Consider the following 66,566-nt stretch of genomic DNA (forward strand, 5'->3'; position numbering starts at 1 on the left):
GCCTAGCAAAGGTGAGGCACTGGGGTTAATGCCTAGTACCACATTTAAAAAAATCCTACATAAACAAAAAGTATTGTGTCCATCACAACTAAAAATATTTTAAATAAAAAATGGTATATGTTTAAGGAAACAGATGTTTGGCCTGATTTAAATACCATATAATGTATACATGTGTCAAAACATAAAAGGGTACCCAAGATATGTACATTTTTAATGCTTTTATGTATGACTTAAAAACCTCTCATATAAATTCTCAAAAAGTCATTTCCTAAAAGAATTTGTGCATTCTGGACAGAAATCTGCATTTTAAGATGTTGCACAGGTGATAGATTTAAAATTAAAGAATAAAACCCTCTAGTTTGCATAATTAATTCAGATATTTTGTTTGGTTGCTTGTTTTGGTTTTGTTCAACCAGTTCAACTCCTACCATTATTAACCTGCATGTTCTTCACCTTTGGAATATCCTGCAGGTACAGTTATGTCAAACCTTTTTATATAATTTGGAACTTATAATTATGTACTTTCTTGTTCAGAAACTGTCCTTTTAATCATTTATTGTCTCAGGAATTCTTCTTCACAAGTTCAAAGTTTTACTTCTAGAGAGATGACTCTACTGTCCCGTTCTACCAAGGAATAATTAAATATTTTCTGAGAAATTGGTTATGTGTTTATCTCTCACTAAGTGTAACATAAGACCTTATGACAGCAAACTCATATACTATTTCCAAATTTGTAATTAAGTACACAAATATATTGATATAAAAGGCCAAAAAGCTATTTGAATAAATTAATACATCTAATAAAATAAACTATAGTATAAAAGTTCTGTTTCCTTCCTCCCTGTCCCTTACACTTGTTTCCGTATTTCAAAAACTTTAAAATCACTGTCACTATTTAAACTGAAACAGAATTTCAGTTACCAACAGTCAGCATTTACATTCACTATCCCTCTTTCCTTTATTTTAACCAATAATATTTATCAGTAACTTCTAGTGAAAATTCAGTCCTAAATAAGAAAAGCCATGCTCTATTCTTTACACAGTAATATCAGAAAGCTTTTTACTTTTGAGGTTCCAACATTCCTTTTCTAAAAAGGACAGATCATTGAAAGATATGTTTAGGGTCATTTGGAGATTACACCCACTGAAAGTCCACTGTTGACTTCTCAGAAAGCTCAAAGATCAGAATCATTCACAGAGTAATCTTTTAAGCAGGTTCAGTTGTCAGCAAGTAGAAGTCTCGTTGCCAAATATTTCTGTAACTTTATTGAAACTATCTGCCTGTCTAAACCCATTGTTCTGCAGCAGTGAGTCACAGCCCATCAAGGAGAAAGTTGAATGAGGATCAACATATTATAGGTCTTAGAAAAGAAGCATTTTCTCTTTCTGAATTTTCCTTCATAAAGTGATTCCTTTAGGTCATCCCCTGTTCAGCCTCAATGTCCTTTGAAGAGCTCCTGGATCAAGCTGGAGGCCTGGGGAGATTCCAAATCTTTCAGTTAGTTCTCTTTTGTATCACCAACATCCTAACATACCCACATATTGTACTGGAGAACTTCACTGCTGCAATTCCTGATCATCGCTGCTGGGTCCAGATTCTGGACAATGACACTGTCTCTGGTAATGACACTAGGACTTTCAGCCAAGATGTCCTCCTGAGGATCTCCATTCCCCTGGACTCAAACCTGAAACCAGAGAAATGCCATCGCTTCATCCATCCCCAGTGGCAGCTCCTTCACCTGAATGAAACTGTCGCCAACAAAACTGAGGCAGACACAGAGCCCTGTGTGGATGGCTGGGTGTATGACAGAAGCTACTTCCCCTCCACCATCATAACTGAGGTAAGGTGCCTCATCTCAATATACTGTTTGTATGATCAAAGAGTTTGGAGGTAATACCAAGAAGAAGCTTGCTTTATACATTTAGTCCTTCTGCAGGTAGCAATTGCTTATCTACTTACTCTATGATGCTGTTGAGAATGTACAGTATTGGAGTTAATGAACTGAACAAACAAAACATATACCTATAATTATCATTTAATCTAGTGAGAAAGATCTATAATTTTAAAAGTATTCAAATGTTATACTAAGTCAGTGGTTCTCAGTGCTGAAAAACTGGCCCTGAGAGCAAATAAATCAGAATCTCTGGGCATAGGATCCAAAACCTAGTGTTTTTGATGTTCTTTAAGTGATTCAATGTGTGGCCAAGGATGAGAGATATTGTAGTAGTTGAAGTATGGACTGCTAAGAAAAGTCAAAGGTAGGACCCTAAGTCACTTACATGATGAGGAAAAAAGTTACAGTTTTAAAAATTTTGGTAATTGTGTTTTTATATATTTTAATTGTAGTAGCTAATGAATATGTATAAGTGAATAGAATAAAGAGAGTTGGTGGCCTGAAGCTAATATTGAATAAAGTCATGCAGAAAAAAGGTGCAGAATATTGGAAGCATATGAGGCAGGAGAAAGGCAAGTGCACTTGAAGGGCTGTAATAAGTGGAGGAAGGGCGACCAGGGGAAAGTGACTATAGGTGAAGCCAGACATCCGGGCAGGATCCACATAGCAGAGATCATATGTGGGAGTTTGCACTCTGTTTTTACTGACTGAAAAGATTTTAAAGGCTCAAAACCTTCTAAAACTCCACTGTGCTTTTTTATTTTCCTCCAGTGGGACCTGGTTTGTGAATCCCAGTCATTAAAATCAGTGGTTCAAACTCTGTTTATGACTGGGTCACTGTTGGGAAGTCTGATATATAGCCTTCTTTCAGACAGGTGAGTGATACTTCTCTTTCTTTTGGACTCTTGGTTAAATTAAGTATTCAGTAAATTCTTATTTCTTTTTTAATTTTTTATTGGTTGTTCAAAACATTACAAAGCTCTTGACATATCATATTTCATACATTTGATTCAAGTGGATTATGAACTCCCATTTTTACCCCATATACAGATTGCAGAATCACATTGGTTACACATCCACGTTTTTACATATTGCCATACTAGTGACTGTTGTATTCTGCTACCATGGAAATGGAAGGAGAACCTCATTGTTATACAAAATTACATATAAGAGGATATGAGGGGAAAGGGAAAAAAAGAAAAAAAATAAGGGAGAGAAATGAATTACAGTAGATGTGGTAGAGAGAGAAGATGGGAGGGGAGGGGAGGGGGGATAGTGGAGGATAGGAAAGGTAGCAGAAATACTTATTTCTTTATTTAAGAAATCTTGACAAGGTCTCTGTGCTTTGCACTGAACTGTGAACTGGACTCACTTTCTGACTCTAGCAAACTTAAGTATTAGCGCTTAATACATACACTGGAAGTTAAAACTTGTTGTGAAAAATTATTTTTTCTGCATTAAGGAGACAGAAAACGGTATGTTAAGCATATTAATTTCAGGGAGCAATTTGCAGAGCAAATCCACAAAGTGAGGTGTATGAGTAACAGTTCAACAAAGGGAAAGAAAGTAGAGTTCAGGTAGAAGGCTCTTGCATGTTTAAAAGTATGTTCCTGGTCTTGGCAATATTCTGAACCACCTACACCCTGTAAGATAAATGAGCATAGATATTTGTATACTGGCCATCATTTCACACATGCAGTGTAGGCACACATACAGAGGTAATCATCATTATAAAATCTGAATCTGAGGATTGAGTAGCACTGTGTCCCTGATGGGATGGTAAGTCATTGGACCTGTAACCTGGATGCTGGTCCTTATGAAACGACTTTAATAGGTAACATTTGTAACCATATTTTTGTAATCAGAAATGTTAATTATTAAGAAGTTAGGAGGATGAAACTTGGAGGTGAGAAGTTTGTGGCTTCTAGCACCCTGGCAGAGCTTCAGAAGGCAGTCAACCATGGCTCTCATCCACACATGTCTCCCACAAGAACACCGATGGGAGTGCTGATTCTGAAATCCACCTAGTATTCTCAGTTCAAAATTGTGACTTTGAGCATACAAGAGATAATTGGTGCCTGTATGGCTTTCTAGATCAGAGAGTTCATTTCCTCCTGGTTTTCAGGTCTCTGTACTACCAATTTGTATTGGAGAATGAATTAACAAAACAGTTAAAAGAAATATATGAATAAGTAAGTTTTCTTTGAGCCTAGATTCAGGTTACTACCCATAAGCAGTAGAATAAAAATGTATTATATTAATATGAATTTCTATTGAGCCACAAGAAAGAACAAACTACTGCCACATGCAATAACAGGGGCAATATTACATAACCCAGGACTATATAATACATGATTTCAAGTTCCATGAAGACCAAAGCATACAGAATAATATATGGTGTTAAAGTTCATGATCTTAGATATCTTTGGTGAGAATGATGTCCAGGAGAATGTCCGAGAACAACTTCATGAGACTGATGTTCTATTGATTTAGGACTGGTTAAATAGAATGGTTTTGTGAAAATAATTAAACTTGTAAACGTTTGATGTCTACACTTTTATGTGTAATGTAAACCTCAATGAAATGCTTAATAAGGGATGTAACAATGTAGGGATGTGACTATTGAATTAGAAGTATAATTTGATAGAAGGCAATAGTACCAGCCAGGAAACAAGTTGTAAAAGGATTAACTTCAGTACTGATGACAGAGATTTGTAAGATGGCCCTTTCAGATCTAAAGTAGTAAATGATGGAAGGCAATAAAGAAATTTACTTTATTAATTATTTTAATTCACAAATATATGGAATACATTAATTTGGTGTATTTATATACATTAAATACATACAGTGTGTAATTACCACGACAATGTGGTTAATATTTCCATCACCTTAAATATTTAAAAAATGTTTATAAACACATAATAATTGTACTATGAAGTACTATGTGATATTTCATTTTATGTATACCTTATATAATAATAAAATACACATAATGAACATTTCCATCTCCTTATCATTATTTTGGTTTGGAGCTTTCAAGCTCCTCTCTTCTAGTGATTCATAAAATATACTATAGGTCATTGTGAATAATAGTTGCCCAATTTTGCTCTAGAACATTAGAATTTATTACTGCCATCCACTTGTGATTTGGTGCCAATTTTTCAACTTCCTTCTACACCCACTCACCTCCCCCTGCTTCTAATACCAGAAGTTATGGAGTCCAACCCCCTATCAAATGAAGGGACCTCTACATTCCTGACAAATAACCACCCAGTTTCTTAGAACACTGTAGAGTATGTGTAGCTCACATTTGCAGCTAGCATTTGACAAGTATTAATAATCCACATTTCATCCACACACTATGTTGACCTGTGTCTTCTCAAGCTTGAAAATTTTCTGCCTTTCTTACCCAGGTAATAGACAGTGATTTTCTGTCATACATAGAATAAAACACTGAGTTTCTTATCAAGTCTTGCCATTCTGTCATATGGCCCCAGCCTCCCTTCCTCACCTCATCTACCCACTTCTCCATTCTCTGCTAGTCTTCAGAACATCTAGCTGGATTCTACCACATGGCATTTACATTTTCTATTCTTTCTGCCTATAATGATTTCCCCTGTGCACTTGTCAGCCCAACTTCTAGGTACTCAGAATCAAATCTTACCTTCTGAAATGTCTCTTCCCTGATTCCCTATTTAGTGGTACTTCTACCCATATTATTCTTGTTGCAATTCCCAGCCTTTAAATTTAATGGGTGTGTGGGCTCTCTCTTGTCCAGCAAGGAGGTCCACAAAACTGGGTAGAGGAGTGTGTGGCTGTGGAGTCCCTAAACAAGTTCTCTGGAGGCCAAGCAGGAAGCAGGTCTGATTTTATTGCACAGTTACCACGTATTTATACTAGGGCAATAGCTAAGCAGATTACTGGTAGCCACCAATGCACTTTCTGATAATTGTCCTTGCAGCAACCAATTGAGGAGTGAGCCGTGGAGCAAGCACAGGCCTCACACCCATGGCCTCACAACCAGAGTTGTGCTTACAGGGTAAGCAGTCTGCCACTCACATGCCTAGCATGAGTGGAGTGGCCTGCCACTCAGATGCCCTTAATGTATGCCATGTATGCAGTACTCCATGCACTTATACCCACAAATGGGAATTTCACAACTTTCTTTTAAATGTCTTATTTCTTCACTGAGTTGTAGCAAGGATCAACTGTCTATTGAAGTATCCAAGAGGAGAGATGATAGGAGTCTAAAGTATGTAGATATCTTGGAGATGGAAAGAAGGAGTTGGATTTGGGGAATGTAGAGGCATCAAGACCTTCTGGAGATTAAGATTATTTTACTATTGTAGTACTACTAGTGAGAGAAAAGGAAGAATCAAAGAGGATATAAGCTTCTGGCCTGAAAAAATGACTAGATACTAGAATTAATGCCACTATAGAAGAAGAAAGAGAAGTAGAGAAGAAGTTGGTGGAGAAAATTTAGAAATCTGTGTTGTGTTGGACTTGCTGAGTTGGAGCTATTTGGCATTGTTTCAGTCAGCTTTTTTTGGGTGCTGTGACTAAAAGAGCCAAAAAAAGCAAAATTAGAGGATAAATATTTATCTTGGGGCTCACAGTTTCAGAGGTCTCAGTCCATAGGTGGCTGACTCCATTCCTTGAAGTATTATGGTTGAAGGATATAGTGGAGGAAAGTATTAGCCAGGAACAAGGCAAAAAAGGGGGGTGGAGAGAGAGAGAGAGAGAGAGAGAGAGAGAGAGAGAGAGAGAGAGAGAACTCTCCTTACCAATAAAAAATATAAACTCGAAAGGCATACCACCAGTGACCTACCTCTTGTTAGCCACATGCTACTCAACTATAGTTACCACCCAGTTAGTCCATTCAACTGGATTTATGCACCAATTGGTTAATACTCCCATATCCCAATCATTTCACCTCTGAACTTTCTTGGATTATCTCACACACATCAACTTTTTGGGAACAGCTCACATCTGTTCACATCTAAACCATAATGGATATATATATATATATATATATATATATATATATATTCAGGTATCTAGTTGTACACATACATTTGGGCCATAGAAAAGTTCAAGGCTGTGAATATCTTGAAATTTGCTATCATACAAATATTTGTATAGTTAGAGGAGTGAGGATAGGAAAAAATATCAATAAGTACAGTGATACAAAGTAGTTTAAACCTGCCTAAAGCAATAACTCACCGTGTGCACCATTCTACATCACTGTAACTGAACAGGTGTTGTTGCCTCACGTGATAACGCAAGTTTTCCAGTCCTGACATCTTTATTTTTCAGATTTCAAATGCATGCAAATTTATTTATTATGTACAATTCAGTATCCATCTATACCCTTCTTCCTTGTACTCAAGGATAATGTCATCATTTTCATCCACAATGTTCTTATTGGTTTGGGAAAGACTCTTTTCCTTGTATATTCCCTTTCATGTCCATTAATTCCCATTAATCTCCATTCCCATCTGTCATGGCAGAGAAATGTCCCATGTGTTTACTATTTCTCTTTCTACATGCTATGAAATATGTGATGTTTTTTAGTATGATAGATTTCAAATCTATATGAGATGTATCTTTTTTGTCTAATCTCTTTATTACTTTTTATCATTCAACACTAAGTTCTTTTAGGTCTACTTATATTTTCATGTATGTAGTCTTTTGTTTCAAAGTAATGCAGAGCTCCCCATGATAAGCTCCCAACACTTTTACCTATTCTATTTTCCAGTGTTGGTTTATTTGATTCCCACAGCATCCCTAAAACCACACCTATGTATTGAAACAGGGTTTTCCTCAGGTGAGGCTGACCTTAAACTTGTGATTCTACCTCAGCCTCCTGATTCACCACCATGCCTGGCAATGAGATTTAAAAATTTGCATAAGTTTTAGGTTTACAGAAATATTGTGTCCAAAGTACAGAGAGTTCCCAATACCCCCTCCCACAAACAACCTCACATATTATTAGCATCTTACATTAGTGTAATGAGTTTATTATATGTGATAGACCAATATTTATATGGTATTGACTAAAGCCCATGGTTTACAACAGGACACAATCTTGGTGTTACATGGTTTTAGGAGTTTTGGCAAAAGTGTAAAGCCATGTAGCCAGGAACAGAGTATCTTTTTTAAAATATCCTGTCCTCTACCTGTTCATCTTTTCCACTCAAGTTTTGGTAACCATTACCAGAAGAATTTAGTTGTTATTAATTATTTACTGATTATGTTTCATTTCTCAATTTTCCAGTGATTGATTCATCCTCAATCATGGCTTGTAAAAAGACAGTTCTATCTTAAATTATTTTATTCAAGTTTAGTAACACAATGTATGTGGCAAGAACCTACATTTTGTAACAGAAGGTAACATAGTTCATAAGACTTTTAATGACTTAGATTGCTAAGTAACAAAGGTTATAGGGAAAATGTTCAAAAGTAAAATTTTGTCCAGGTATTAATGTCCTAGTTAGCTTTTTTACTGTTGTGAGTAAAGGATCCAATCAGAACAACTGTAGAGGAAGAAAAGTTTATTTGAGAACTCACCGTTTTAGAAGTCCTTAGACCATAAAAAGACAGCTCCATTCCTTGAAGCTGGAGACAAGGCAGAATATGATGATGGAAGAGTGTGGCAGAGGGAAGCATCTCTCATTGTAATCAGGAAGCAGAGAGAGATGGCTGACATCAGATGAAAATATATTCATCATAACTGTGACTCCAATAAACCACTTTCTCCAGCCACACCCCACCTGCCTCCATTTACCACTCAGTTAATCCCACCATGGATTAACTCACTGATTACTTTAATTAGGTCATTTCTTCTCCAAACATTCTTGCATTGTCTCAAATGTGAGATTTTGGAAGACACCACATCTAAACCATAAAAATTAACATTACTTAAAACGTTGTATCAGCTCATGGAACTTTGTCCAAGTTAACTCCAGAATGAGACCGTTCCCTGGAGCTTCATGACACAAATATTTCCCTGTTCTTTTTGTGTGACATGTCCTTCTGTTTCTTATTCTCTGCCTCTCCTCTGTGGACCTCCTATCAGTTCCTGTGCTAAAGGTAACAGTTGCCAGGTCGCCTTCTGAAACACATTTCCCGAGGCCTATGAACACTGACATGGCCCAGAGTAGTGGCTATGCCATCTATCTGCAACTTTGATGTATTGTCTTCCCACACTTCCTTTCAAATCCTTCAGCATTTACCTAAAGATTACACAGAACCAAGTATGGATCTCTTGATTTCACTCCTCAGCACTCTGAACATGACACAAAAATCCACTTTCCTAAATGAACGTTTTTAAAACATTTGTTATGACCTCCCCTATTTCCTCTTCTTGATATGGCTCCACATGGCATCCGAGTCCTCCACCATGTGTTTTGCTGTGCATTCTGGCAGCATTCTAAGATTAGCAGGGATGCTTACATCTGTGATTTTTGTTGTTGACTAGTATAATGATTCTGCTAGACCATACGTACAATCTCCTATTTGTTAAACATTTTACCCTAATTATTTTATCTTTTCTTGTTTTCCACATATTATTTTTGTTCTGAAATAAGCTTACCTGTTCCAATCTTTCTTAGGTTTGGGCGGAAGGTGGTCTACCTGTGGTGCTTACTCCAGCTGGGCATCGCTGACACTGCAGCAGCCTTTGCCCCCACCTTCCTCATTTACTGCATATTACGCTTCTGGGCTGGGTTGAGTATCATGACTCCTATGATAAATTCTTTTTGTCTCAGTAAGTCAATAATTTGAGACTTTCATTTTCTCATGCCTGAATTGACTGTGAAATTACCCTTTGTCTGGAATGACAATTATGTACATATTTTATTCCAGTGTCAGAATGGACAACAACCAAAAGGAAGTCTGTGGCAATAGTCCTGATGATGTCTTCCTACAATATTGGGCAGATGTTCCTTGGAGGACTGGCTTTTGCCATTAGAAGCTGGCACACACTGCATCTGGCCGTGTCCGTACCCTTGCTTGTCCTCCTCTTGCCCTCCAGGTATGAACAATCTCCACATTATTTACAAGAGAGGCCAAGGTGATAACAGAAGAGCTATGTCACTGGGTATGTTTTTGGTTCCAATATTGGTCCCTATTAACACACTTTGTGCCATCCAAGGTGCAAGAGAGGAAATAGGATGGCAATTTGAATGGAGGTTGGCACTATGCATCATCATTTTTGTATAATAGGCAGAAAATTGACATGAAATAATTGTAATACAAAAATAAAGCATTTTATTATACTTTTATGAGTGCAGTATGATAATACAGAATAGTGGAGTTTATTGTGACATACTCATAAATGCACATAATATAATTTCCTATATCTCATTTTCCCTTACCTTCCTTTTCCCTGCCCTCTAACTCTGTTCCTTATGGTCTCTCTTCTACATGTTTATTTTCTTAATTGGTTCACTATGATCATATATAAACATGGAGCTCATTGTGATTTGTTTATGCATGCACATAGCACACTTTGGTTCATTTCAATGCCCAGCATCTCTCCTTGGCAACCTCATTCTTGCCTGTCTTACTCTGCTATACTGTTCTCCCTTCTATTCTCATGAGCTCCTTTTATTTTCCCTTTTTTTTTCCTCTTTACCTCTCACCTATGAAAGAAAACATTCAATCTTTGGCTTTCTGAGTCTGGCTTATTTCACTTAGCATTATGCTTTTCAGTTCCATTTATTTATCAGCAAATAACATAATTTCATTCTTCTTTATGGCTAAATAAAGTCTATGTGTGTATATACCATATTTTCTTTATCTGTTCATCTGTTGATGGTCACTAACAATGGTTTTATAACTTGGCTATTGTAAATTGCACTCTTACAAACATTGAAATTCGTGTATCACTAGAGAATACTGAATTGGGGGTTTTGGCATAAATTTCCTAAGTCTGGAACAGCTGAGTCATGTGGTGGTCCCATTTCTAGTCTTTTAAGAAATCTCCATAATGCTTTCCAAAGTGATTTTACCAATTTGCAGTCCTACCAATGATTAATGTTATTTTATTCAGTTTTTTTGCCACTGTGATTTAAAGACCAACCAACAATTGTAATTACCTTTTCACACTGTTCATTATTAGTGTATATGAATACAACTGACCTTCTATGTTGACTTTGTATTATGCTATTTGGCTGCATTTTCTATTCATTAGCTAAAAATATCTTATTTTCTGGAATCTTCAGGATTTTTTACATGGAAGACCATATCATCTGCAAATAGATAATTTTACTTTCTCATTTTTTAATTAGATGCTTTTTATTTCTTTTTCTTGCCTAATTAATCCATATATAATTTTCAGCACTATGTTGAAAATAAGTGGTGAAAGTGGGCATGCTTGCCTTATTTCTGATCTCTGAGAAAAATCTTTTAGTCTTTCACCATTGAGTATGATGTTCACTGACTTGGGTCCTACAAAAACATTATGATATGTGAATTATAGATAAAAATTATATATCAAAAAATTGGAATGCAAATGGATGATTTATACCATTTGATCTTTGTTCACTGATCTCTATAATTATTTTCACATATTAATGGACAGATATGTCTCTGATCTTAGTGAAAGACAAGTCCAGTGGAAAAGGAAGATTTGGTTAGAAATTACACAGCCACAATAATAAAGTATGTATAAATGGAAAGGCAAATGAATCTCAAGGTTGTGTGAAAATTAAGTAGTTGAATATTTACTGTACCTTTCTTGTCTTCTTTAATCAGGAAGTTGGTGGAGTCCTTCCAGTGGCTGATTGTCAGAAATCAGCTAGAAAAGGGTGTAAAGGAACTTAGAAGAGTTGCACACATAAATGGAAAAAAGAATGCTGAAGAGACCCTGACCATAGAGGTGATCTGGAAGGGGGACTGGGATGAAATGACATGACCTCATAATCACACTAGGCTATGTTCCTGGGTCTCTGGGGGTGACTAAAGGGTCTGAATGAGAATGATGAATGAGCTCTTACATCTTGTCCTGGTTCTCCATGGATTCATTGTAGAGAGGGGATCTTGAAAAAATGTATAGGTATTTGGACATAGATGTTGCAATTCATTCATGGAAGTACACAAATTGTACCCTAATTCATTCTCACTATTTAAATAAATCATGGTCCCTTTTAAAGAAAATCAGAAAGCTATTAAGACAAAGAGTAATTGACCATGAAAAAGATAGCATTAAAATTATTTTTTTAATTCTATCCGTTTATTTATCAATTCAACAAATATTTATTGTGCAACAAATGAATCACATACTCTTCTACACACTATAAACATGACAGTAAAATATATAAAATTCCTTTCCTACTTCTTTTGACATTTAACATTGTTCTCACTAGAGAGTAATAAAATTGAACCTCTGTGAAAAATCTTTGGACAAATCTTTTTTTCTCCCTGAAGTTCCCTCCTCATGGGAGCCAGATTCTGATGTGGCTTATTCAAAAAATACACTCATTAACATATTTAAAAATACTTATGCATCTACTGTGTGCCAGCAGGTTAATATATATTAAAAAGCAAATAAATCAGATTTTCTGCCTTTAAGAAACTTACATTTTAATTTGGGACAAAAATTAAGAGACAATTACAAAAAGAGTGATATGACAAGTCACGTGAAAAGAATTTTTGAGAGAACACAGCTTTAACGGACCAAAAAGTATTGGGGGTTAACTGATAAAAAGGAAGCTAAAATGCACTTCAGGCATCACACAAAGTGCTTGGTGGAGGGACAACTAATAGACTTCCCCACATTAACCCTGAAAGAGAGCAAATGCACTAGACTAGAAATTTTTAATAAAGGAAAACACAAAGGATAGATTCTATGGCTACAAAATTATTCTATCCTTCTGACTCATTAAATAAATTGACACATTCTCAATTTCCCCAAAAGTCTTATTTTTATAGCATGTTCTTGAAGTCCAGAATATTTTTTTAATTGCTATCATTTGAACTAAAGACTTCACTCTTGATAGAAGAGCACTCTAACACTGAGCTACACCCTGACCCCCAGAACCAAAACACTTCAATGAGATCCAAATGTGGATAAGACTACTTATGTGTTGTTCTCTAATCATAGAACCTGTATTTGTAAATCCACGAAACTAAAGAGACAAAACACATGTCTGAAATATATGCAACATATACTGATGATATAAGTTTAGAATAACTACTGGAGACATTCCCATTCAAAAAGCAGTTTTGAGATACAGAGTCTATAGGAATTATGAAATTAAGAAAGGCAAAGTTTAGAAATTTTGCGAGTAGGTTTAAAAGTTTGGAAAACTGAAGCAACTTGGCTCTCACAACCTCTTGTCCCTTGGCTCCAACTTCCGAATTTCTTCCCTCTCATAAAATGCATGAACATATTTTCATCTAAAAGGTGTTTTAAGTTAGCTTATCAGTGTAGCATTTTTGGGAGCCTTTCTCATTTGATACTATTTCTGTTCCCTTCAGTCAAGTTGGAAATATTTATTGTGACAATATTTCTCAAAAACATTGTGGAGCTCCTATGAACTTCATTGGGGTTTACAAAAAATTGTAACACTCTAACAAATATCTTTGATATAAACCCTTCTCAGCTTTGGGTGCCTGAAATGGCTGAAAGAAAACACATCTAATGATCTCAGAAGTTCTATTGTTTGTTTGAGATCTGATCCCCCTGAGATCTTGAGAAACATTGTACAGGAGGAGATGTATATGCTTATTACCCAATTTGTTCGTGTATACAAAACATACATTGTGCTTTATAAATGTCAACTAAAGTTATAATTAAGTACTAAGAAATATTGTTCTTTCATATGCTGGACCTTATCTGTAAATTAAGATTTATTTCCAGCCATGTTTTCCCAAAAATGTTCCAAAGCTAATCTTCAATGGTAGTTTCAATTGCCAAATGGAAAGGCTGAAAAAAAATCCTAGTTTTTTTATTTAGTTTTATTTCAATTTACCTTGCTCTCCTTGCTTTTATTATTATCAAGAAATCAGAATATTTCAACCCACTGCCCAATTCTACATCCATTCAAAAAATTTAAGCTATTTTTTTTACAGTGGCATTTCACTCCTAGTACCAACATGTAATGAGTTCTTTGTTTTTATGGAGTAAATTGTCCCTAAAAATATAGTGTCTTAAAACAGCAACATGGGCAGTGATTAGCGGGGTTTTGTGGTTAACAGTCTCTTATAGTTTGTGGTCAAGATATTTATTGGGGGTGTAATATCACCTAAAGTCTCCCTGGAGGAAAATTTTACTTTCAAGACCAGTAACATGATTTGGGGAAGGATTAAGTTGCTCTCAGACTCTTGGAATAAGGACTTCATTCCCTGTCATATTGGTCTCACCAAAATAATAGCATTTAATTTAAATATAGAGCTGGATAGGGGATCAAGCAAGGTAGAAGTCACAATTTTTTATTATCTACCTTTGAAAGTAGTAATCCATTGCTTTTGGTGTATTCTGTTTACTGGTAACAAGTCACTATCTGCAATCCATAGTCAAGAAGCAGGGATTACAGAATCATGAAAATCAAGAGATGGGGATTAATGAGGGCTACCTTTCTTTTTTCCATGTAGTTATTGGTGCATTATAGTTGTACATAATGTTGAGTCTCATATGAGAACAAAATATAACAATATAATTTAGTCAATATCATTCCCCAGTATTTCCTGTTTACCTAGCCTCCTACTCCCTCCCTTCTAATCTACTAATCGCTCTTTGATTTTTAGGAGGTACACCTCCACCTTTGTTTTCCTTCTTCCTCTCTAGTTTCTACATAGAAGGGAAAACATACAACACTAACCTCTGAGTTTGACTTTTTTCACCTAACATAATCTTCTTTAGTTCCATCAATTTTCTTGCAAATTACACAATTTCATTCTTTATGATAGATTAATACTCCCTTGTGCATATAGACAATATTTTTTTAATCATTCATCTGTTGATGGACACCTAGGCTGGTCCCATTGTTTGGTTATTGTGAATTGTGCTGACATAAATATGTGTATGCATGTACCACTGTAGTATGATGAGTAATTCTTTAGGATAAATACCAAGGAATGGTATATCTGGGGCACATGATGCTTCTATTCCTAGACTTTTGAGGAACCTCCATACTGATTTCCATAATGGTTGTACTAATTTTTAGTTCCACCAACAGCCTAATAGTTTCCTTTATCTCCACCACCTCTCCACCATATGTTATTGTTTGTATTCTTGATGGCTGCCATTGTAACAAGAGTGAGATGACATCTCAGTGTAGCTTTCATTTGCATTTACCTAATTTTTAAAAAATGTTGACTATTTTTTATTTACTTGTGGTCCATGTGAATATTTTGAGAAGTGTCTCTTCAATTTATTTGCCTATGTACCATTTATGTTAGGTGTGTGTGTGTGTATGTGTGTGTGTGTTTGAATGTGTGTGTGTGTGTATGTGTGTGTGTGTGTGTGTGTGTGTGTGTGTGTTTAGTTCTTTATGCATTTTGGAAATTATGTGTCAGAAGAGTAGCTGACAAAGATTCTCTTCCACTCACTTCACATTTTAATTGTTGTTTTCTTTGCTGTGCTGATTCTTTTAAATTTTATGCCATCCAATTTATTAATTCTGGGCATTATTTCCTGACTTTTGAGTGTCCTTTTGAAGGGTCAGTGACTATGTTGAAGTGTTGACCCTGTTTTATTCTAGAAGTTGCAAAATTTATGGTATAATTCCAAAGGATTTTGATCAATTTTTAGATGACTTTTATGCAGGATAAGAGATAGGGGTTTAGTTTCATGCTTCTACACTTGGTTAACCAGTTTTCCCAGCACCATTGGTTGAAAAGGGTATCTTTTCTCCAATGTATGTTTTGGTAATGTTATCAAGGATTAGATGATTGTAGATGTATTGGGTCATCTCTGTGTTTTCTGTACCATTGGTCTATATGTCAGTTTTTACACCAGTACAACCATTGTTACTATAGCTTTGTAGTATAATTTGAAGACAGGCTTTGTGATGCCCCCAGCATTGCTTTTTTGGCTTAGAATAACTTTGGCTATTCTGGATCTTTTATTATTCCAAATGAATTTTAAGACTGTGAAGAGTGTCATTAGCATTTTGATGAAGATTGCATTGAATTTATATAATGATTTTTGTAGTATAGATATTTTAAGAATATTAATTGTGCCTTTCCATAAACATGGAAATCTTTCAATCTTCTTGTGTCTTTTTCAATTTCATTCTTCAAACTTGTATAATTTTCATTGTACAGATCTTTCATATGTTTTGCTAGATTTATTCCTAGGAATGTGTTATTTTGATTTTGGATTCTTTTATGTGTTTTTGTCTATTTGTTTGTTGTTTGCTTTTTTGTTTTGAGTCTATTGTGAATTGAATTGTTTTTCTGATTTCATTCTCAAAAGATTTATTATTGGTGTACAACAAAGCTATTTATTGTGTATGTTGACTTTGTAACCTGCTACTCTGCTGGATTTGTTTATTAAATATAGCAGTCTTCTGATCAAAGTTTTAGATCTTCTAAATATAGGATTGTATCGCTTGGAAATAGTGAAAATTTTACTTCTACTTTTCCTATTTTTATTCCTTTTATCTTCTTCTCTCATCTAATTGCTCTAATTACAATTTTTAATATATATTGAATAGAAGTTGTGAGGATATAAATCCTTGTCTTGTTCCAGAATTTAAAGGAAATGCTTTCAATTTTCCCTTATTCACTCTGATATTGGCTTTGGGTTTTTGGCATATACTATTTACAATATTGAGGTAGTTTCATCTATCCTTACTTCCTTCCTTTTTTGTCAAGAATAGGTACTGAATTTTGCTAAATTCTTTCTCTGCATCTATTGACATGACTATGTGAATTTTGTTCTTAAATTTATTTATGTGGGAAATTACATGTATTGATTCGTGAATGTTAAGACATCCTTGCAAGATTGGCATAAAAATCAATTTGGTCCTGGTGTGTAATCTTCTCAATATATGATTGAATATGATTAGCTAATATTTTATTAAGAACGTTTTCATCTTAGCTCATCAGGGTAATTGGCCTGTAGTTTTCTTTTCTTGATGTGTCTGTATCTGGTTGTAGTATGAGGATGATAGTGGCTTTATAGAATAAATTTGGAAGTGTTCCATCCCTTTCTATTTTGTGGAATAATTTGAAGACAATTAGCATTATTTCTTCTTTGAAATTCTGGTAGAATTCAGATAAGAATTCATCTGACTCTGGGCTATTCTTTGTTTGAAGACTTTTCATTACTTCTTCTATCTCATTGGTAGTTATTATTCTGTTCAGGCTGTCATTCAAAGCTGTGAACAATTATTTCCATATGAAAAACAAACTCCCCCTTTATTCAAGTTTATACTCTGGCCATCTTGATCATTTTTCTTTTTCTTTTATTGGTTCTGTTTTAGTTATGCAAGACAGTAGAATTTACTTTGGTATGTTTGTACAAGCATGATTTATATCTTATTCTAATTAGGATCTCAGTCTTGTGGATGTACACAATTGTGAGGTTCATTGTGTTCTATTCATATGTGTACATATGAAATAATGTCAGATTAATTCGACTGTCTTTTCTATTTCTCTCTCCCCCCATCCCTTCTTTCCACTTTGTCTAATCCACTGAATTTCTATTCTTCCCCTCCTCCCACCTTATTTTGTGTTAACATTCATGTAAGAGAGAAAAATCTGACCTTTGGTCTTTGGGGATTGGCTTATCTCTCTTAGCATGATAGTCTGCATATCCATCCATTTTGTGACAAATATCATAAAGTCATTCATTTTATGGCTGATTTATATTGCATTGGTTATAGTATATATACCACAGTTTCTTTATCCATTCATCTGTTGATAGGCATCTAGTTTGGCTCCATAGGCCTGCTATTGTAAATTGTTCTGTTGTAAACATTGATGTGGCTGCATCACTATAGTATGCTGATTTTAAATCTTTTGGATGTATACTGCGGAGAGGAATAACTGTTGTTTCCATTCCATTTTTTGAGTAATCATCATACCACTTTCCAGTATGGTTGCACTATTTTGCAGTCCCACCAGCAATGTCTGAGTGTTTCCTTTTCCCCACATCCTCATTAACACTTATTGTTCCTTGTATTCTTGATAATTGCTATTCTGACTGAAATGAGATAAAATCTCATTGTAGTTTTAATATGCATTTCTCTAATTTCTACAGATATTAAACCATTTTTCATATATTTGTTGACCATTCCTATTTCCTTTTTTGATATGTGTCTTTTTAGTTTCTTTTCCCATTTATTGACTGGTTTTGGGTGAAGGTGATTATGGTTGTGGTGATGGTGGTCGTGGTGGTGTTAAGCCTTTTGAGTTCTTTTTATATCCTGGAAATTAATGCCCTATCTAAAGCAGGATGGCAAAATTTTTCTCCCATGCTGTAAGGTCTCTCTTCACACTTTTGATTGTTTCCTCTGCTGTAAATAAGCTTTTCAGTTTTACACCAACCAGTCTGTTGATTTTTTATTTTACTTCTTGTGTTTTAGGAATTTTTTTAAGGAAGTCTGTTCCTAAGCCAACATGGAGTGTTGTGCCTACATTGTTTTCTATCAGGTGCAGTGTTTCTGTCTAATATCTAGCTGACCACCTTAATCTTAGAATCTTTTCTTTCATAGGGAGAGTTAATATTGATAAAATCACCATATGACCCAACATGATCTACACATTCAATGCAATACCCATCAACATATAAACTCTTCATAGATCTAAAAAAAAAAAAAGAAAAAAATGAGTCCTAGAATTCATATGGAAAGACAGGAGACCCATAATTGCCAAAACAAATTTGAACAAAGAAAATATATCACTGGATATATCACAATATCTGATTTAAAATTATACAACAGAATTGTATTAAGAAGAATTACAATAAATGCTGGGAAGATGCTGGGGAATTGGAACTTTGATATTTGAACTCTGTAAGAATGTAAATTACTACAGTCACTATGAAAATCAGAATAGAGATTCCTTAAAACTAAAAATAGAACCACCATATTGCCAGGTATAAGAGTGAGTAATTCAGTATTTATCCAAAAGATAAATACTGAATTAATATTAGCATACTCTAGAGATCCATTCACACAAATGTCTATGGCAACACAAATCACAAGAGCCAACTAATGGAGCAGGTATTCATCAACAGATTAAGGGATAAAGACAGTGCTATATTTATACACAACAGTGTTGTGCTCAGCCATAAAGAAGAATGAAATTTTGTCATTTGCTAAAAAATAGATGGAATGTGAGATCATTATGTTAAGTGAAATAATCCAGACTCATAAATTCAAGGTCATATGTTTTCTCTCATATGTGGAAGTTGGATAGAAAAAAGGAAAAAAGGAGAATCTCATGAAAATTGAATAAGATTGTCAGAGTAAAGGAAATTATCAGGGGGAGGAAATAGAGTTTAATGGGGTGTTATTTGGAAATGAAATTAACCAAATTATGTTATGTGCATGTAGGAATAAGCCATAATAAAACCCCCTATTCTGTATGATTGCAATTTGCACCAATAAAATTTTGAAATTAAAAAATTATTCCCCATGTGTGCTCTCAAGCTGATGATTTCTGCTTGCTACTTGAGCACTTTGAGCATACAGGCACTTTTCCTCTCAGTAGACAAAACATCTCCCAAACAGATTATATTTTTCTTTTAGTCATCTGGTAGGAGGAAAATAGTAATAAATCATGGCAAGGAAATTATGTATTTTCTTGCAAGCATAAACTCTGGACTATCTTTAAACCAGGAAGTAGCACTAGATTTTAGAAGGGGGGGGGTCAATATATTCCCATGCCAAGTAGTACTAGGGAATGAAGGGATTCAAAAGGATCAAATGCCTCAACTCAGGTATAACCATCCCCAAATAAGTCCTATTTCTCAATTAAGGCCAGGTCTTTTCACAAAAGAAACCATATTCTACCGCACAACCAGCACGCTGGCTTCATACTAGAGGTTCGAAGCATAGAAGTTAACTAGTGTTGAGATCAAAATAAACACACAAAACTCAATTTAGCTTTTTCTTTGATCAGGTCTGAGACGGCTCTCCCTCGGGCTCCTGCCTTGAGCCACCCAATAGGGCAGCGAGGTTTACACAAACTAGCAGAGAGAGAGAGAGAGAGAGAGAGAGAGAGAGAGAGAGAGAGAGAGAGAGAGAGAGAGAGAGAGAGAGAATGCCAGGGAGTGGCCTTTTATTGGGGAACAAGAAATTCAGGGGAAAATTCCATCCAATGAAGGTGGAAAGGGACAGCATTCCAAGGTCAGGGTCAGTGATTGGTCTCAGGGTCGATGGTCAGTCACACCCCCACACGGATGGGCTCTTGCACCTAGAAGGGGTGGGGATTAGTTCCGACACACTTTAGCCAGAATGCCTCACACCCAATCAGGGAGGTGCCCAATCACGTGCGAGAATGGTTTCCCACACCATATAATGTAATATAAACCTGACGTTATTCTTAAAACTTAGTCCTGGAACTTGTTCTTCATATTTTTCTTCCCTCTGCCTGTGGAAGATGAAGGTCTCCTTATACACTGCTCTTTATATACATCTTCTGGTTTTCACATTCCACTTTAGATTGGTAGTCAATCACTACTAGTCTTCCATTGTCTTTCTTAAATGCATTCATAGCACTTTACAAGAGCTACTGAAGTCTAAAATCCTCACAATTATTCCTTTTTAAAAAACTTTTGAAATCCTGGAATCATAAACAACCCATCCCAGTTTACCACTAGTGAAAATTTTAATACTTGAATTACAACTGCATGCACCAGCTAATACCACTGTGGGATATTCATTGGATGATCTAGTTCTAGATTCTCATCATAGCATCAATTTATTTGACTACTACCATACAATTACAAGTATTATAGATCTGCTTTCCCAGAAACTGCGAAATCTGAGATTTGTGTGCAGAAAGTTTATTGAGGTGTTCTTTCAAAACATTATCTATGAGGAGAAAAAACATGGAAATAGCTAGAAATAAAAGTCTGAGTATAATGCAGTTGTAATAGAGGACCCAGGAGATCTTCCAAGAAACACTGGAACTAGAATTTCCCATGAGAATTCCTCTGCCTTGAAGCAAGGAAGCATGATTCTAATATGCTTGAATTCTTCAGTTATTGGATAAGGACAAGGGTATAGCATTGGATGAGGATATTTTCTTTATCTAGGGGAATTCACAGTTGGGGCCACAACAACCAGCCACCAATACTCCCAGAAGCTGGAGAAGTGAATAAAACATGTGAGTAGGATACAATAGCATCCACTAACCAGAGATTAGCAAACTCTTTCCAGAATAACACGTGTTTTTGTAAATAAAATATTATGGAACATAGTCAAACCCATTTGATCTTGTATTATGAATGACTGTTTCATGCTACAGCATCATAATTAAGCAGTTGCAATAAAAATCATTGCCTGTATGGCCTAAAATATTTATTTACTGGAGCTCCAGGGAAAACAATTGTCTGTGGTATCCTGTGCTGAATCAGTATAATTTTTATTGTTGTTGTTGTTGTGGGGAGGGTGTTTTTTTGTTTTGTTTTGTTCATTTGATTATTTTTGTTTTGTTTTGGGCTACTTTGGGGGAGTTGATTTGTTTGTTCTGCATCAGGGATTGAAGCCAGGGTACTTAACCACTGAGCTACATCCCAGGCCCTTTTTATATTTTATTTTGAGACAGGGTCCAGGTAAGTTGCTTAGTGTCCCACTAAGTTGCTGAGGGTGGCATTGAACTTGCAATTCTCCAGCTGCAGCTTCTTAAGCTGCTGGGATTACAGGCATGTGCCACCATGCACAGCTCACTGTATTTTTATTATCAGAAATAAAGTATTATTATTTTGAAAATTATTAAGTGCCTTCTCTCTTGTTGAATGCATTTGATATTTATATTGTGACACTAAGCAGTCTTTAATAACTCCAGTAAGAATGTGAGGGGCTACTTTCACTTTTTAGCTGATGTGTAATAAATTTACATACTTGGTGATATTATGTGACATTCTGATGCATGGATACATTGTGTAATGTTCAACTTGGAGTAAGGATATCTATCATCTCAAACAGTTATTCTTTGTACTGAGAACATTCAAAATTCTTTATTCTAGCATTTCTGGAAATACACAATATGTTATCATTTTCAATAGATACCTGCTGTACCATAGAACATCAGAATAGAACATTTAGTATATAAAGTAACAGTAGTGTCAGGCCTAAAAGTTCTAACTCTGAAACCAAATGTTTTTGCAACTGTTATATTTCACATGGAATTTCACCAGATTTCATCTGCTATAACATCTGGCCTGGGTGCAAATCATACTCCATTGACAGATTCCCTACTTTTTACACTCCTGTAACTCTGTACACTCCAATCATGGGTGGAGGCAGCATGCCTACAATACCTAGAAAAGGTCCACTTGGGATCAAATCATAAAGTGGACCTAGCTTTTATAAAATCCATTAATGTATAGAGATAAACTATAATTCTAACAATGAGGGAAAAGTCTCATTTCCAGTGAATAAGAAAGAAAGGTCAAATCCGTAAACAAGTAACTTTTCATTATTTTTTATTTACAGTGAAAATCTTTTGGTTAATCCTTTTTACCTATCATAAAATAAGTGTTTAAACTGGCTTTATTTGTAGGTAGTTTTCATTCTCCCCAATCACATTGTAGCTCATGCTACATGAGGTATATCATTTAGCATCCATATTCCCAATAAGTCAGATGTTTCAAACATAGTGAGCATATTTATCTCATCCTCTAGTACTTACTACTATACTTGCCCATTATTGACATATTATAAATGCCTGGCTTTTTGTTGTTGTTGTTTCAGTATGTGAAATCCATCATACAGAATGTGCTGGATGCAGTCCAGACCAAACCATCAATTTTTCAATTGTTCCATGCACCCAAAGTGATTATGAGAACTTTCTGTATTTGCTTTTCCAGGTAAGTACCATCTGATGCTTAGTAACTTCAAAATGTTTAAGATGAAACCACATTCCTCCTTTCAAAAAATGTTAGCCATAAGGGACAAATATGGTAGAGTAGAGAAAGGTTGCACCTTCCAGTTTCTCTATGGCTTTGAATTGAATCAAGTAAATATACTGTGTCTCAGTGAGGTAGATGTTTAAGGGAACTCACTAAAATTCAATACTGGACAGTCAAAGATTTGGAGAGAATCCTGGATGGCATCTACCATAAGGAGTAGAATACATGCTGTTAAAACAGGCACACAGAAGATTTCATCCAGGAGAATACAGTTCAGGGATACAGAGAGGAGTGCGACTTACTTTCCCATGTAGTCTGGCGACTCATTTAATCAGCTGAAGATATTTAGGAAGCCAAACAGGCAGGCATAATTACATTCAAGGATTGAGCCTTGCAAGGCCATAGTCCTGGGTAGTGAAGTGTGCTGTGCCCCCTCACCCAGGGAACTTGGTTACCTTATGAATAAAAATATTAAGAAGTGTCTGGGATTGGGACAACCAGAATAGATTGCCATCTACCTGGTCTTATTGGTTTCTTTTACTAATGTCTCCAGAATATGACAAAGAATATGTCAAATAATGGATAGATCTCAACTGTGAGAACTTTCCATTTAGATCTTTGCCTCATCTCTTCCAAAAGCATACATTAACCTAGACTTTCTAGACAACATTCCAACAGATGGTAATTCTCATACATACTACCTTGTACTGATGAACTGAAAACCTAAGAGTCATTTCAATGAGCTTTGAGTCAGACCACTCCATATTTGGTTCTAGGTATATCAATTCAGAAAAAAGAGAAAGGGTTAATAATCCCCAAATCTTTGCTATAAGATGCACATACCCCCAGAAAGAATTGGAAGGAAAAGCAGTCTGGCATTTGTAGTAAATATGCATCCTTGGTCAGTTTCAACCACCACAATGAAGACAATTCTTTCATTCATTGTTAACAAAATTTTTGTTCTTCCAGTTGTATTTGCAATGTGGTTTGTATGCATACATAAGTATGTGTGAATGTATATATGTATATACATTATCTTTTTCATATTTTACCAGATTTTTATTTTATTATTTTGTTTTTTTAGGGTTAGTGAAGTTTTATCTTTTTTTTTCTATTGTGACTCTCTCTCCCATATTCTTCTTATAATACTAAAATTTTTCGGTTCTCTCTCTCTTTCTCTCTCCTCACCCCCATCCCTCTCTCTCTCTCCACTTTATTTCATTTTTTAAAAATTGTCCTTCTTGTTTTGGGGCTTCAATTTATGCCTCTTTTCTGCTTTATTTCTGTCCTTTGTAATATTCTAATCTTTCTTTTCCATTTTTTCCCATTTTTTCTCTTAATGAACCAAAATTTTCCCATATTTTAACACGACTTTATGTAATTTATGCCCACACCATTCATATTTTTACAGTTATTATTGTTTTGGAAGTCATAGTTGACACCAGGTATTTCCTTTAGTGATATAGGCTGATTGTAATTTTTGCTGTTGCTAATTTTTGACCCCACCATTTCTGTTTTGTGGCTATTAATGCTGAAAATGTCATAGTTGTCCTCTGGTATTCATTTTATTGCTATATATAATTTACTACTATTGTTACTGTTATTTATTTTTCTTTTTCTGGGAGATGCTGGAGATCTGGTTTTAACACTTTACCTTCATGTGGTAGATATTATGCTTCTGAGCCACACACTCTATTCATTTAGGAGACAGTACATTTTCCTCCATATACTACGTAACTCACTCAAACTTCAGCAACACAATATCACAAAGAGTAGGAGAGAACCCCAAAATTGACAACCAGGAATGGCTAGAGGGACTAAGTGCTCACTCATGAACATATTTCCTTATAGAAACAGCAAAGAGAAATAACACTAAGACTGTGAATACCACATCTATGAAGGGTTTCAAAATAGATTGCTCACATACTCTTTTAATATATACAGAATTATTAAGTCTAGGAAAGCAATCACAGAGGGTATATTCCTTAAGCCCTTCTATATATAGCACAATTGCCTGACCTACCAGAAAGACCTCCCCTTTTGAGATCTCATAGAAATTGGAATTCTCAAGCTCCAATGCAATACACACTATTAGATTATACTAAGCTTGATATATGTTGTTTCAGGATCTTCTAGCTTTCAAGGTCTGTGTTGAAAAATCTGCCATTATCCTAATTGGTTTTCCCCCATAGGCAATCTGATTCCTTTCTCTTGTGGCTTTTAAAATGCTCTTCTTATTCTGTATGTTGGGCATTTTTTATTAATGTGATTTGGTGTGGATCTGTTTTAATTTTGTACATTCAGCATCCTATAGGCTTTTTAATTTGGAATTCTAATTCATTCTTCATGTTTGGAAAGTTTTCTAATATTATTTCACTGAATAGATTGTTCATTACTTTGGTTTGTACCTCTATGCCTTCCTCTATCCTAATAACTCTTAAATTTGGTCTTTTTATGCTATCCTATATTTCTTGAATGTTCTGTTCATGGTTTCTTACCATTATCACTGTGTGGTCTATGTTCTTTTCAACTTTATATATTTTATCCTCATTATCTAATGTCCTATCTTTCAAGTGGTCTACTCTGCTGGTGATGCTTTCATTTGAGCTTTTAATTTTGTTCATTGTTTCTTTCATTTCAAGGATTTCTGTTCCTTTTTTTGAACCTCTGTCTCCCTGTTGAGGTAATTTTTTTTCCTGTATTTGTCATATTGATCTTTTACTGCCTGTATTTGCTCTCTTATGTCTTCCTTGAGTTCACAGAACATTTTAACCATGTGAATCATAAACTCCTTTTCTGTAATTTCTTCTGCTGGGCTGCCAATGATTCTAATGATGTGGTGTGTTAATTTGTTTGGGGCACTTCTTTCCTTGTCTTTTCATGCTGCTTGTGTGTCTTCCTTTCCAGCTCTTTGGGTCTGGAGTGTTATTGTTTTTACCCTATAGGTTTTTAGTGCTCTTGTAGGGTTCCAAGACCTCTCGTTTGTGGGAAAGGACAGTATTAGCAGATCCTAATATCAACAATATATCACTTATGAACAATTTGTTGTTGTTAAGACATTTACAGTTTAGTCTCAATGTCCAGAATTGTTGGATTCAATTATTATCTAAAGTATAATCAGTAGTTTTGTAAAAAGGTTTTCAGTTTGTGACAATGGACAATGAACTGAAGGTGGGGTGTAGGATGATATGATGAGCAGGTAGGATGTGAGGATATAGAGTAATATATCTTAGGGAGTGCAAAAGAGACATTTAATGAAGAGGGTTAGTATCCAGGGAATAGACAGGAAGTAATTTATGGTAGACAAATATGTGGGAAGACAGTGGAGTACATAAAACAAACACAAATATGTATTTAGAAAAGTACAGATGTTAAAATAGTAAAATTTGAAGGGGGAAAATGAAAGAAGAAAAAAGGGCATATACAACACCTCTGTATTATATTATTCAGATGACTCAATCCTCAAATCCTATTTTATGCAAAGTTTTTGGTTTCATATATGTTGGGTTGTGAGGGCCAGAAAATAGAAAGGTAGAAGAAAAAGAAACAACTTAAAGGAAGAATCCAGGGTTGTTGCTAGCTTTAGAGATCTGTATCTTTTCTTCTTCTATTCTCATCCAATAGGTGGGGTTGTCTGCTGTAAGCTGGTGTCTCTGCTCTTTGGATGGTGGAGGTAACCTGGGTGAGAAGACTGATCCTGATGCAGGGCACCTGGAAGTGGGGAGTGGCACACACCAGTCCCTGCCTGGAGACTTCACCTCACTGGTCTCCTTTTGGGACTGCTCGTATGACTTTAGCACGTGGTCCTATCTCCCTATCTTGCCTGGAGATTTCCCAGTTCCTTGTCTCTCTGTTAGGTTCCAAATTTAGCCCCACCTCCCTCTCCCTTATCAGTTCCCAATTGAGGAAAATCTCACCCCGGGGTTTCCATAGGTGGGCCCTGGTCGCACTGCACACCTGTTTTGGACAGCTACTGTGTTGGGTTACCTCCACTGAGGGGAGGGGATGTAATAAAATACATTACAAAACAAGTATCAGGAAAGATATACTATTAAACACATCCGGAATTATATTCAACAATTTACAGCAACATAATATCCAAAAACACTTCACCAAGAAAAGATTATACCCTACAAATTTCTTGACTTAAAATTGGAAGAGAAATCCATCCCAACAGAAGCACTAACCTTAAAACTGGAAATATGAAAAATTGTGGTAAAATGAAATATCCAAATGTTAATAACTCACAAGCAATGACTCCAAAGATATTGCAGTATATAAAATGCTGGATAAATAATTCAAAATAATAAGTATTTAGAAAGAGGATTAAATACCAAGAAAAGTCAGGAAAATTGAATAAACTAAGGAAAGTATTACAGAAAATGAATGAGAAATTCAACAAAAAATATAGAGATATTGAAAAAACTGGAAGAAATCTTGAAAATAAAAGGCACAGTAAGTCAAATAAAAAATCCAGCTGAATTAAAGCCTTTTTAATGTATTAGAGCAGGTAGAAGATATAGTCTCAAACCTCAGAGATAATGTCATCATTCAGACAGTATTTAAGAAAAAAAATGAAACTATAATAACAATATACAATATCTCTACGACATTATGAGAGTAAATTTAAGGCCTATATACATGGAGTAATGAGAAAAGATAGAGTCTAATAACATTGATAACCTACTCAGTGATAAAATAACAGAAAATATTTGAAACTTTGGGTATAAGATTAATATCCAGATATTGGAGGCATGTAGAGACCAAAATAGATGAGACCAGAAAAGAATCTCTCCATGACATTTTATAAGTTAAATACTAAAAAGTACAGACAAAAGAAAAAATTTTAAAAGTTTCCAGAGAATAATGTTGAGTCACATTTAGAGGTAAAACAATAAGGATAATTATGATTTAGCTCTGACCCTATAATCCAGAAGGGCTTGGCATTAAGTAATACAAACTCTGAAATAAAATATTGCCAATCAAGATTGCTGATAGCCAACAAAGCAATCAGTCACAATGGAAGGAAAAGTTAAAATTTCTCAAGATAATGATAAAATAAAATAATTCATTATCCCAGAACTACAGGAAATACTTAAAGAAGTACTACACTAGGGATATAAGATGGTGGGCCAGACAGAGGAAGCATTCTGTGTTGCTCTGTGACCTGTGATTCAAGAAGTGAGAATACCTCTTCTCTCAAGCAATATTCCTGCTTTTGCACAGGAATCACAGCACTATGCCATGCAGTACTCACCCATGCAGGACTACCTGGTGCCTGAGAGGGACCATAGGCATCAGCACCCACATAAAACTTTCATCCACCCACCTGAGCAGAAATCCCAGATGCAGCTCCCACACAGGATACCTGACAGCTATCCACACAGTGGATCTGAAGCCACCACTCTTGTGTGGGCCCCCAAGTCACTTCCATCTTGGGACTCTGCAGCAACAGAGATAGTCCCCTATGCACCATAGCCTGCCTGCACCAGAGAACTTCACATAGACTCTAAAGAAAGCCACAACCACACACTACATGCCACATATCCAGTCTCTGAACTCATCATCCAACACCATCACATGGCTCCCCCCCACACCAAACCCGACACCCCATGGACAAAATAAAATGCTTTCATCTTGGGTCACCTACATGAGCATCTTTAGTGGGGGAAACTCCCAGTTTGGAACTCCAGCTAGCCAGGTTCCCAGTTTCTAACTCCTCCTTCTCCCCAGCAGCTGCTTACCCAGCACAGTGACTGCCCAACACAAGATAGCTCTCAGCAGGGCAGGTGCACAGCATGCCAAAAGCATCACACACAAGAGCCCCAGAAAGAAATGTCCTGTATTAGGAAGCAGTAATGGAGAGAGTGAATGTGATAATTTTAGAGACACAGAGACTAGGAACTGGGAGGTCTTTAGGTGAGATAAGAAAATAAGACCAGGTGCTCACATCACAGTAGCAGGCCTCAAAAGAGATCCTTCTGGTGCAGTCTCCCCTTGGGGACCAGTGCGTGTCACACCCCATTTCCAGGTGTCCTCCACCCAGGAACAACTCAACCTCCCCTGGTTACCTTCACTATCCCAAAGGTGGAGTTACCAGCTAACAACAGAAGACCCCACCTATTGGATGAGAAGGGAAACAGGAAAGATAATGATCTCCAACCAAAACAATCTGTATTCCTTTCTTCAATATTTTTTCTTCCTTCTCTCTCTCTCTATTCTCCTGCTCTCATATCCCAAACATATATGAAACCAAGTACTTTGCATGAATTAGGATATGAAAAATGAGATGACTGAATAGTAGAATATTATAGTTATGTTGTATATTCTTTTCCTTTTATTTTTTCTCCAATTTTTACTACTTTAACATTTTTATGTTTTTTAATATATGTGTGTGTTTGTTTCATGTACTCTACTGTCTTCCCACTTGTCTACCAAAAATTACTTCCTCTCTACTCACCTGCTACTAACTTCTTACTTAGATTTCTCTTTCACACTTCCTAAGATATAATAATTCTGTATCCTCACTTTCTACTTCCTCAGCATATCATCCTACACCTCACCTCCAGTTCTTTGTCCACCATCAGAATCTGTAAACCTTTTTACAAACCTATGATTATATTGTAAATAATAATTGAATTTACCATTTCTGTAAATTATGACCACACTGTTAACATCTATTATCAGCTATTTGTTTTTATGTGGTATATTGTTTATGTTGGTATCTGTTAACATTGTACTACCCATCAAAGGAGGGGTATTGAAACCCTACAGGGGCACTATAAGATTATAGGGTAAAATGGTAATGCCTTGAACCACAGTGCTAGAATGGAAGACACACAAGCAACATTAAAAGAGAAAGGAAGATAATGTCTCAACAAATTAAGATACCTCATTATTGGAATCCATGGCCAGTATAGCAGAAGAAATTATAGATAAGGAGAGGAGGAAAATAAGGAGCCCCCAAGGAGGGCAGAGAGGACTGATATAACTTCAGTAACCAGATCAATGAAGGTTCCTTGCCACCACAGATCCATCATGATTTCAGTCCATTCGGCATAGGTCTTGACTGGAGGTATCATTAGTAGCCAGGAGTTGGTAATTCCTGAGGAGAAGCTGGTTAAAAGCTTGATTAGAAATTCTTTACCCACCAGAGTCTGAATGATAAAGGGAAGGAACAGGCACAGTGAATTTTTATACCCAAATATAATGAGGTCTCTGGGTCTGCAAGCTGCCTTGTTGGCACAAAGGGGATTAAGTGTTCAGCCTTGAGCGGGGGCTTGGGCGTTTGGGCTTGAAGCAAAGAGGTGATAAAGAATCAGGCAGAGAGTTTGAGAAGCCAGGTCATCCTGCAGCTAACTTTGTTTGGCTTGCCCTGCAGACCAGCCTGTCCTGCACCAAACACCCTCAATTCCACTCTTCATTCCTAGTCCAATCTAGCTCCCTTCCCTCTCTATTAAGGCTGCTCTTCAAACTCTCTCCTACCTGGGTGTCTCTGAAGCCAGCTTGCTTCTCTCTTTACCTTTCTTGAAATATCCCAGCTTTCCAAACAAGCTTGCTTCTCTCACTTATCACCGTTCCCAGCTTTCCCTATTCACACCAAGAAAGCACGGGCTTTGTAAGAAAGAAGGAAGCTTCTCCCATGCGCTGAATGATGGTGGCCAAGGGAGGACAGTGGCCCATTTTTACCAGATTTCCCTTTGAGAGCAGTCAGATCTCTCCAGGTTTTATGTGAAACACCTAAACCTTAAATACTGATACTTGAAATTCTTATGAAACTGGGAAGGCAAACAAAACACACATGTTTCTCCTTAGGCCCAGAAGGCAACTGGTAAAGTGCTCTCTTATGATAAAGGTAGTTCACACTTATTCAGGGGTCACCATGCTCTGGACACCTAAGTGTTTTGTCAGAAGGACAACACACAATGGTCCCACTACTGGCCAGATTCAAGCAAGTAGGGGAGAGGTCAGGCTGGAGGAGGCCCTTAGGGTCACTTGCCTTGAATCTCCAGACATAGGGTGAAGAGAGGACCCAAGAGGGGCCAGAAATGAGGGGGAGCATTGACAAGAGTACTTAATGACAAGTAATGATCCTTGGCTCTTCCAATGAAGGTGTAGGAGCACCAGGCTTAAGCCTGGAAATGTGAATCCATGGGGTAAGTTGGTTATTAGACAGCTTAAATTTGGCTGCCAAGGGAGTGTACATAATCACCTGAGCAGGACCCTCCCATTTTGGTTTTAGAGGGGGCTAATACCCCGGTGAGCAATAGTAAACAAGTTCATCAGGTGATAAGGAGATAGGGTTTTGAGAGAGACCTGTCAGGAAGGAGCCAGTCTTGATAGCACCAGAATTCAGAGCATAGATGGAAGAGGAGGGGCAGGGCATAGGTTTTGGAGATGGGTAGGGATTCTGTAGGCAGTTTGGGAGGAATGAGAGGATGGCCATGCACGACTTCATAAGGTGAGAGATTAGAAGACTTCTTTGGCAAGGCTCTAATGCGCAATAAAGCAAGGTGAGCACCTTTACCCAGTGAGCTTGGTGAGCTTGTTGAGGGTCTCTTTAAGGGACCAATAGATAGGTCCTTTCAACCTTTCTGGAAGCCTGGGGGTGGTAAGGGCAATGCCAAGGGAGTGATAGCACGTGCGCCAGTCCCTGAGTTATCTGTGAGGTGAATTCTGGGCCATTGTCTGATTGGATAGAAGAGGGCATCCCGAAACGAAGGATTATGTGAGTAAGCAACAGATCAACTACCGTAGAGGCCCACTTGTTAGAAGTGTGAAAGGCTTCAACCCATCCTAAAAAAGTATCTACCAATACAAGAGGATATTTTATGGTTTTTACTTGGGGCATGTTGGTGAAATCAATCTGCCAGTCTGCAGCCAGGCTATGACCACGGGCCTGATGAGAAGGGAAAGTTTTTAAGTTTCTTATCGTGTGGGGAAAGGGTGAAAAAAGAGTGAAGGAAAGTATTGAGATTCTGTGGACTAGAATGGAATAGAGAGTGAAGAAACTGAAAGAGTTGTGGGAATCTTTGGGCTGATTCTCGGTGGTAACGAAGAGTAGCAGAGAGGAGGTAAAGCTCTGTAGGGCGGCTGATTGAGCTGCTTGATTGGCCTTTGAATTACCCATAGTGATAAGGGAGGAGTCAGTTTGGTGGGCCTTGCAATGGATTATTCCCAGTTGGGAAGGCAGCCTGGAGGCTTGTAGTAGGCCAGAAATAAGTGTGGAATTATTGACTGCCATCCCTCTGATGGTCAATAGCCCCCTTTCTTTTCCAAATGGCTGTGTGGGAGATCAGGATATGGAAGATGCATTACATAGGGAGAGGGTTTTTCCCTCCACTAGTTTGCATGCCCTTGTAGCAGCTGTGAGTTCAGCTTGTTGGTTGGTGGTATTGAGTGGGAGGGTTCCCTGGACATAGGCCTCCTATGAGATCTAGGAAAGTCAGAGCCCCAATGACCTTGTTGTTGACATTTAGGGCATGGGGTACGTGGAGTGCATGGTGCGGGTATGCCCTGGCCCAATGTCCCTTCTAGCCACACTTGAAGCAGGCACCCAGGGCAGTTTTTGGTGATGGGTGGTGACTCAAGGAAGCATCCTGCAGGGCCTGGGTAAGCACAAAAACCTTAAAGGCTACCACTGAGATCTCAGTCTGGGGGGGGGGCAGGACCTTGTTTGAGCTTTTTTAGTTTGGCCCACATGTCAGGGTAGCTCTGTGAGAGGAAATATATCATAAGGACATGATGGCCTTCTGGGGTTTCGGGATCTAGGTTACTGCTGAAGGGCTTTTGTAGGCCAATCCAGAAATTCTGATGGGGTCTCTTGTAATTTTGGAAATTGATGGCCTTATGTGCTGCTTTTTTGAGCCCAGCAACAATATATGTGGAGAATTGGTCCCTACTCTGTATGCCAGCTTGTGTATAATCCCAGACGGGAATTTCTGGGGCAGCAAGTGGCCCCAGAGGGTGATTGGGATTAACTCAGTGAGTTTCATCCTCATGGGCTCTGGCAAGTTCCCAGATTCTGGTACATTCCTCAAGAAGGAGAGTATTAGCCAATAATATATATATATATATATATATATATATATATATATATATATATATATATATCATGGTGAGTGGAGCTATAAGCCTGGAGGACATTAAAACTCTCGGGACCTAGTTTGGTGGGGACTAAATGTGTCCACCGAGTCAGAGGGAGCACCTGAGGGACTGGACAAAGCTGACAGGGGAGGTCGGTAGAGAGGGGGTTCATCTGCAGGATAAGTCAGGGTGAGAACGAAGAAGAGAAAAAGCCTCAACATAGGGGATCTCCTTCCTCTTTTTCGAGTGCTCACAAAAGTTAAACAGATGTCTGAGAACTGCAGGATCTAGGGATCCTCCTGGGGGCCATTGACTTTGATTGTCCAATTGATAGTAAGGCCAATCTTGTGTGCAGAATTTAATAAGGGGGAGTCTGCAGGGAGGGAAGAAGAGGCCCCCATAGGTCAGGAGAGGGACAAGGGTAGTTAAGAGAGAGAGAGAGAGAGGAGTGCCTGTTCTTTTACCCCTCAGTACCTCCTGTTCATGAACTGGGCTCCAGAGAGTGGTCATGGTGGGGTGCGTCCTGTCCTCCAGATTGAGTGTCAAAGGTTTGCCAGAAAATCATGGTCAAAGCCCCTGTGTATAGCCCCTCTGAAGTTGGATACCCAATAGGGGAATTCACCTACTGAAGAGCTGGTGTTGTGAACAGTGCTTGAAAGAGTGGATGAGGATGGCAAGCCTTGAGAGAGGGGGCCCTTGAGCAGCGAGGCATTCCCCATCCCAGGTTTCAGCACCAATGAAAGAACTAACATGGCTTGTCATTGGAGAAAATGTCCATTTATTGAGGAATGGCTCTGCATATTTATAGAGCAAGGGGTGGTTCGACAGTTATGACAGTTTAATGGTTCAACAATTTGAGAGATGGCATGGGATGCTTTCTGATTGGTGAGTAAGGATCATGTGAGCCACCAGGGCTAGTCTGATTGGTGGATAAGGATCATGTGAGCCAGCAGGGCTAGTCTGATTGGTGAGTAAAGATCATGTGAGCCTGCAGGGCTAATCTGATTGGTGGGTAAGGATCATGTGAGCCAGCAGAGCTAGTCTGATTGGTGGGTAAGGATCATGTGAGCCAGCAGGGCTTACCATTGGACGGCTCTTCTCAGGGGATGGGGAAGTTAGTCTTTGGAGCCAGGACGACTCCCAACAGCACCTAATTACATAAAATAAATTCCTCTTGACATTAAGACTAAGATAGACTTGAATACAAAAATACTGGTGATTTCAACACATCCAGATCATAAGATGTAAAATCAACAGATATGTTATGGCTTGGGGATGAGGTGTCCTGCCAAAACTCTTGTGTTTATGTTCTGAGGTGGAATGATTTAATTATGAAAGCTGTAACCATATCATCGGCTATTTCCATTTGATGGATTAATAATTTTTTTTATTTGGGGGGTACTAGGGATTGAACTCAGGAGCACTTGACCATTGAACCACATCCTCAGCCCTATTTTGCATTTTATTTAGAAGCAGTGTCTCACTGAGATGTTTAGCACATTGGTTTTGTTGATGCAGGCTTTGAAATCATGATCCTCTTGCCTCAGCCTCTCATGCAGCTGTGATTATAGGCATGTGCCACCACCACCATCTAGGTAATAATTTGAATGGACTAGTAATTTGAATGGGTGGTATTTATAGGCAGATGGGTCTCTGAGGGTGTGACCTTGGAAACTATATCTGAGGGTATGACCTTGGAAACTATATCTGATTTCCCTGGCCCCTCTTTGTCTCTCTGTGTTTCCTGACTACCACAATGTGAACAATATTCCTCTCTCATAATATTCTTTCTGCCTTATCTTGGGCCCAGAGTAATGGAGACAGCTGACCATGGACTAAACCTCTGAAACTATGAGACTAAGTAAACTTTTATTCCTCTAAATTTTTCTAGTCTAGTAAACTAAGTAAACTTTTATTCCTCTAAATTTTTCTAGTCTGGTTGCTTACAGCAACAAAAGCAACACAACACAACACTTCTGATCTAAATAATACCATAAATCAAATGCACACAACAGAAAGTTATAGGCTATTTCATCCAATAACAAGCAAATTTACTTTCTGCTCTATAGCTCACAGAATATTCTACAAAATGGACCATATTTTAAGTCACAAAAAAAGTGTTTGAAAATACAAAATAATCAACATAATTCCTTTTATCTTATCAGATCATAGTGGAATTAAATTAGAAATAAACAAAAAATTAATAAGCACATGGGGAATAAATAATTCTCTTTTGAAAAGAAATGGGTCTTAGATGAAATAATAAGAGAAAGTTTATAAATTTCTAGAATCAAACAAGAATAGTGATACAACATTAAAAAGTTCTGGGACATTATGCAGAGTTGTTGCTAAGAGGAATTTTATAAAAGTAGATGCCTACAATAAAAAAAGAGAAACAAGTCCCAAATAAATTATCTAATTTTATATCTCAATGTGCCATAAAAGCAGGAACAAACTAACTCCAAAATGAGAAAAAGAAACTACAGAGCCAAAACAAATGAAATAGTGTGGGGTTGGATTGGGGGAGGATCAATGTAACAAATAATTCATTCCTTGAAAAGTTCAAAGATTGATATATCCTTAGCCAAACTATCCAAAAGAAAGAGTTTAGAGACCTAAATCAATAAAACTATAGATGAGAAAGGCGAGATCACTACAAACATTTTTTAAATCAAGAGCATCATTAAAGACTACTTTAAAAATTTATATTCTGATAAATTGGGAAATCTAGAAGGTAATGACAATTTCTAGACATCTATGACTTACTCATACTGAGAAAAGAGAATATAGAAAACCTGAACAGAGCAATATCAGGGAATGAGATTGAAGACATAAAAGAAGCTTTCAACAAAGGCAACTAATACTAATCATCATCAAATTATATCATAAAATAGAAAGTGGGGTAACACTTCCAAATTAATTCCTTGAAACCAGTATCAGTATTATCCTGATGCTAATACCAAGTGGAAAAAAATATAGACAACATCTCTGATGAATATAAACACAAAAATCCTTACTAAAAGTATTAGAAAAATGAATTTGAAAACACACTAAGGGGATTGTACACTGTGATCAAGTTGAATTAATCTAAGGAATGCAAGTTAGTTTCAGCATATACAAATCAATAAATGTAATTCTCTCACTAAGTTTCCCAAGGTGGCCTTGAACTTGCAGTGCTCCTGCCTTGGTCTCCTGAGTCCCTGGGATTGCTAGGTGGGCACCACTGTACCTGACTAGGTCATTGTACTCTTAAAAACCAGGAAACACATGGAAAACTCTTTTCCCTAATGCCTGGCACCCTTACTTATTAGGATTAAGGTGAAAAAAGGACTCCACACCAGGAATCAAAGAAGAGAGACTCACTGTTTGCAAAGAAACAACTTCCCTAATTTCCAATGTCTAACCTTATTTATGTTCATTCCTTTATCCCCTTAAATTGAACAATAATCTCAGATTTCAAATTACCTTTTTCTGCCTAGAATTAAGCAGTTCAAAAATTAACTTTTACTGGAATATTTGTGTATCTGCTATATACTCTTTTGTGGCCTCAGTAAAAATTATAGCAATAAAGAGCCCATGGTAATTTTATGGTAATTTAAGATCACTGCCTTGAAAACATTTTTTTTATTATTCCATTCTATAATTACCATTGAACACTTGCCATCTTGGGCCAGTATAATCATCATGTAGGAGTCTCCTTCAAAATCTTAGGGAATGTTCCTTAGGCTCTAAATGTTATTAGATGTCTCTTCTGCTTTCACTTTAGATTTTCAAATGCTGTATCCTTTTATGGCCTCATCCTCAACCTGCAGCACCTGGGGAGCAATATCTTCCTGTTCCAGGTTCTCTTTGGAGCCATCATGCTCACAGCCAGATTTGTTTCCCTTTGGACTCCGAATTATATGGGTCATCGGACAAACCAGATATTGTTCTCATTCCTGGCAGGAATTTCCATTCTAGTCAACACATTTTTGCCCCAAGGTGAGAGATACAAAGGTTTGGGGAAAGAGTTTCCCTCATTCCTTAGGAATTACATCATCTTACCTGCCCGATGCACAAGAATATCATTAAAAGCCAAGGATTCTTTGTAGTTAATATGGAGATTTGAAATGGATTATGGCAAGCACTTGGCAGGACTTAGGCTACAACTGTGCCTATGTCCTTAAGGTATGGTTCAGACACAAAGCTGCCCTGACCACATCCAAGATGAAACTGAATATCAGCCAATGGTACAAACAGTGTCTTTAGAAGAGGAGCTAACCACATGCCTCTGGCTAATGACACTTTTCATAACAATCCTGGAGGGGGTAGGCCTTGCAATTGCATGTGGGCATGTGATACTCTCCTTGGGACTCTTCCTGATTTTTAAGGCCTCCCTAACTCAATACATTTATAGGGAAGCCTTCTTGAATTCAGTGAAATAAAAGTCCCTTGTCTTTTTGTCCCCAGACAGAAAGCAAGAGCACATCAGGAGTAAGGGAATAATTTAATCTTAATATGTCTTTTAATCTGTTTTGTAATTTGTCCTTAGAGAAGAAAAGAATAATTCCTTCTACTTTTATGTGTAATTATAATGCACCAATTAAAAACAATAAATAAATTAAAGGAAGATCAGTAGAATAGAGGATCAGGGAGATGGAGGAGGAGAGTGAAAGGGGAAGTACTAGGGGTTGAAATGGAACAAATTATGTCATATGAACTTATGAATGTATCAAAATGAACCCTACTATACTGTATAGCAATAATGCACTAGAGAAAACACTAGAAACACATTAAGAATACAACTCAACCTATTTTACTAACTTACCCAAATGATCTCATTAATGATTGTGGGAATTTCAGTGGTCACCATGCTCCATCATGTTCCCAGAGCAGGAACATATTTTGTAGGATTTCAGACTGGAAGTCTCCATTATCCTCCCCAACAGAAGTTTCCTGCCTTACAGGAGAACAATCTGTGTTATTTTACAGTCCTATTTTGATTATTTTAGTGACTTAAAAATAATCTATTTAATGTCTGTAAGTTCAGTAATTCAAAAGTATGTGATTAATACCCAGGATGGCATTATAAACTTCTGAGTAGAATTTCTAATGTCAGGCCTTTGAAATCCTGAATTATTGCCTAGAACTTGCCTCTATTCACATTGTCCAATACTTTTGTCACTATATGGAGGAAGACCTGTTCCACATTACACATTGTTCCCATACTCTTAGTTATAAGTCTATCAAGACGTGGGCTATAAACTCCTCAGTTTTTTGTTCACATATAGTTCTAGGCCCTTCAGAAAATGCCCTGAAAAAATGATGGAATTAATAAAACAAATATTTCCTGATTTCTCTATTCCCACCATTATGAGCAATACTCAAATATGCAGAGAAATTGAAGCAAGAGATTTAGATCCTTTTGTTCAGTGTTTCAGCCCAGCATTCAGCAGCTCATCAACCACTCCATCATCTCTGAGGAGTTGCATTTTGTCTGTCATTTGTTTCTCACCTGCAAACTCTACAACAGAATCACCTCACAATTAGTTACAGATAGACAGATTTCTTCAGCCAAGATTTTTTATTCTCCCTGGTCTCTTCTATCCAGAAATGCAGATTCTGCGTGTGGTTTTAGCAACTTTGGGAATTGGATGTGTTTCTGCTGCCAGCACTAGTAGTGCTCTCCACCAAATTGAGCTCCTCCCCACTGTATTCAGGTACAAATGCTAAAGGACCTTCTGACTGCTTTCCAAACAGGACTTTCTGAACTAATTAACACTTACTGCAAGGATAAAATTGAAGTTGCTTATGAGTCCAAGACATGAATTGTATTACAAATTTTAAAAGCAACAAATAATTCACAATTATTTAAAACAAACTTTGTGCCTTGCAATGTGCCAAATCTTTTACTGCAGTTTTTCATTTAATCTAAAGAGCCACTCTACAGGATTGATGCTATGAATATTCTTATTTTAATTATGATGAAACTGATTAATTAGAAATCAATAGTGGTCAATGTCACAATGCATTGTCAAAGCCCATGCATTCTATAAATATGCTGAATTGTTTCCAAAAATGAAATAGGGTTGAGAAGTTACAACATATATACAGATTTGTACAAGATTTTCTTTGTTTTGTTATTGTCATCCTAAGGTCCACACTTGGAGGCATCATTTCAGTATTCCAGAGAACAGGGGCAATACTGGCTCCTCTCCTGATGACCTTACTGGGGTATTCTCTCCATCTGCCCTGGATCATCTATGGAGTCATCACCCTCCTTGCTGGCCTTGTTATCTTGCCCCTTCCAGAAACCAGAAATCAGCCTCTTGTTAACACCCTCCAGGATGTGGAAAATAAGTAAGCAGATGCCCTGGTTGTCACCTGAGTAGGAAGTGGCTATGTTCTATAGATCTCTGATGAGGAAGCTAATGACCATTTTCAGCCCTCTGTCCTACACATAGGCTCAGATCTGAGCTATTTCTGTTTAAACTCATGTCTTTTATTCAGTGGCAGCTCTCCTCTACCCACAAAGCTGTATCTCTCCTCATGGGATTCTAGACACACAGACCATCTTGCACCAGTCCTTTAGCAGTGAAAAGGTCAAAATTAGTCCTACTGTGAATGGCACATACTTTTTGCCCTATGGAAAGCACAGTGCTGGTGTTTTCTTGTAAATATATGAAGGCTCAAATACTTAATTCGAAAACTTGTCATATTACCAGGCATCAGTCCAATGAGTGCTCAATATATTATGGGGAGGAAATTAGCTTCCATAAAAGATACAAAATTGATTACTGCTTCTAGTCAGAAAGGATTGTGAGATTAATACAGAGCAACCTTACTTATAAAGATGACATTATATCTAAAGGAAGTAGACCCTATAAGATTTAATCCAATTTAATGTCATATATAGTGAAAATTTTAAGGGGAGAGAAATTGAAGAAGTGGGATGACAGAATTTGAAATGAGGAAAAATGAAAAAATGCCCTCAGAAATTTTTAATTTCTCTTTGTTTTTTCCCCCAAAGATGTCATTGGCCAAATGTCAATTTGGTAAATTGACAAGTGTAAGAGTAGCAGTACTCAACACTGTCTTCCCAGTGTATCATTCCCAAGTATCAAGGCCTTTCTCAGCACAATGGTGTCTAGGGAGTCTTGGATTAGAATGATATCAAGTAGAACTTGTTACGAAGTTCATCATCTAGCATGGAGGATATGTGCACTTATTCTACATCTTTGCTTCTTTTTTTCTTCTTCTTCCCAGCACAATATATTCAAGAAAAGTAAAGCAGGAAGATACTTCCACAAAAGTAACACAGCTTTAATGACTTCCCAAGAATTGATCCAAAGAAGAACAAAATTAGGGGAAAAAAGTCAAGATTCTTCTTTATGCCAATAAAACTAGTCATAAATATAATGGACAAATGGATGCCACCTAAAATCACTTTATATACAAACTTTCTCCAAATAATTTATGAGTTTATGTAATCTCACTAAATAATTGTTGGTTTGAAGGAAAACATTGCAAAAATAATTTGAACTTCATCTTGAAATTAATAATAGAAAATGAAGACTTGTTTCTATGATCCAGCAATCCCATTACTTTGTATATATCCAAAAGAGATCATTTGTATGCCAAGGAGGTACCTGCACTTCCATGTTTATTGTAGCACACCTCAGTGTCCTTCAAAGGATGAATAGTTTAAGAAAGTGTATTATATTACATGAAATGTAACACTACTCAACCATATAAATGAAGAGCATCCTGCCATTTGAAATAACAAAAATGGACGGGGAGGACTTTATTTTAAGGGATGTAGGAAGTACAAACAGAAAATGATAAATAACTCACTCATATGTAAAACCTGAAAATGTTGATCTCAAAATACAGTAGGATGGTGATCTCTAGAGACTAGGGCACTTGGGTAGGGGGAGTGAATGGAAGATGATCAAAAGATTCAAAATTACAATTAGGTAATAGAAGTAAAAGAGATCTATTGTGCAACATATTGACTATAGTTAATGACATCATATTTTATTATTGAAAAATGCTTAAAGGATGGCTGAGTGCTATCATCAAAAGAAATGATAACTGTGTGAGGTAATTCATAGGTTAATAATCTACATTTAACCATTACAGAATGCACATGTACTGCAAAACATCATGTTGCACAAAATAAATACATATAATTTTGTATGTCACTTTGAATAGATAAAATTTGAAAGTAAGAAAAGGAATTGGAGTAACAATGAGGTTGGCTCATATATCATGAATCATGTGCTACATTTTATCAAGTTACAGAGATCCAAAGAGTAAATGCCACCACAAATCATAATAATTCCAAAAAACATGCTTGTGTATGAATAAACACTTAATATATGAATTTTTGGCACCAAAAACACTTATCAATTGAAATATTCTATAATAAATAATATTAATTAGATATCTTGGAATAAATTTACAAAAATATTTGCAATGACTCTATTTATGATAATATTTTATTGTTTTTCCCCTGGATTCTTTCTGACTTCACACTTTAAACAACTAATATGAATCACTTAAAAATATTATAAATATTATCAGATACTAAATCACTATTGATATGATTTATGACTTCAACATACACATTTTTATATGTATTTCATATATAATTAGGAATAAAATGGTACATCCATACAAAAATGGGCAAAAGCAAGAGCAAATAATTCTCAGACAGAAAAGCCACATAAAAATATGTAGAAGAAAAGATTTCTAAATTTGTGATCAAATAAATATACACTAAAATGAAATACCAACGTTTATTTGCCAAAATAACAAAAATTCTTAAACCTCTTATTTTTATTCTCCTGATATTTTTGATAGAGTAAAATAAAAATTCATACAACACATTATCTCAATACAAATTGAAAAGCCATAGTGATCAAAAGAGCATGGTACTGGAATAAAAACAGAAACACACAGCACTGAAACAGAACAGAAAATCCAGAAATTAATTCTCATATTTAGAGACATCTGATGTTTTACAAAGGAACCAAGAACATACCTTGAAGAAAAGACCATTGCTTCAACAAATCATGCTGGAGAAACTGGATATACACACATAGAAGAATGAAACTATATCTCTACGACTCACTGTACACAAAAATCAAATAAAAGTGGATCAAGTATCTAAATGTAAGTACTGAATCTATGAAACTAAACTACTAAAAGAAGTCTTAAGGAAAACACTTCAAGATATTGAAATTTAAAAAAAAACAATTTTGGGGTAGAACCTCCCAATGCACCAACAGTAAATGCAAAACTAGACAGGATTAATATCAAACCAAGAAGTTTCTGCACAACAAAGGAATCAGTCAACAGAGTCAAGGCAACCTACAGAATGGGAGAAAATATTTATAAACTATTCATCAGAAAAGTGGTGATTGAAAGGTGTGTAACTCACCCCAGAGGGAGATTCAACCCAGAGATTTATTGGGGTCTTCCCAAAGGGAAAGAAAAGTAGAGGCAGAGAGCAGAGAGAGGAGGGGAGGAGGGCAGAAAGGAAGAGAGCAGAAAGAAGAGGAAGAGAGCAGAGAGAAAGAGAAAGAGAGTAGAGAGAGGAGAGAAAAAAAGAGCTTGCAAGCTTCGTCTTAAGAAGGGTTGTGTAGGAGACATGGCCAGTGCTGATTGGCAGGGTGACTCAGGAACTGCTAGCTGACACTGTGACCCATGGGGATTGTATGAGAAAACATTTGAATTTGGCACTCTCTGGCTTGGCGCCCTTCACCCTTCAGAGAGGAGGGAGAGGGGCAAGGGATTACTCAAGAGGGAAACTTAACTTCAGCAGGGAATCTCCCGCACACCCAAGAGTGATGATTGGGTGATAACCACTCAATAACAAAGAAAAACTGATTTTAAAATAGGCAAATGATCTGAATAGATGTTTCTCAAATGGCCATCACTAGTCATTAAGGAAATGCAAATCAAAATTACAATAAGATAACATCTCACCCCAGTTTAAATGGATATTATAAAATAAACAAAATTTAAAAATGTTAGCCAAGATCCAGAGAAGGGTTAAGTTTCATACACTGTTGATGGGAATATTAACTGGTATAGCCATTGTGAAAAATGGCATGGTGAGTGCTCAAAAAACTAAAAGTAGAATTATACCATGATCCAGTAATCTCACCAATAGGTTTATATATCCAAAGGTAAGGATATCATTCTATCAATGAGATATCTGTGTGCTTATGTTTACTGTAACACTATTCACAAAGACAAGTTATGGACTTAGCAAGATTCAAAGATAATCATTTGAATGGAATTTTAAATGAGGGGATCTGGGGAAGTGTGGTGGTCTATGAGGCTCACAATACAAACAATGTGGCAGGATGTCCCTGAGTCAGGTGAATGCCACAGATGGGGCCTGGCCAGCAGCAAGGAGGCCTGGGCTTTTGCCTCCCTCCAGTTCCCTAGAAGCAGGTTGCACCCAGACTGAAGCAGAAAACCAGAGGTGTCTCTTCCTGAATCTCAGCCTTGGCCAGAGAAAGACAGGTAACTCGGGTGGCCGGAGGAGGTCCAATGCCCAAGAATGAGAATTCTATTCACTCAGACATGGACATGAGTTAATTACCAAGAGCACAAAGTTATCATTGTTGAGTTGGATAATACAGAGAAAACCAATATTCTTTACAAATTTTCTGTGAGTTAAGTTGTAAATAGTACCATAAAAGGTAATGTAGAAGAGAGGATGGTGAAAAATACACATTACCAATGATGGATATTGATGGCCAGATGATCAATTCATTTTCCCTGGAGCACTTATTATGCTAACATAGAGTTTGTAATAGCTGTTGTGGACATAAAGAGGACTTCTATAACTAGAGAAGAACTCCATAAAAATGTTCAGTGCATAAAAACCTAAAAAAACTAGGATTATTAATTTTTGTTAATAATCAAGATGTTAAAGAATTAATGGCTGTAGCAAAAATCTCTCACTTTTTGAAAAAAAGTGAGGTTAACTTTTCTTTTGAAAAGGTTTAGATCAGTTTAAATAAATATATCTAAACTATTAACTTTTGCAGCCCGTTGGTAAAGCCCAGCCTTTTATTAATAAAGAGTCTATGGAAAGGGCTGGATATATAAGTTAGCTGGTAGAGTGCTTATCTTGCATGCACAAGGTTCTGGGTTCAATACCAGCACTGCACACAAAAAAAGGCTTTGGAAATAGGATAGTAGAGATCTTCTCATCTTTGTCTGTGAGATCATCCATTCAAGAATCACCACATCAATGGGGACTCTTATTAGAAATTGATAAATATATATAGATGAATGGCTTAGATGTATTTATCTGGGCTGAGGATATAGCTCAGTTGGTGGAGTGCTTGCCCCACATGCACAAGGCCTTGGGTTCAATCTCCACCAACAAACAAAAGTAAAGATATTTATCTAATGGTTTAGATATATTTATCATAAACTGATATAAAATTTTTGGTAGATATATTTAATATAAGTTGATTTAAATTTTTTGACAGGAAGAAAAATCAACATCACTTATTTGAAAACAAAGATGAAGTCTTACCTTTCAATTTATTTTCTCTTATTTCCTTCCAAAGTAAGAGAGTAAAGCTGTGATTGACAGTTTCCCCATAATGAATCTATTCAGGATATGGTGTAGCCTGCAAAAAATAAAAATTGAAATGAATATATTTTTGACATTAAGAGCTTTCTTATCAGTATAACCCTCTGTAGTTGAAGGTTGATCCCCTCTTCTTCCATACAGTCCAAATAAATCAGCACAGATATTGTTTCTAGTACTTGAAAATGTAGTAATTATTTATATAAAGTATTTCACACACTATTGTGATGTATTGTGTATACATCTCAAATTCAAGTTAATAGCTTTGATTTATGTTACAAAGAAAAGTGGATAACAAAAATATTAAGAACTTCTTTATTTATAACCCTAAAAAAGATAGGTACTGGCATTGGTGGGAAGTTCCATTTTGTTCTTTTCCTCAGGCTTTCCATAATATACCATTCAAAACACAAAATCACTTAGTGACTTTTAAAAATAAGGAAATAAAAAGAAAAAACCTTGAGAAAAAGATGCATATATACACAATGAAATATTATTCAGCCATAAAAAGAATGAACGCTGGTCATTTGCAGCAAGTAGAGAAAATGATGTTATGTGAAATAAGTCAGGCAGTTGCTGGAATAAGGAAGACAACTTGTGAATGTTTTCACTCATTTGTGGAAACCAAAACCCAAAATTAGTTAATCATATAACAGTAGAGAGTATAGAAGTCACTAAAGGTTAGGAAGGGGATATTTGGTCATCTTTCTGTAATTGTGAAAATATATTGAGAAAATCAATTTAAGGGGGTAAAATGTCTATTTTGACTGACAATTTTTCCATGGTTGCTTGTTCCTGTTGCTTTGTCAGCAAGGCAGTTCACCATGGCAGGGAGTGCTTGGTAGAGCAAAGCTGCTCATCTCTTGGTGACTGGGAAGCAGAAAATGATAGAAATGAGTTGGGATCCCAATATCTACTTTAGGAGCACAGTCCCAGTGACCTAATAGCTTTCATCTAGGTTCCACCTCCTAAAGCCCCCATCCCAATAGCCACCTCTCCACACCTCCATCTACTAGAGCACAAGCCTTCAACACATGAGCTGTGGGGGAACACCTAAGTTATGAACTATACTGGGGGAGTAGCTCTAATGTCCTGTATTATCTTATCCTGTGATAGGAGAACTACAGTCTGTGAAGTCTATGGCAATTAGGCACATATTCCAGTATAGCTAGAGAACAAGAATTTGTAGGTCCCAATACATAAATATGACAATATTCAAAGCAATGAAAATGCTAACTGACTAATTTGATTGTTATATGGTATATATATATATATATATATATATATATATATATATATATATATATGGAGTTACAATGCTGTACTCCATAAATGAGCACAAATACATACAAATTCATGCCAATTAGAAAAAATAAAATTAATATTTAAAAAACAGATGCTATAATTTTCTAGATCTTTGAGGTAATCTATTTTTTTTCTTTTTACTCTCCAACTATGGAAAAGTACGGTGATGACTTTTTAAATGTTGAAACACCCTTATAATTCTACAATAACACAAACTTAGTCATGATGTTTTGGGGTTTTTTCCTCATAGAATTCATCAGTGAATCTATGTGCCACTGTAGTTTTTTATTTTATTTTCATTGTTTTTTTAAGGGTAGAATTAGTATTGTTTTACCTACAAACTATATTTTTAGTAGATATATGAGGCTATTAATATTGTCTAATTCTTTTATAGTGATTTTTGTCTTATTAAGAATTTTAAAATGCAAATATAAACCATGGTAAATTTTATTACAATTATTTTGAAGTCAGAGGCAGGATTAAAGTTTTTCTGAATGTAAAGAATATCCTCTAAGATCATACAAAGAATGGCTTGGAAATTAGATTTAACTCTATAATGTTTCTTTATGAGTTCAGCCTAAAATTATAAGTCAAATCACTGAGGGATGAACCTTATAATACATCAAAGTCACTCAGATGACAAATAATGTTTTTTGAATAACAAGCAATGTCAGCTTCTTTATATAATTCCTCTACTGTCTAATGTTCATGCAAAAGGCAAGAACCTTAATACCACACAAATTTTCAACAAAAAGCATTTTGACTCTTGTGAGAATTCACTCAAGGTGACCAATATTCCCTTCCAGGGACAAGTCCCCAGTGAGCTAACGACATTCTACTATACCTCACAACTTAAAGGGACCACCACCTCCCAATACTACAGCCAAGTTCCTAATGGAAGAACCTCTGGGGAGACAGACGACACCCAAACCACAATAAAATCTATTGCCAGTTTTTATTTAGGTTTGTGTTATTTGTTTGTTTGCTTTGCTCTTGAGTTGTTGGAGTTCCTAATGTGGTATAGACATCAGCCCCTTGTCCAGTGAATAGCTTGAGAAGACTTTCTCCCATTCTGTAAGTTGTCTTCAGGCTGTTGATTGTTCCATTTGCTGTGCTGAAACTTTACAGTTTGATGCAATGCTGTTTGTCTAGTTTTGCTTTTGTTGCCTGTGCTTTGAGGATCATATCTAAAAAACTTCTTGTCCTGTCCATCATATTTAAATATTTCTTTCTTAAATTTGTTTTGTAGTGTAGATGGACAGAATGCCTTTATTTTATTTGTTTATTTTTATGTGGCGCTAAGGATTGAACCCAGTGCCTCATGCATGCTAGGCAAGCACTCTACCACTGTACTAAAGCCCCAACCCCATATTTAAGGATTTCATGTATGTTTTCCTCTACAAACTTCCTAGTCTTAGGTATTACATTTATCTCTGTAATTAATTTTGAATTTATATTTTTGTGTAATAGGAGTCAGAAATCTGGTTTCATTCTTCTACATGTAAACATCTAATTTTCTCAGCATCATTTATTGAATAATTTGTTTTCTTTTTTTCCCTTTTTTTTAAACTAATGTGTGTTCTTGGCACATTTGAAAATGATCAGTTAACTGTTGATGCATTGATTAATTTCTGAGCTCTTTTTGGTTCCATTGATCAATGTGTCTGTTCTTATGCAAATAATATGCTGCTTTGCAATACAGGAGCTTTTGTGTAACCTAATATCTAGAGAACACTCTAATAGAATTCTTTTTTATTAGTTCTTCAAAACATTACATGGGTCTTGACATATCATATTTTATACATTTGATTCAAGTGGGTTATGAACTCCCATTTTTCCCCCGTATACAGATTGCAGAATCACATCGGTTACACATCCACGTTTTTACATACTAGTGTCTGTTGTACTCTGCTGTCTTTCCTATCCTCTACTATCCCCCTCCCCTCCCCTCCCTTCCCCTCCCCTCCCATCTTCTCTCTCTACCCCATCTACTGTACCTCATTTCTCTCCCTTGTTCCCCACCTTTCCCTTCAGCTCCTCTTATATGTAATTTTGTATAACGATGAGGGGCTCCTTCCATTTCCATGCAATTCCCCCCCACCTCTCGTCCCTGTTTAATGTTAATCTTCTTTTCATGCTCTTCCTCCCTGCTCTGTATGCTCATGAATTAATATCAGTTTTTAGTATTACATACCTGTGTAAAAAGACAATTGCAAAGATTAAATATGCACAAGTTCTTTATGGATCATCATTAAAACATGAATATGTACAATTGGCTTTGAGAGGTAACAATAACTTTGAACTCAAGTAAATAAAATGTCTCAAAGGAAAAATAATTTAATTCTCATTGGCAGGCTTTTATTGCAAACATTTTTACTCAATTGTTGTTATAGTTTAGTCTTGTCAAAAACTAATTAGGGAGGAATCATATCTGCCATGTGTCACATCTAGGCCTCAGTGTCAGTGAGGACTCCCAGCTACTTTTCTATATAGCACCTCTGGGTGACCAAGTAGGACCACCAGCATTAGCACCCATGCAAAACACCTGGCCACAGCCCATGGGCAGGAACTCTAGCCACTACTCCCGTGTGGACCCCTGTCTACTAATGTCAGGATCCCCTGGTTGCCTCCATCTTGGAACACTGCAAGTGGAGTTGTTGTCTGGAGACAGCTGCCAGTCATAATACTGCCACAGAGCTGCATCTCTGAACATGCTGCTCAATGTGACTACCCAGCCCCACCTGACCTGACACCCCATTGCTGAAAGCAACCACCTGCATCCTGGGACACCTTCATCATCATATTTACCTGGGTAAACTCCCAGCTTGGAACACTGGCTAGGGCTTAGAAGCAATATAAAGGTACCAAAATCCTCAACTCCCCTCTCATTGGAAGCTGCTAATCTGTCACAGTGTTTGCAGCTATGAGGCTGATCTGTAGCTCACAAAACTGGGTCCTGAACTGTCCAGTGTAAAACATCTCTTCTTAACATGTGTGCAGCCCCCAGAACACAGCCCACAAGACCTCTGGAGAGAAAAGTTCATGATTGGGAAGTAGAAAGGGTGGGAGTAAGAAAGATACAGTTTAGAGACATAATTAGAGACCAGGAATTATGAGGTCTACAGGCAATATAAGGAGATAAGACCAGGTGCCCACATCACAAGAGTGGTTCTAAAGGAGATCCTTGGGGTGTAGTGTTCTATCAGGGATGGGCAAGTGCTATACCCTACCTCTAGGAGCCATGCCCCCAAAAGCAATCCTCCCACCCTAATAACTTTCACCATCCTGAGTGTGGAGAAACCAGCAAGGAACAGACAACCCCACCTATTGGATGAGAAGGGAAGCTGGAAAGATACTGAACTCCAACAAAAAAAAAAATCTTTGTATCTTTCTTTGAGATTTTTTTTCCTCCTGCCCTCATATCCCCAAAATTTCTGAAACAAAATACTTTTCATAAATTAGGCTACTGAGGACTGGGATATCAAAATAGTATAGTGCAATGGTGTTCTATATTCTTTTATCTCCTATTTTTATATTTTTTAATGTTTTTAAATATTTATGTTTATTTATTTTTAGTACTCTACTGTCTTCCCACTTACTTGTTTCCCCCAAATTATTTTTCTATCTTCTTCTGCTTTTAACTAACTTCTTTTGTACTAGAAAGGAAGACACAAGAACAATAAAAAAAAAAACGAAAGATAGTGCTCCCTAAAAACAAAATATTACATTATTAGAATCCATGGCCAGCACAATAGAAGAAATGACAGATAATATTACTTCAATAATGAGATAGAGGTTCTGAAAATAAAAACAAACAGAAATTTGTGAAATGAAAGAAACAATAAACCAAATTAAAAGCTCAATAGAAAGCATCACCAACATTTTAGATTACTTGGAAGGCAGTACCTCAGACAATGAACACAAAATATGTTTCATGCTTTCTAAGATCTAATAACTCTATATCCTTACCTCCTTCCTCCTAAATATCTCATACTACACCTCATCCATGGTTCTTTGTCCTCCATCAGAATCTGTAGATCCTTTTGCAAACCTACTGTTTTTATTATAGATAATATTTGAGCTTATCATTTTTGTTTATTGTTTTTTTTAATATTTATTTTTTTAGTTTTCGGCAGACACAACATCTTTGTTGGTATGTGGTGCTGAGGATCGAACCTGGGCCGCACACATGCCAGGTGAGCGCGCTACCGCTTGAGCCACATCCCCAGCCCTCATTTTTGTTTATTGTGACAAAACTGTAAATGTCTTAATAGCAGCTATCTGGTTTAAGGCTCTGTGTTCTTTGTATTGGGGTCTTTTTACATTGTTCCTTCCATGAAGGAGAGGTATTGGAAACCTGAAGGAACACTATAATCCTTCAGATACTATTAAACTTCAGATGCACAGTGTCACAAGGGAAGACACAAGAATATCATGAAAAAGCAAGGGAAGATAGTGCCCTAAACAAACCAAGATATTACATTATTAGAATCCAAGGCCAGCACAACAGAAAAAATGATAGAGAATGAGTTGAAGATGTACATAAATATTTAAAATATTCTCTGAATTAAATGATAAGGTAAGAGAAAAATACAGAAACAAAAGATCATTTCAATAAACATCTACATAAGTCAAGACTGAAAGGAAAAGATTACTTCAATAGGAGCTTCTGAAAACAAACAAAAAGAACCCAGAAATTCTTGAAATAAAAGAAACAATAAACAAAATTAAAAGCTCAACAGAAAGCATCACCAACACATTAGATCACTTGGAAGACAGGATCTCAGACAATAAAGACAAAATATATAATCTTGAAAAGAATGTAGACCACACAGTGAAAATAGTAAGAACCCATGAGCAGAATATTAAAAAATTATGGGATAATATAATAAGACCAAATTCAACGACTTATTGGGATATGGGAAGGCATAGAGTTCCAAAACAAATGAATCAACAATCTGTTCAATAAAATAATATCAGAAAATTTTCCAAAAATGGAGAATGAATTGGAAAATCAAATACAAGAGGATTACAGAACACCAAATGTACAAAACCACAACAGATCCACACCAAGGCACATTATAATGAAAAAGAGTAGCATATAGAAAAAGAAGAGAATTTTAAAAGGCACAAGAAAAATGAATCAGATTAAATAGAGGAGAAAACCAATTAGGATATCTACAGATTTGTCAATCCAGATGCAGAAAGCTAGAAGATCCTGGAACAACACATACCAAGCTCTGAAAGAAAATGAATGCCAACCAAGAATCTTCTATCTAGCAAAATGAAGATTTAGATTTGATGATGAGATAAAAACCTTTTGTGATAAACAAAAGTTAAAAGAATTTACAACTAGAAAGCATACACCTCAGAACATTCTTCACAAAATATTCCATAAGGAGGAAATAAAAAACAACAATGAAAATCAGCAAAGGCATGTATTACACCAAAGGAAATACTAATCAAAGGAGAAACTAAGTCAACTTAAATACCCACAATGAACAAATATGTCCAGGAATACAAATCATGTCTCAATAATAACCCTGAATGTTAATGGCCTAAATTCAATAATCAAAAGACATAGACTGGTAGGCTGGATTTTAAAAAAGACCCAACAATATGCTGCCTTCAAGAGACTAATTTCATAGGAAAAAACTTCCACAAACTGAATGTGAAAGATTGGGAAAAAACATCCCACTCACGTAGACTGTGGAAACAAGCAGGGTTTTCCATCCTCATATTAAATAGACTTCAAGCCAAAGTTAATCAAAAGGGATAAAGAAGGACATTCACACTGCTCAAGGGAACCATTCATCAACCAGACATAACAATTATAAATATATATGCCCCAAACAATGGAGCATCTATATTAATCAAACAAACTCTTCTCAAGTCCAAGGGTCAGTTACACCACAAAACAATAATTCTGGATGATTTTCACACACATCTTTCACTACTGGATTGATCTTTCAAACAAAAGCTCAACAAAAAATGATAAAAATCAATAATACAATCAATAATTTAGACTTAAGAGACATATATAGAAAATTTCATTCATCCACAAATGAGTACTCTTTTTTCTCAGCAGCACATGAATTCATCTCTAAAATAGACCATATTTTATGACACAAATTAACTCCTAGCAAATACAAGAAAATAGAATTAATATATGATCATTTCTATATGATAATCTCAATAGTTGCAGAAAAAGCATTTGACAAAATAAAGCACCCCTTCATGTTGAAAGCACTAGAAAAACTAGAGATAACAGGAACATATCTCAATGCTGTAAAAGCTACCTATGATAAGGCCAAGGCCAACATCATTCAAGATGGAGAAAAATTGCAAGTGTTCCCTCTAAAAACTGGAACAAGACAGGAATGCCCTCTTTTCCCACTTCTATTTAAAATAGAACAATGTGTTGCAAAAGACATCAAATGAGAGATTAAAAATCCCTAAAGGTAAATGAGAACACTGATACTCTAGCCAGAGCAATCAGACAGATAAAAACCCAAAAAACTTAAATGGACACAGATCAGAAAAGAAGTCAAATTATCGCTATTTTCTAATGATATAATTCTATACCTAGTAGATCCAAGAAGTTACATCAGAAAACCTCTAGAACTGTTAAATAAATGCAGCAAAGTAGCAGAAAATAATGAAATCAATACCCATAATCTAAGGCATTTCTGTACATCAATAAAAAACCCTCTGAAAAAGAAACTCAAAAAACCACCCTATTTCCAACAGCCTCAACAAACAAATAAACAAAAAATCTTGGGAATCAACTTAATGAGAGAGGTTAAAGACCTCTACAATGAGCACTACAGAATGGCAATTAAAGAAATTAAAGAAATTCATAGAAGATGAAAGACAGGCAGAATTACTATTGTCAAAATGACCATACTACCAAGACCACAATACAGATGTAATGAATTTCCACTTGAAATCCCAAAGACATTTCTCATAGAAATAGAAAAAGTGGTCATGAAATTCACCTGGAGAAATAAGAGACCCAGAATAGCTAAAGCAATTCATAGCAAGAAGAGTGAAGCCAGTGACATCATTGTACCCGACCTACATTATATTACAGAGAAACAGTAACAAAAAAGGCACAGTATGGGGACCAAAATAGGTTTATAGACTCATGGTGCAGAATAGATGACACAGAGACAAAACCACATAAATTCAGTTATCTCACAGTAGACAAGCCATCAAAAACATATATTCAAGAAAGAACAGCCTCTTCCTTGCCTGGAGTTCAATCCTCATAAAAAGAAAAAACCAACAAATAAATGAGCTCACACTTCACTTCAAAAGCCTAGAAAAGGAAGAGCAAAACAATAGCAAATTTAGCAGAAGCCAAGAAATAATTAAAATCAGAGTGGAAATCAACAAAATTGAAACAAAAGAAACTATTGAAAAAATTGACAAAACTAAAAGTTGGTTCTTTAAAAAAAAATAAGATCGACAGACCCTTAGCCATGTTAATGAAGAGAAGAAGAGAGAGAACTCAAATTACTAACATATGGGATGAAAAATGCAATATCACAGCAGACACTACAGAAATAAAAAGATAATTAGAAATTATTTGAAACCCTATATTCCAATAAAATAGAAGATAGTGAAGACATCAATAAATTTCTTAAGTCATATGATTTGCCCAGATTGAGTGAGGAAGATACACACAATATAAACAGACAATAATAATGGAGGAAATTGATGAAGCCATCAAAAGACTACCAACGACAAAAGACCAGGACGAGATGAGTATACAGTGGAGTTTTACAAAACCTTTAAAGAAGAATTAATATCAATACTTTTCAAGTTATTTCAGGAAATAGAAAAAGAGTAAGCTCTTCCAAATTCATTCTATGAGGCCAACATCACCCTGATTCCAAAACCAGACAAAGACACTTCAAAGAAAGACAACTACAGACCAATATCTCTCTAATGAACCTAGATGCAAAAATCCTCAATAAAATTCTGGTGAATTGGATACAAAAACATATCAAAAAAATGTGCACCATGATCAAGTAGGATTCATCCCTGGGATGCAAGGTTGGTTCAATATATGGAAGTCAATAAATTTAATTCACTACATCAATAGACTTAAAGATAAGAACCATATGATCATCCAATAGATGCAGAAAAAGCATTCAACAAAGTACAGCATCGCTTTATGTTCAAAACACTAGAAAAACTAGGGATAACAAGAACTTACCTCAACAATGAAAAACTATTTATGCTAAGCCTCAGGGTAGCATCATTCTAAATGGAAAAAAATTGAAGGCATTCCCTCTAAAATCTGGAACAATTCAGGGATGCCCTCTCTCACCACTTCTATTCAATACAGTTCTCGAAATACTGGCCAGAGCAATTAGACAGATGAAAGAAATTAAAGGCATAAAAGTAGGAAAAGAAGAACTTAAATTATCACTATTTGCAGGTGACATGATTCTATACCTAGCAGACCCAAAATGTTTTAGAAAGAAACTACTAGAACTAATAAATGAATTCAGCAAAGTGGCAGGATATAAAATCAACACGCATAAATCAAAGAATTCCTGTATATCAGTGATAAATCTTCTGAAATGGAAATGAGGACAACCACTCAATTCACAATATCCTCAAAAAAAAAAAAAAAAAAACTTGGGAATCAACCTAACAAAAGAGGTGGAAGATTTATACTATGAAAACTACAGAACCCTAAAGAGAGAAATAGAAGATCTTAGAAGATGGAAAAAATATATCCTGTTAATGGATAGGCAGAACTAACATCATCAAAATGGCAATATTACCAAAAGTTCTCTATAGGTTTAATGCAATGCCAATCAAAATTTCTAGAATAGGGGATGGGAGAGAGGCAGGATAGTGGAGGAACTGTAAAATAAACTTGACAAAATTATGTTCATATACAATTGTATTACAACAAATAATATAATTTGTATAATTGAAAAGTAGCAAAAAAAGTACATGAATAAGAAAATAAAATAAATGAGAAATAAAGCAAAATTAAATAAATGAACAATAGTATTTCTAAATGATAAAACATGTCTTAATACTCTGTAAACTTGAGAAAATTTGCTAGCAAACCAACAAGAATTTCAAAAGCAAGTGTTAGACCATGACACAAGAAAAGACCACTGACTCCAATTAAAATCAAATTAAAGCAAGCTTATTATTTTGACCAGCTGGGCTGCCTCTCTCACCGAAAACTGTGGGAACAAGACAGCAGCTGCAGCTTTCCTGCAGCCCAGCTTTATAGCCCTGAAAGCTACACAAAGGGGGGTTCCAGATAACAAAACTCTAAGGAGCATAACACTAATCGTAGTTTACATTTTTGCCCCAACATCAGAATTTATGAAGATCATTAGAGTCTCAGAGAAGGTTTTTATCTAGCCAGGGAAGGCCAAGATTTGTGAGGCATCACTAAAGTTTTAGAGAGGGCTGCTATCTGGTCAGAGAGCCAGGCATGGGTGAGTTCAAGGCACGGGCAGGTATTCCAAGTAGGTTAGGAATTTGCACTAATTTATAATAAAGCCAAAATTATCTTTCCATGTCTTTGTGGCAAGATGGCTCCCAATTTTAAGAAAATATCAGTTGGGTATATCACAAGAGCATATCATCAATCTTCTCATGACAAAGCACATGCCTTATTGTCTCCCATAAGTAATGTATGAAGGTGACACAAATCCATGTGCATTCTCAACAGATTTATTATGCCTTTTTGTGTGTGCTCCGAGGGCAACAGCTTTTGGAATCATTGGAGTTTGCAGAAGTTTGGGGGAAGCTGTAGCTCCCCTGTTGATGACCCTGGAAACATATGCTGAACCCTTGCCCTGGATCATCTATGGAGCCTCCTGCTTCTTTTCTGGCCTTGTTGTCTTCCTCCTTCCAGAAACTAGGAATCATCAACTGCCTGATTCTCTCCAAGATATAGAAAACGGGTGAGTGAACCCTTTCATGGTCCCTTAGAAGAGTTATGTACCATAGATCTGAGATGAGAAGACAGATTCTACTGGGGCCATATGTCTCTGGAAATTATAGACTTACTCTCTTTCCATGTGGTCAGTACCATTGGTTTAGTAAAAGCAATAGGCTTTAACCAGTGATCTCAGATGTTCCCCTGAAGATTTCTAGATCATGCCAGCCAGTTTTTCCCAAACTGCCCCAGTAGGTTTAGTAGTAAATACATCACAATTAGATCTACTCAGTCCTTGCTGCTACAGTGTAACTGAAGGTATTTCACAAACATGCACATATACAAATGACAAATCTCACTCTCTATGTCCTACTATCCTGTAGCCCAATGACAGCTGGTAGCTTTCTGGCACTGTCATTTCTTATAGGTTTGAGCTCTTCCCTGGTGACTGAAGAACCCAGGGGTGATCATTACAAGACTAGGGTCCCTTCCATAGCTGACAATACATTTTAGGGGAGGAGTCTTGTTGTGTTGCCTGTGAGATTCAGACTATCTTGTTTTCATCAGGAATGAAAGTGTTCAGAAAGGAGAAAAATGCAATGGTAAATAAAGGAATTTTAAAATGATGAATGATTGGAAAGATTTTTAAATTTTTTGTACTTCCCTGGTTTTTCCAAAGACTTCTGTGGAGAATGACATGGTGGCCAAAGATGGAATAAAAACCATCAAATCTGCCTTCCAAATATTATAGGAATATTTGACTTTTACTTTACAATATTTACTGAAATCCATGGGCAACTGTCATTTTTTTACCAAGGGAAAGGATCAGCTTGCTGTAAAGAATGCAGGAGATAATGCTTTCTCCATGTCCTTTCTTGTTTGTATTTCTTTCATCATGTATTTTTTTCCATATCTGTTCTAGTGAGAAAGGCTCAAGAAAAACAGAGCAGGAAGATACCTCCATCAAAGTGACACACTTCTAAGGAATTTCACAAATGGGATACTGATCAAGAGCAAAAAAAGAAGAAATATAAAGATTACTCCAAGACATCAGCAAAAAATTAAAATAAATAGAAGCAACAGAAAATTCCCATTTATAATGGTGAATCTAAATTATTGTATACAAGAGACTTTATGAATCACAAGAAGTTGAAAGAAACTACAGTACTTTGAAATAAATGAGAGAATATTTATATAGTGTAGATACCTAAAATGTTTCTGAATAGGGAGATGGAATTAGCTTTAAAACATTTTTCTCTCTGAATTTATACAAAGAGTATTCTTACTTAAGAATACTCTTAAGAGTATAATTACAATGAAGAATCCAACACTCTTGAAAAGACTTGAATCTTAGTAGTTCCAAATACATGTAAATAACAGTATGTGAGTCAGCTTTCTGTCTCAGCAACAAAATAAATTGAGTTAAATTATTTAATTCAAGGAAAAATTTATATTGGCAAGAGTTTCAGAAGGTTCTTTCCATGTTTGCTTTGCCTTGTTGCCTTGGGTCTATGGAAATGGAAAGTATTATATTGGGGAGTCCCTGGTGGAACAAACTTGCTCATCTCATTAAAGACAAGAAGAGAAAGGAAGATATGAGCATCTCAATATCTCCTTCAAGGTCACATTCCCACTGATTTAAATCACTTCAACTAGGTACAAAGTTTTGAAATATTTACCACCTTCCAATCACACCACCAGCTGATGGCCAAGCATATAACACATAATTATTTGGGGCACACTTCAGATCTAAGCTTTACCATTCTGCCCCCATGCCCCAAATTTCATGTCTATCCCATAATGCAAAATGCACTGAGATCAAAGATCCAAAAGCTCCCTTTATCTTAATAGTTTTAGCATCTCCAGGATCAAAGTCTCTCCTAAAAATTAGGGCACATTCTTAGCTTTGAGTCCCTATTTAAAAAGTTATATACTTCCAACATACAATGTGGGACATAGTCAGGAGACACGTTCCTATTCCAAAGGGGGGAAATAGGTGCATAGAAGGGACCAAAATTCATCAGGGTATATATTAAATCCTGTATTCCATGTCCAGTATTTCAGACACAGGGTGTGATTTGAGCTCAAAAGAACTGGAGCAGACCCACCCTTGTGGACTGCTCATAAGGCGACTCTCTTGGGCTGGATCAGGTCACTGATGGCACCTTCCCTTGGCAAGTGTTCTGTACTTCTGGACCCTCCAACTTCTTGGAGTCTCCACAGCAGCTTCACCTTCACTCTCACAGTTTAACACATCATTATATTAAGGGATGTTTACAGGGCTTCCAACCCCACCACAATCTATGTGTTTTTATCAGTGAGTTTATGCCATTAACATTTATTTTTGCCATTAACATTCAGGGTTATTTTTGAGACATGATTTGTATTGCCAGGCATTTTTGTTTATTTTTGGTATTTAACTTGACTTGGCTTCCCCTTTGATTCACTTTTTCTTTAGTGTAATACATCCCTTTGCTGATTTTCATTGTTGTTTTTCATTTTCTCTTCATAGAATATTGTGCTGGGGATGTTCTGTCGTGCAGGCTTTTCTAGTTGTAAATTCTTTTAGCTTTTGTTTATCATGAAAAGTTTTTATTTCCTCCTCAAATCTAAAGCTAAATTTTGCTGGGTATAAGATTCTAGGTTGGCATGCATTTTCTCTCAGATCTTGGAATATATTTTTCCATGATTTCCTGGATTTCAGAGTCTGCGTTGAAAAATCTGCTAAGATATGAATTGGTCTCCCATATATGTGATCTGATTCCTCTCTCTTTTGGCCTTCAAGATTCTATTTTTATTCTGTATGCTAGACATTTTCATTATAATGTGCATTGGTATAGATCTATTATAATCCTGTCCATTTTATGTCACATAAGCCTCGATTTTCCAATTTATTCTTTATGTTGGAAAATTTTCTGATATTATCTCACTGAAGAGATTGTGCATTCCTTTGGTTTGAAACTGTGTGCCTTCCTCTATCCCAATAACATTTAGATTTGGTCTTTCGATGCTATCCCATAATTCTTGGATGTTATAATAATAGCTTCTTATTATCTTCACTGTGTGGTCAACTATTTTTTAGATTGTATGCTTCATCTTCATTACCTGACATTTGTCTTCCAAGTGATATAGTCTGTTGGTGAGGCATTCTATTGAGTTTTTAAATATGGCTTATTGTTTCCTTCATTTCAAGGATTTTTAAATTTTTTTCAAAATCTCTATCTCTTTCTTGAAGTAATTTTTGCTACCTATATATGCTCCCTTATCTCTTTGTTGGTGTGATCAGTGGATATATGTATTTGCTTCCTTATCTGTTTATTGGTGTCATCAATAATTACCTGTATTTGCTCTCTTATATCATTGTTGGAATGATCAATTTTTGCCTGTATTTGCTTACTTAGGTCATTCATTAATTCACAGATAATTTTAATTATGAACAGTCACCTTCTGTGACATTTCATCAACTGACAATGGGTCTGTTACTGTAGTAAACTGGCTTGTTTGGGGCACTTTCCTCCATTGTATTTTCATGTTTTCTATGTGTCTTCCTTTCTTGCAATGTGGATCTGAGATAATATGGTTTCTACCATATAATCTTGTAGTATTTGTGATGATTATCTGTACCTCACCTTGGTGTTAGTCTTCCAGACCCTTCCAGTGTCCCAGGGTGTAGGCTACTATAACTGAAAGTGATGGCAGCAATAGCAGAGGTCACTTTAGATGGTAGTGGAAGTGCCCCAAGATGGATGCAATATCTTTCTGAGTTGGGGCTTAATAGGTGGGCCTTACACTGGCTTTGGGATGCCTGCTTCAAGATATAGCTGCTTCTAGGCTCTGTCTGTTTTCACATGGTAGAAGCTATTGTGTGGGGAAAGCTCTAGGTATGGTTGCAGTGACCTAAGATTGAAGTGGGTTAGGCCTGAGCTCCCAGGTGTCAGGGGGCATACCTGGGCCTACCCTGGGCCTGGGCTCCCATAGGTAAGGAAAGGCAGTCCTGGACCAAGGCCTGATATCTGGAGGGTGTCTCTGGTTGCTGTTTTTGTCAACTTTTTTTGCCACTGACAGGAACAACAGTAGAGGAGAAAGGTTATTTGGGACTTACGGTTTTGGATGTTGCAGTCTATAGATGGACAACTTCTTTACTTTGAGCCTAGGCAGAACATTATGATGGAAGGGCACGGCAGAGAAAGAAAGCAGTTTAGAACATGGCACCAGGAGAGCCGCTGCCAGCACCTGCAAGGTAGGCAGACCTGCGACCGACCAGCAGAACAGGCCCAGAGGCCCACCGGCATGGCAGACACATCACCCCACTTGGAGGAAGGGCCCAGCTGCCGCCCGCAAGGTAGGCAGACCTGGAACCTGGAGAACAGACCCAGCGGCCCGCCAGCATGATAGACAGATCACCCCTATTGGAGGAGGAGCCCAGCCATTGCCTGCAAGGTAGGCAAACCATACGACCCCGAGAAGGGGCCCAGCAGCCCTCTGGTGTGATAGACAGATCACCACAATTGGAGGAGGAGCACAGCCGCCACCTGTGCCTGCAAGGGAGACTTTACAACTATACAAGAGCAATATAAATATATAGGGGGAAAATTCAATAACACATCAGTTTCACCAAGCAGAAAGAAACACGAGCAGTATGAAAAGACAAGGAAAGAAAGGACCACAAGCAATGCAGGTCAATTCAACTTTAGAAGAGGTAATATCTGCAGCAGATGGAATGTCAGATGAAGAATTCAGGATATACATGCTTCAGATGATCTGGAATCTCAAGGAAGACATTAGACAGCAAAATCAGATAATGAAAGATCACTTCGACAATGAATTACATAAACAAATCCAAGAAACAAAAGATCAAATATACAGGGAGATAGTGGTTATAAAAAACAAACAAACAGAAATCCTAGAAATGCAGGAAGCAATAAACCAACTTAAAAACTCAAATGAGAATACTACCAGCAGAGTAGAACACTTAGAAGATAGAACATCAGACAATGAAGACAAAATATTTCAACTTGAAAATAACATAGACAGCTTAGTGAGACTCTTAAGAAACCATGAGCAGAACATCCAAGAAATATGGGATAACATAAAGAGACCAAACTTAAGAGTCATTGGGATACAGGAAGGTATGGAGGTCCAAAACAAAGGAATGAGCAATCTATTCAAATAAATAATACGAGAAAACTTCCCAGACTTGAAGAATGAGACAGAATCCCAAATCCTAGAAGCCTACAGGATGCCGAATGTGCAAAATCATAAGAGATGCAAATGTAGACATATTATAATGAAGATGCCCAACATACAGAATAAGGAGAGAATTTTAAAAGCTACAAGAGAAAGGCAGCAGATTACACTTAGGGGTAAACCAATGAGGATAAGAGCTGATCTTTCAACACAGACTCTGAAAGCTAGAAGATCCTGGAATAACATATTTCAAACATTGAAAGAAAATGGGTTCCAACCAACAATTGTGTATCCAGCAAAATTAAGCTTCAGGATGAAAGATGAAATTAAAACCTTCCATGATAAACAAAAGTTAAAAGAATTTGCAGCTAGAAAACCAGCTCTTCAAAACATCCTCGACAAAACATTACAGGAAGAGGAAATGGAAAATAACAATGAAAACCAAGAGTGGGAGGTAGTACAGTAAAGGGAAAAAATAATCAAAGAGGAAAACAAACCATATTAAGTAACATAAATAAACAAATATGGCTGGAAGAACAATCCATATCTCAATAATAACCCTAAATGTTAATGGCTTAAACTCACCAATTAAGAGACACAAGCTAGTAGAATGGATAAAAAAAAAAGATCCAACAATATGCTGCATACAGGAGACACATTTGATAGGAAAAGACATACATAGTCTGAAGGTGAAAGGTTGGGAAAAATCATATCACTCATGTGGACTTCGGAAACAAGCAGGAGTGTCCAAACTCATGTCAAATAAAATAGATTTCAAGCCAAAGTTAATCAAAAAAGATAAAGAGGGACACTACATACTGCTCAAGGGAACCATACAACAACAAGACATAACAATCATAAATATATATGCCCCAAACAATGGTGCAGCTATGTTCATCAACAAACTCTTCTCAAGTTCAAGAGTCTGACAGACCACCATACAATAATTATGGGAGACTTCAACACACCTCTCTCACCACTGGACAGATCTTCCAAACAAAAGTTGAATAAAGAAACAATAGAACTCAATAATACAATTAATAACTAGACTTAATTGACATATAGAATATGCCACCCAACATCAAGCAGTTACACTTTTTTCTCAGCATCACATGGATCCTTCTCAAAAATAGATCATATATTATGTCACAGGGCAACTCTTAGACATTATAAAGGAGTAGAGATAATACCATGCATCTTATCTGATCATAATAGAATGAAACTGGAAATCAATGATAAAAGAAGGAAGGAAAAATCATGCATCACTTGGAGAATGAACAATAGGTTACTGAATGATCAAAGGGTTATAGAAGACATCAAGGAGGAAATTTAAAAATTCTTAGAGATAAATGAAAACACAGACACAACATATCAGAATCTACGGAACACAATGAAAGCAGTGCTAAGAGGAAAATTCATTGCTTGGAGTTCATTCCTTAAAAAAAGAAAAAACCAAGAAATAAAAGATCTCACAATTCATCTCAAAATTCTAGAAAAAGAAGAGCAAAACAACAGCAAAAGAAGTAGAAGGCAAGAATAGTTAAAATCAGAGCTGACATTAATGAAATCAAAACAAAAGAAACAACTGAAAAAATTGACAAAACTAAAAGTTTGTTCTTTGAAAAAATAAATAAGATCGACAGACCCTTAGCCATGCTAATGAAGAGAAGAAGAGAGAGAACTCAAATTACTAGCATAGGGGAGGAAAAAGGCAATATCACAACAGACTCTTCAGAAATACAGAAGAAAATTAGAAATTATTTTGAATCCTTATACTCCAATAAAATAGAAGATAGTGAAGGCATCAATAAATTTCTTAAGTCATATGATCTGACCAGATTGAGTCAGGAGGATATAGACAACTTAAACACACCAATATCAATTGAGGAAATAGAAGAAGCCATCAAAAGACTACCACTAAGAAAAGCCCAGGACCAGATGGGTATACACCAGAGTTTTACAAAACCTTTAAAGAAGAACTAATACCAATACTTTTCAAGCTATTTCAGGAAATAGAAAAAGAGGGAGAACTTCCAAATTCATTCTACAAGGCCAACATCACCCTGATTCCTAAACCAGACAAAGACACTTCAAAGAAGAAAACCTATAGACCAATATCTCTAATGAACCTAGATGCAAAAATAATCAATAAAATTCTGGTGAATTGGATACAAAAACATATCAAAAAAATTGTGCACCATGCTCAAGTAGGATTCATCCCTGGGATGCAAGCCTGGTTCAATATATGGAAATCAATAAATGTTATTCACCACATCAATAGACTTAAAGATAAGAACCATATGGTCATCTTGATAGATGCAGAAAAAGCATTCGACAAAGTACAGCATCTCTTTATGTTCAAAACACTAGAAAAACTAGGGATAACAGGAACATACCTCAACATTGTAAAAGCTATCTATGCTAAGCCTCAGGCTAGCATCATTCTGAATGGAGGAAAATTGAAGGCATTCCCTCTAAAATCTGGAACAAGACAGGGATGCCCTCTCTCACCACTTCTGTTCAACATAGTTCTTGAAACACTGGCCAGAGCAATTAGACAAATGAAAGAAATTAAAGGCATAAAAATAGGAAAAGAAGAACTTAAATTATCACTATTTGCAGGTGACATGATTCTATACCTAGCAGACCCAAAATGTTTTAGAAAGAAACTACTAGAACAATAAATGAATTTTGCAAAGTGGCAGGATATAAAATCAACACGCATAAATCAAAGGAATTCCTGTATATCAGTGACAAATCCTGTGAAATGGAAATGAGGACAACCACTCCATTCACAATATTCTCAAAAAAATAAAATACTTGGGAATCAATCTAACAAAAGAGGTGAAAGACTTATACAATGAAAACTACAGAACCCTAAAGAGAGAAATAGAAGAAGATCTTAGAAGATGGAAAAATATACCCTGTTCATGGATAGGCAGAACTAATATCATCAAAATGGCGATATTACCAAATGTACTCTAAGGTTTAATGCAATGCCCATCACAATCCCAACAGCATTTCTTGTAGAAATAGATAAAGCAATCATGAAATTCCTATGGAAAAATAAAAGACCCAGAACAGCAAAAACAACTCTAAGCATGAAGTGTGAATCAGGCGGTATAGCAATACCAGACTTCAAACTATACTACAGAGCAATAGTAACAAATACAGCATGGTACTGGTACCAAAACTGGCGGGTGAACCAATGGTACAGAATAGAGGACACAGAAACCAATCCACAAAATTACAACTATCTTATATTTGATAAAGGGGCTTAAAGCATGCAATGGAGGAAGAATAGCATCTTCAACAAATGGTGCTGGGAAAACTGGAAATCCATATGCAACAAAATGAAACTGAATTCCTTTCTCTCACCATGCACAAAAGTTAAATCAAAATGGATCAAGGAGCTTGATATCAAATCAGAGACACGGCATCTGATAGAAGAAAAAGTTGGCTACAATCTACATATTGTGGGGTCAGGCTCCAATTCCTTAATAGGACACCTATAGCACAAGAGTTAATAACTAGAATCAACAAATGGGACTTACTCAAACTAAAACGTTTTTTCTCAGCAAAAGAAACAATAAGAGAGGTAAATAGGGAGCCTACATCCTGGGAACAAATCTTTACTCCTCACACTTCAGATAGAGCCCTAATATCCAGAGTATACAAAGAACTCAAAAAATTAAACAATAAGAAAACCAATAACCCAATCAACAAATGGGCCAAGGACCTGAACAGACACTTCTCAGAGGAGGACATAAAATCAATCAACAAGTACATGAAAAAATTCTCACCATCTCTAGCAGTCAGAGAAATGCAAATCAAAACCATCCTAAGATACCATCTCGCTCCAGTAAGATTGTCAGCCATTATGAAGTCAAACAAGAACAGTGCTGGCAAGGATGTGGGGAAAAGGGTACACTTGTATATTGCTGGTGGGACTGCAAATTGGTGTGGCCAATTTGGAAAGCAGTATGGAGATTTCTTGGAAAGCTGGGAATGGAACCACCATTTGACCCAGCTATTCCCCTTCTTGGTCTATTCCCTAACGACCTAAAAAGAGCATTACACAGGGACACTGCTACATCGATGTTCATAGCAGCACAATTCACAATAGCAAGTCTGTGGAACCAACCTAGATGCCCTTCAATAGACGAATGGATAAAAAAATGTGGCATTTATACACAATGGAGTATTACTCTGCATTAAAAAAATGACAAAATCATAGAATTTGTAGGGAGTTGGATAGCATTAGAGCAGATTATGCTAAGTGAAGCGAGCCAATCCCTAAAAAACAAATTCCAAATGTCTTCTTTGATATAAGGAGAGTAACTAAGAACAGAGTAGGGAGGAAGAGCATGAGAAGAAGATTAATATTAAACAGGGACAAGAGGTGGGAGGGAAAGGGAGAGAGAAGGGAAATTGCATGGAAATGGAAGGAGACCCTCATGGTTATACAAAATTACATACAAGAGGAAGTGAGGGGGAAGGGGAAAAATACAAGGGGGAGAAATGAATTACAGTAGATGGAGTAGAGAGAGAAGATGGTAGTGGAGGGAAGGGGAGGGGGAATATATAGTAGAGGATAGGAAAGGCAGCAGAATACAACAGACACTAGTATGGCAATATGTAAATCAGTGGATGTGTAACCGATGTGATTCTGCAATCTGTATATGGGGTAAAAGTGGGAGTTCAAAACCCACTTAAATCAAAGTGTGAAATATGATATGTCAAGAACTATGTAATGTTTTGAACAACCAACAATAAAAATTTTAAAAAAGTAGAACATGGCACCAGGAAGACAAGAGGAAATAATAAGAAGGAGAGAGAGGAGGAGAAGGAGGAGGAGGAGGAGGAGGAGGAGGAGGAGAAAGAGGAGGAGGAGATGAAGAATAGTGAGGAAAGAGAGAGAGAGAGAGAGAGAAAGAGAGAAAGAGAGAGAGGGGAGAGAGAGAGAGAGAGAGAGAGAGAGAGAGAGAGAGAGAGAGAGATATCTGTTCAATAAGGACAAAATATGAGACGCCAGAGCAGAACTCTAATGACTCATCTCCTCCAGCCATAATCTACCTGCCTACAGTTACCATCCACTTCATCTATTCATGTATGTTAATGCACCGATTAGATTAAGGCTTTCATAATACTATAATTTCACCACTGAACTCTCTTGCATTGTTTCACATATGTAAATGACCTTTAATTGGTTAATTTCTGAACATAGACATCATGCTAAAGATGTTAGTTAAGTGATATCAGCAATAAGGTTGGGTAGAGGTGCCTGGCATACTATTGTCTTTGAAAAAGGAAGAAACAAGAAAACATAACTGGATTATTTGAGGTATAGTACTATAACAAAGTAGGATGTGACAGAGACACAGTGGATATTAGAGATCCAGCATGGTCTTATAAAGAAGGAAATAAAACACAGAATATATCTTTTCTGACTCCAAGAGTGAAGAAGCACAAGCAGAAATGGCAAGCAGGAGATCCCCTAACAGTCCCAACTAACACTCATGAAAACCT

General features: G+C 36.5%; 1 protein-coding gene and 1 long non-coding RNA gene across 5 annotated transcripts; both read left to right on the forward strand.

Moving 5' to 3' along the window:
* Nucleotides 1-1,183: 1,183 nt before the first annotated feature.
* On the forward strand, nt 1,184-42,173 carry LOC101954976 (steroid transmembrane transporter SLC22A24-like). 4 transcript variants are annotated; one of them, XM_005341451.3, is made up of 10 exons: nt 1,187-1,841; nt 2,667-2,770; nt 9,509-9,663; nt 9,762-9,930; nt 11,655-11,778; nt 22,775-22,890; nt 36,785-36,999; nt 38,609-38,717; nt 39,154-39,357; nt 40,264-42,173. In XM_005341451.3, the coding sequence occupies exons 1-10, from the start codon at nt 1,440-1,442 to the stop codon at nt 40,322-40,324; spliced, it is 1,659 nt and encodes a 552-aa protein (XP_005341508.2). In that variant the 5' UTR covers nt 1,187-1,439; the 3' UTR covers nt 40,325-42,173. The 4 variants fall into 4 exon arrangements, with proteins under 4 accessions (XP_077901920.1, XP_077901921.1, XP_077901919.1 ...); XM_078045793.1 differs by lacking the exons at nt 36,785-36,999; nt 38,609-38,717 and having other exon boundaries at nt 1,186-1,841; XM_078045794.1 differs by lacking the exons at nt 36,785-36,999; nt 39,154-39,357; nt 40,264-42,173 and having other exon boundaries at nt 1,184-1,841; nt 38,609-38,692.
* Nucleotides 42,174-55,666: 13,493 nt separating this feature from the next.
* LOC144376990 (uncharacterized) lies at nt 55,667-57,301 on the forward strand. Its single transcript, XR_013437448.1, has 2 exons — nt 55,667-55,875; nt 56,773-57,301. It is a non-coding gene; the product is annotated as an uncharacterized LOC144376990 (long non-coding RNA).
* Nucleotides 57,302-66,566: the final 9,265 nt, after the last annotated feature.

The sequence above is a fragment of the Ictidomys tridecemlineatus genome, chromosome 4 (assembly GCF_052094955.1).
Source record: "Ictidomys tridecemlineatus isolate mIctTri1 chromosome 4, mIctTri1.hap1, whole genome shotgun sequence".
Lineage (NCBI taxonomy): Eukaryota > Metazoa > Chordata > Mammalia > Rodentia > Sciuridae > Ictidomys > Ictidomys tridecemlineatus.

Coding starts and splice junctions, on each gene's coding strand:
- LOC101954976 (XM_005341451.3), top strand. CDS start 1,440: ATGTCCTTTGAAGAGCTCCTGGATCAAGCTGGAGGCCTGGGGAGATTC. Junction 2,771..9,508: donor TATAGCCTTCTTTCAGACAG/GTGAGTGATACT, acceptor AATCTTTCTTAG/GTTTGGGCGGAAGGTGGTCT. Junction 39,358..40,263: donor CTCCAGGATGTGGAAAATAA/GTAAGCAGATGC, acceptor TCTTCTTCCCAG/CACAATATATTCAAGAAAAG.